Source organism: Ranitomeya imitator, chromosome 6 (assembly GCF_032444005.1).
Source record: "Ranitomeya imitator isolate aRanImi1 chromosome 6, aRanImi1.pri, whole genome shotgun sequence".
Taxonomy (NCBI): domain Eukaryota; kingdom Metazoa; phylum Chordata; class Amphibia; order Anura; family Dendrobatidae; genus Ranitomeya; species Ranitomeya imitator.
This window is the reverse complement of record NC_091287.1, coordinates 471,767,300-471,839,388: the sequence shown is the minus strand read 5'-3', so window position 1 is coordinate 471,839,388 and position 72,089 is coordinate 471,767,300. Positions and strand designations below refer to the sequence as shown.

General features: G+C 45.3%; 1 protein-coding gene across 3 annotated transcripts; it reads left to right on the top strand.

Annotated features, from left to right (window-relative positions):
- Positions 1–13,472: 13,472 nt before the first annotated feature.
- Positions 13,473–41,733, top strand: ZFAND1 (zinc finger AN1-type containing 1). Of its 3 annotated transcripts, XM_069731532.1 has the most exons (10): positions 13,473–13,617; positions 19,021–19,063; positions 26,313–26,352; positions 26,449–26,652; positions 33,524–33,651; positions 33,732–33,823; positions 34,480–34,601; positions 37,545–37,700; positions 40,633–40,820; positions 41,103–41,733. In XM_069731532.1, exons 1-9 carry the CDS (start codon positions 13,563–13,565, stop codon positions 40,801–40,803), a joined length of 1,011 nt encoding a protein of 336 aa, XP_069587633.1. In that variant the 5' UTR covers positions 13,473–13,562; the 3' UTR covers positions 40,804–40,820; positions 41,103–41,733. The 3 variants fall into 3 exon arrangements, with proteins under 3 accessions (XP_069587633.1, XP_069587636.1, XP_069587635.1); XM_069731535.1 differs by lacking the exon at positions 26,449–26,652; XM_069731534.1 differs by lacking the exon at positions 26,449–26,652 and having other exon boundaries at positions 33,521–33,651.
- Positions 41,734–72,089: the final 30,356 nt, after the last annotated feature.

Below are 72,089 nucleotides of genomic sequence, written 5' to 3'. Positions count from 1 at the left end.
GATCCCTGTTAAGTCACAGGGTCGCGGTACCGCACAGAGAGCGCAAGCAAGGAAACACAGAACTCTATCCCAGGACACAGGATTAGAGTTAGTGTAGACCTCTTGCGATCGACACCACAATTGGGGTATCAGAGGTAACTAATATGCACAGAAGTGCATGCTGTGCCACACTAGCGGACGCCACTAACCACCCAGACTTGGGTAAGGTAAGCGCTCTAATAGCGCACGGAGCTGCACTGGCGGTCACAGCAGATAGACGCTGTTTCGTGCGTTAAAGCTGTGAGTTCAGCCAGGCGCTAGATTGCAGCCATACACCTTACGCGAACAGTCATACACAAGGGATGGGTTTTTAAGGAACGACTTGCACTCACCAACACACACACGATAACAATTGTATACTAGCGCATGGCCGTGCGGTCATGCGAAGCTTATATAGCTGCAGCACGTTCAGGACCTTCCAATAAAGGACCAATGGGATCTGCTGCAGTATCTGAGCATGTGACCCCCGACCTCCAATGGGAGGTCATCCCGTGGGCATGCTCAGAAAGGGAAAATCTGGACTTAGTCCCAGAAAGACCTGCTCGCAGCTGAACATTACTGGCTACAAGAACAGAGCCTGGAAGGGCAGTAGTAACCGGTTGTCCAGTATTAGCCTGAGCTAGACGCTGGCACCGACGTCTCCGCTGAGCAGACTCCACTGCAGCTGCAGAAGAATGGGAGACCGCAGCAGAGATGGTTTGAGATTCCCCCTGTGCAGAAGCGGGAACTCGACACTTAACACCTACCGCCTCAACGCGTTAACCTAACTATCCCTGTGTGGCCCATTCAAAAAAAAAAAACATAATCAGGTTCCTCGCATCATGTTCTCATACACTTTATGCAGTTAATAGCCCTCTGTGTCTATACTGCTACATACTTAGGCAGTTAACTGGCACATGCAGCTTTACATGAACACCCGAGCCTTACACTATGGCTGGTCCGACTAAATAAAGCAATTGTTACCATCCACCTCTCGTGTCTCCCCTTTTCCTCATAGTTTGTAAGCTTATGAGCAGGGCCCTCATTCCTCTTGGTATCTGTTTTGAACTGTGTTTTTTGTTATGCTGTAATGTCTATTGTCTGTACAAGTCCCCTCTATAATTTGTAAAGCACTGCGGAATATGTTGGCGCTATATAAATAAAATTATTATTATTATTATTATTATCCGGTCCCTGGGAATTAAGTCCCAGGTCACCTTGAGGGGATAGTACGTAATATGGGATTAAGGGGTTAACCCCTTCATGACCCAGCCTATTTTGACCTTAATGACCTGGCCGTTTTTTGCAATTCTGACCAGTGTCCCTTTATGAGGTAATAACTCAGGAACGCTTCAACGGATCCTAGCGGTTCTGAGATTGTTTTTTCGTGACATATTGGGCTTCATGTTAGTGGTAAATTTAGGTCAATAAATTATGCGTTTATTTGTGATAAAAACGGAAATTTGGCGAAAATTTTGAAAATTTCGCAATTTTTCACAATTTGAATTTTTATTCTGTTAAACCAGAGAGTTATGTGACACAAAATAGTGAATAAATAACATTTCCCACATGTCTACTTTACATCAGCACAATTTTGGAAACAAAATTTTTTTTTGCTAGGAAGTTATAAGGGTTAAAATTTGACCAGCGATTTCTCATTTTTACAACGAAATTTACAAAACCATATTTTTTAGGGACCACCTCACATTTGAAGTCAGTTTACGGGGTCTATATGGCTGAAAATACCCAAAAGTGACACCATTCTAAAAACTGCACCCCTCAAGGTGCACAAAACCACATTCAAGAAGTTTATTAACCCTTCAGGTGCTTCACAGCAGCAGAAGCAACATGGAAGGAAAAAATGAACATTTAACTTTTTAGTCACAAAAATTATCTTTTAGCAACAATTTTTTTGATTTCACAATGGTAAAAGGAGAAACTGAACCACGAAAGTTGTTGTCCAATTTGTCCTGAGTACGCTGATACCTCATATGTAAGGGTAAACCACTGTTTGGGCGCACGGCAGGGCTTGGAAGGGAAGGAGCGCCATTTGACTTTTTGAATGAAAAATTGGCTCCACTCTTTAGCGGACACCATGTCGTGTTTGGAGAGCCCCTGTGTGCCTAAACATTGGAGCTCCCCCACAAGTGACCCCATTTTGGAAACTAGACCCCCCAAGGAACTTATCTAGATGCCTAGTGAGCACTTTAAACCCCCAGGTGATTCACAAATTGATCCATAAAAATGAAAAAGTACTTTTTTTTCACAAAAAAATTCTTTTAGCCTCATTTTTTTCATTTTCACATGGGCAACAGGATAAAATGGATCCTAAAATTTGTTGGGCAATATCTCCTGAGTACACCGATACCTCACATGTGGGGGTAAACCACTGTTTGGGCACACGGCAGGGCTCGGAAGGGAAGGCGCGCCATTTGACTTTTTGAATAGAAAATTAGCTCCAATTGTTAGCGGACACCATGTCGCGTTTGGAGAGCCCCTGTGTGCCTAAACATTGGAGCTCCCCCACAAGTGACCCCATTTTAAAAACTAGACCCTCCAAGGAACTTATCTAGATGCATATTGAGCACTTTAAACTCCCAGGTGCTACACAGAAGTTTATAACGCAGAGCCATGAAAATAAAAAATAACTTTTCTTTCCTCAAAAATGATTTTTTAGCCTGGAATTTCCTATTTTGCCAAGGGTAATAGGAGAAATTGGACTGCAAATGTTGTTGTCCAGTTTCTCCTGAGTACGCTGATACCCCATATGTGGGGGTAAACCACTGTTTGGGCACACGGCAGGGCTCGGAAGGGAAGGCACGCCATTTGGCTATTTAAATGGAAAATTAGCTCCAATCATTAGCGGACACCATGTCACGTTTGGAGAGCCCCTGTGTGCCTAAACATTGGAGATCCCCTGCAAATGACCCCATTTTGGAAACTAGACCCCCAAAGAAACTAATCTAGATGTGTGGTGAGGACTTTGAACCCCCAAGTGCTTCACAGAAGTTTATAACGCAGAGCCATGAAAATAAAAAAAAAATTATTTTCTCAAAAATGATCTTTTAGCCTGCAATTTTTTATTTTACCAAGGGTAACAGGAGAAATTTGACCCCAAAAGATGTTGTCCAGTTTCTCCTGAGTACGCTGATACCCCATGTGTGGGGGTAAACCACTGTTTGGGCACACGTCGGGGCTCAGAAGGGAAGTAGTGACTTTTGAAATGCAGACTTTGATGGAATGGTCTGCGGGTGTCACGTTGCGTTTGCAGAGCCCCTGATGTGCCTAAACAGTAGAAACCCCCCACAAGTGACCTCATTTTAGGAACTAGACCCCGAAAGGAACTTATCTAGATATGTGGTGAGCACTTTGAACCCCCAAGTGCTTCACAGACGTTTACAACGCAGAGCCGTGAAAATAAAAAAATCATTTTTCTTTCCTCAAAAATGATGTTTTAGCAAGCATTTTTTTTATTTTCACAAGGGTAACAGGAGAAATTGGACCCCAGTAATTGTTGCGCAGTTTGTCCTGAGTATGCTGGTACCCCATATATGGGGGTAAACCACTGTTTGGGCACACGTCGGGGCTCGGAAGTGAGGGAGCGCCATTTGACTTTTTGAATACAAGATTGGTTGGAATCAATGGTGGCACCATGTTGCGTTTGGAGACCCCTGATGTGCCTAAACAGTGGAAACCCCTCAATTCTACCTCCAACACTAACCCCAACACACCCCTAACCCTAATCTCAACTGTAGCCATAGCCCTAATCACAACCCTAACCCCAACCCTAATTCCAACCCTAACCCTAAGGCTATGTGCCCACGTTGCGGATTCGTGTGAGATTTTTCAGCATCATTTTTGAAAAATCCGCGGGTAAAAGGCACTGCGTTTTACCTGCGGATTTACCGTGGATTTCCAGTGTTTTTTGTGCGGATTTCACCTGCGGATTCCTATTGAGGAACAGGTATAAAACGCTGCGGAATCCACACAAAGAATTGACATGCTGCGGAAAATACAACAAAGCGTTTCCGCGTGGTATTTTCCGCACCATGGGCACAGCGGATTTGGTTTTCCATAGGTTTACATGGTACTGTAAACCTGATGGAACACTGCAGCGAATCCGCAGCGGCCAATCCGCTGCGGATCCGCAGCCAAATCCGCACCGTGTGCACATAGCCTAATTCTAAAGGTATGTGCACACACTGCGGAAAACACTGCGGATCCGCAGCAGTTTCCCATGAGTTTACAGTTCAATGTAGACCTATGGGAAACAAAAATCGCTGTACACATGCTGCAGAAAAACTGCACGGAAACGCAGAGGTTTACATTCCGCAGCATGTCACTTCTTTCTGCGGATTCCCCAGCGGTTTTACAACTGCTCCAATAGAAAATCGCAGTTGTAAAACCGCAGCGAAATGCGGAGAAAAACAGCGGTAAATCTGCCATAAATCCGCAGCGGTTTAGCACTGCGGATTTATCAAATCCGCAGCGGAAAAATCCGCAGAGGACCAGAATACGTGTGCACATACCCTAACCCTAACCCTAGTTTTTACCCCAACCTAAGTGGAAGAAAAAAAAAATCTTTATTTTTTTTTTATTGTCCCTACCTATGGGGGTGACAAAGGGGGGGCGGTCATTCAGTATTTTTTTTATTTTGATCACTGTGATAGGTTTTATCGCAGTGATCAAAATGCACTTGAAAGTAATCTGCCGGCCATTTTGGAAGATAGCGGCGCCCAGGAAAGAAGACGGACGGACCACGGGAGGCTCGGTAAGTATGATGGGGTGGGGGGGAGCACGGGGGGGGGTGGATCGGAGCATGTGGGGGTAAATCGGAGCACGGGGGTGGATCGGAGCACAGGTGGGTCGGATCGGAGCACGGGGGGGGGTGGATTGGAGCACCGGGGGGTGGATCGGACTGCAGGGGGGGTGGATCGGAGTGCAGGAGGGGTGGTTGGAGCACGGGGGTGGGATTGGAGCACGGGGGTGAGCGGACAAGAGCACGGGGGGGAGCGGACAAGAGCACGGGGGGAGCGGACAGGAGGACGGAGGGGAGCGGAGCAGTGTACCGGATAGATCGGGGGGCTGAGGGGGCGATCGGTGGGGTGGGGTGGGGGCACATCAGTGTTTCAAGCCATGGCCGATGATATTGCAGCATCGGCCATGGCTGGATTGTAATATTTCACCAGTTATAATAGGTGAAATATTACAAATCGCTCTGATTGGCAGTTTCACTTTCAACAGCCAATCAGAGCGATCGTAGCCACGGGGGGGTGAAGCCACCCCCCTGGGCTAAACTACCACTCCCCCTGTCCCTGCAGATCGGGTGAAATGGGAGTTAACCCTTTCACCCGATCTGCAGGGACGCGATCATTCTGTGACACAGCATATGCGTCACAGGTCGGATTGGCACCGACTTTCATGACGCATACGCTGTGTCACAGGTCGGGAAGGGGTTAAAGAAGAAGTTACAGGTGTGTGAGAGCCAGAAATCTTGCATGTTTTTAGGTGACCAAATACTTTTTTTCCACCATATTTTGCAAAATAAATGTTGCCAAATCAGACAAGGTGATTTTCTGGATTTGTTTTCTCATTTTGACTCTCATAGTTGAGGTCTACCTATGATGTCAATTACAGGCCTCTCTCATCTTTTTAAGTGGGAGAACTTGCACAATTGGTGGCTGAATAAATACTTTTTTTCTCCACTGTACATGCATAATCCACAAGAATTTAGTCCACATTTATAGGACCCAGTGGTGGATAACCAATTTCTCCCGTTTGCACCATTTTTTTTTTACCTTTATTCGTGTAATCTCTAGAGGAAACATAATTACCAATGGTTGTACCACGTTTAGAGACAAATTTACATGCTTTCTGCGAAATATTTTTGAGTGCTTCAGCCATATATAAAATGGGTAAATTGCTCTTTATAATGTTCACAATCTGATAATAATTACTGGTTTGTTATCCATGTAGGTTAGTGACATGACAACCCGAAGTCTGCACAAGGTCGCACAAGCGATCGGATGATCATAGCTTCTACTCTCCCATGGAGACTTTTGAAGAAAGTGTAAAGTAAAAAAAAAGGTTTTTAAAAATATTAAAAAAATAAAAAAAAATAAAAGTTCAAATCACCCCGCATTCACCCCATTCAAAATAAAACAATAATAAAAAAAAGTACACATATTTGGCCGTGCTCAGAATTGCCCAATCTACCAATATATATATGCCAGAATTAAGTTTTTTTGGTCGCCGCAACATTGTATTAAAATATAATAACGGGAGATTAAAAGATCGTATCTACACCAAATTGGTATCAATAAAAACGTCAGCTCGGTGTGCAAAAATGATGCCTTTTTTTTAACAAATTTTGGAAATTTTTTTCACCACTAAGGGCAGTCTCACACGTCCAGATAATTCCAGTACCGGAAAAATCGGTACCGGAATTATCCGTGTCCATGTGCCCGTGCGTTTCTCTGGCACATCAGTGTGGCACACGTGTGCCGCCCGTGTGCCCACTGGGTACCACACGCACCGTGCTGGGTACCACACGCACCAGCATCTGGTGCTGAAGCCGCCATTCATATCTTCCCTGCAGCAGCGTTTGTTGTAGAGAAGATATGAATATTCCTTTTTTTTAAGTTTCTCGTGTTTAAAATAAAGCTCCATGTCCCCACCCCCCATCTCACCCCCTGTGCGCCCGCCCGCTGTTCTTAAAATACTCACCTGGCTCGCTCCCTCGTTGGCTGTCGCTGCTTCCTGTCCTGGCCGCACCTTCTACTGTATGCGGTCACGTGGGGCCACTCATTTACAGTAATGAATATGCGGCTCCATCCCTATTGGAGGTGGTGCCACATATTCATGACTGTAATCAGCGGCCCCACGTGACCGCTCATACAGTAGGTGCGGCCAGGACAGGAAGCAGCGCCAGCAAGGGAGCGAGCCAGGTGAGTATTTTAAGAACAGCGGGCGGGCGCACAGAGGGTGGGAGGGGGGTGGGGACATGGAGCTTTATTTTAAACACGAGAAACTTAAAAAAAAAGGAATATTCATATCTTCTCTACAGCAAACGCTGCTGCAGAGAAGATATCAATGGCGGCTTCAGCACCAGTGGGGGGGACAGCGCTTACTGTAGCGCTGTCTCCTGCACGGCACACGGACTGCACACGGACAACGTCCGTGTGCGGTACGTGTTTTACACGGACCCATTGACTTTCATGGGTCTGTGTAATCCGTGCGCTCCCACGAACACTGACATGTCTCCGTGTTTGGCACACGGAGACACGGTTCGCAAAAAATCAATGACATCTACACAGATGCATTGATTTCAATGTGTCTACGTGTGTCAGTGGCTCCGGTACGTGAGGAAACTGTCACCTCACGTACCGGAGCCACTGACGTGTGAAACCAGGCTAAATAAAAAAGAACCTAGACATGTTCGGTGTCTATGAACTCGTAATGACCTGGAGAATCATAATGGCAGGTCAGTTTTAGCATTTGGTGAACGTGGAATTTTTTTCACATTTTCCAGTACACGATATAGTAAAGCCAATAGTGTCGTTCAAAAGTACAACTCTATCGGCAAAAAAGAAGCCCTCACATGGCCATATTGAAATAAAAATTTTTAAAAAATATAGCTCTGGGAAGCAGGGGAGCAAAAAATGGAAATGCAAAAAGAAAATGAGCTGCGGCGTGAAGAGGTTAACCCCTTACCGGCATCGGACGTACTATACCGTCCGATGCCGGCTCCCCTGCTTTGATGCAGGGCTCCGCGGTGAGCCCGCATCAAAGCCGGGACATGTCAGCTGTTTTGAACAGCTGACATGTGCCCGTAATAGGCGCGGGCAGAATCGCGATCTGCCCGCACCTATTAACTAGTTAAATGCCGCTGTCAAATGCAGACAGCGGCATTTAACTACCGCTTCCGGCCGGGCGGCCGGAAATGACGTCATCGCCGACCCCGTCACATGATCGGGGGTCGGCGATGCGTCTGGATGGTAACCATAGAGGTCCTAGAGACCTCTATGGTTACTGATGACCGGTGGCTGTGAGCGCCACCCTGTGGTCGGCGCTCACAGCACACCTCCATTTCTGCTACATAGCAGCGATCAGCAGATCGCTGCTATGTAGCAGAGCCGATCGAGTTGTGCATGCTTCTAGCCTCCCATGGAGGCTATTGAAGCATGGCAAAAGTAAAAAAAAAAAGTTTAATAAAATGTGAAAAAAATAAAAAAAACATAAAAGTTTAAATCACCCCCCTTTCGCCCCAATCAAAATAAATCAATAAAAAAAATCAAATCTACGCATATTTGGTATCGCCGCGCTCAGAATCGCCCGATCTATCAATTAAAAAAAAGTATTAACCTGATCGCTAAACAGCGTAGCGGGAAAAAAATTTGAAACGCCAGAATTACGTTTTTTTGGTCGCCGCGACATTGCATTAAAATGCAATAACGGGCGATCAAAAGAACGTATCTGCACCGAAATGCTATCATTAAAAACGTCATCTCGGCTCGCAAAAAATAAGCCCTCAACCGACCCCAGATCATGAAAAATGGAGACGCTACGAGTATCGGAAAATGGCGCAATTTTTTTTTTTTTTTTTTTTAGCAAAGTTTGGAATTTTTTTTCACCACTTAGATAAAAAATAACCTAGTCATGTTAGGTGTCTATGAACTCGTACTGACCTGGAGAATCATAATGGCAGGTCAGTTTTAGCATTTAGTGAACCTAGCAAAAAAGCCAAACAAAAAACCAATGTGCAATTGCACTTTTTTTGTAATTTCACCGCACTTGGAATTTTTTTCCCGTTTTCTAGTAAACGACATGCTAAAACCAATGATGTCATTCAAAAGTACAACTCGTCCCGCAAAAAATAAGCCCTCACATGGCCAAATTGACGGAAAAATAAAAAAGTTATGGCTCTGGGAAGGAGGGGAGCGAAAAACGAACACGGAAAAACGAAAAATCCCCCGGTCATGAAGGGGTTAAAGAGACTAATACATCAAATGGATAGCAATCATATGCAACTGCTTTGTGGATCGGTTTTATATTGCTGATATAAAGTCTCTGGTGTGAATGTTGCACTCAGCATGATAATAATAGTAGTGTTACACAATATCATGGTCATGTTAAACCCATCAACGCTCAAGAGGGCATAACAACATTGGTTGTCTTGATGGAAAATAAATAAAAACTATTTGAAACTGTAACAATAATTTAGAAATCAGGCATCAATTCAGCACCAGAAAACTGTTGTAAAAGTCTTTGAAAAGTTGCTCATTTTTTGCACACTGCAAAGTTCAGCAAAAATGTTGCGAATTTTGGCAATTTAGCCAGCTCTGCCAAAATGGATGTAGCTGGGGAGGAGCTCAGGTGGAATGAGCCGTGGCCACATGTCCTCCTTTCCCTCTCCCCATGTCAACTTTAGCTAAAGGGGGAAAAATTTCTTTCACCACAAATGTTACTCCAATCTCTGAAAGGAGTGAGGGTATGTGTCCACGTTCAGGAAACGCTGCGTGTTTGACGCTGCATAGAGACGCAGCGTCAAACACGCAGCGTCCAGATGTTACAGCATAGTGGAGGGGATTTCATGAAATCCCGTCTCCACTATGCGTGGTAACACGCATCCGGCGGCCCTGCGATTCCGGACATGCGGAGCGTCTTTTTAGATCGCAGCATGTCCGTTTACCTTGCGACGACGCTGTGCCGCCGCAAGGTATAACACAGGGCCCTATGTGTGGGGTGCGATGATTCTGGATGTGTGCAATGAACACATCCGGCATAATCGCGTCTCCAGAAGGGGCGGAGCGAGTTTGCCGCTCCGTCAAAACCGCCAGCCATCCTGAACGTGGACACGTACCCTAACAATTCTGGCAAAGAGTACAGAAGCACAGTCTACTGAGAAGGTGCGTCAAACGTATTAAGTGTCGTGCGCCTGGTAATGAATTTGGCTCGTCTTATTTCAGGAGCGGTGATGGATGCTGCAGGAAGTGAGTGCAGCACCAGCCTCCTGTGACGACCTATCCCAGGAGCAGCGATGGATGCTGTAGAGCAGGGGTCCCCAACTCCAGTCCTCAAGGCCCACCAACAGGTCATGTTTTCAGGATTTCCTTTGCATTGCACAGGTGATGCAATTATTACCTGGGCAAGACTAAGGAAATCCTGAAAACATGACATGTTGGTGGGCCTTGAGGACTGGAGTTGGGGACCCCTGCTGTAGAGCAGTGTTCCCCAATGTTCCCCAAGTCCGGTCCTCATGAGCCACCAACAGGTCATGTTTTCAGGATTTCCTTAGTAATGCACAGGTCATTGAACGCTTGCCTGTCCAGGTGATGCAATTATCCCCTGTGCAATACTAAGGAAATCCTGAAAACATGACCTGTTGGTGGCTCTTGAGCACCGGCCTTGGGGAACACTGCTGTAGAGAGTGAGTGCAGCACTAGCCTCCTGTGACATCCTATTCCAGGAGCGGCAATGGACGCTGTAGAGAGTGAGTGCAGCCCCAGCCTCCCATGACATTCCATTCCAGGAGCGGCGATGGATACTGCGGGGAGTGAGTGCAGCCCCAGCCTGCTGTGATGTCCTATTCCAGGAGCTGCGATGGATGCTGCAAAGAGTGAGTGCAGCCCCAGCCTCCTGTGACATCCTATTCCAGGAGCGGTGAAGGTTACTGCAGAGAGTGAGTGCAGTCCAAGCCTGCTGTGATGTCCTATTCCAGGAGCAGCAATGGATGCTGCAGAGAGTGAGTGCAGCCCCAGCCTCCTGTGATGTCCTATTCAAGGACCGGCGATGGATGCTGCAAAGAGTGAGTGCAGTCCCAGCCTCCTGTGATGTCCTATTCAAGGACCGGCGATGGATGCTGCAAAGAGTGAATGCAGTCCCAGCCTCCTGTGATGTCCTATTCCAGGTGCGGCAATGGATGCTGCAGAGAGTGAGTGCAGCCCCAGCATCCTGTGACGTCCTATTCCAGGAGTGGTGATGGATGCTGCAGGGAGTGAGTGCAGCACCAGCTTCCCGTGACGTCCTATTCCAATAGCGGCGATGGATGCTGCAGAGTGAGTGCTGCCCCAGCCTCCTGTGACGTCCTATTCCAGGAGCGGCGATGGATGCTGCAGAGAGTGAGTGCAGCACCAGCTTCCTGCAACGTCCTATTCCAGGAGCGGTGAAGGATGCTGCAGAGTGAGTGCAGTCCCAGTCTGCTGTGATGTCCTATTCCAGGTGCAGCGATGGATGCTGCAGAGAGTGAGTGCAACCCCAGCCTCCTGTGACGTCCTATTCCAGGAGTGGTGATGGATGCTGCAGAGAGTGAGTGCAGCACCAGCTTCTTGTAACGTCCTATTCCAGGAGCGGTGAAGGATGCTGCAGAGTGAGTGCAGTCCCAGCCTGCTGTGATGTCCTATTCCAGGTGCAGCGATGGATGCTGCAGAGAGTGAGTGCAACCCCAGCCTCCTGTGATATCCTATTCTAGGAGCGGTGATGGATGCTGCAGGGAGTGAGTGCAGCACCATCTTCCTGTGACGTCCTATTCCAATAGCGGCGATGGATGCTGCAGAGTGAGTGCTGCCCCAGCCTCCTGTGACGTCCTATTCCAGGAGCGGTGATGGATGTTGCAGAGAGTGAGTGCAGTCCCGGCCTCCTGTGACGTCACATTTCAAATGTCACAGGAAGTGAAGTAAAAATAAACACATTTAGGGATTAGACAGGGAAAAGTGTAGGGTATTGTGTAAAAAGCAAATTACCAATGTGGTTAGGGTGTAAAGATAGATAGTGATAAAATGCATTTTAGGTGCCAGATAACCCTTTAATGAATTGAGGCCTTAAGGTACCTTCACACTCAGCAACTTTAAAACGAGAACGACAGCGATCCGTGACGTTGCAGTGTCCTGGATAGCGATATCGTTGTGTTTGACACGCAGCAGCGATCTGTATCCCGCTGTGCCATCGCTGGTCGGAGCTAGAAGTCCAGAACTTTATTTGGTCGTCAGGTCGGCGTGTATCGTCATTTTTTACATCAAAAGCAACGACGCCTGCAAAGTTTTACATGGAGCTAACAACCAGCGAGAACGTGAAGTGAGTCGCCGTTACGTCACTGGATCGCTCCTGCATCGTTCTGGAGCTGCTGTGTTTGACGTCTCTACAGCGACCTAAACAGCGACGCTCCAGCGATCGGCTCGTTGTCTATATCGCTGCAGCGTCGCTGAGTGTGACGGGACCTTTAGTGTTCATTCTGTGGACAGTGACAAAATGGTAAGTACGGTATGTTTCTTATGAAGGTAGGACTACATAAGAGACATTTTTGTAGTCAGCTGCATTATCCGGTCAGACAGGCTTCATCATCATCTTTGCAGCAAAGCAGCCATTCACAATCAGAAAAAGGGTAAGTTTGCTCTTACTTTAAAAGCTATGCCCCCCGATATTAAAGATGCACATTGTCCCTCCATGCCTCTGGGTGTATGCCACAAACCTCTCTGTGGGCATTTGCTTTTACTTCTCTAATTTTGGCCAATCAGAAAACAATCGTGCCCGCAGAGCAGGACGGTGGAACGCACCTAGTTGGTTTGCATTAAGGCTATGTGCACACGTTGTGGATTCGTGTGCGGATTTTTCTGCACCGTTTTTGAAAAATCCGCAGGTAAAACGCACTGCGTTTTACCTGCGGATTACCACAGATTTTGTGCGGTTTTTGTGCGGATTTCACCTGCGGTTTTACACCTGTGGATTCCTATAGAGGAGCAGGTATAAAATGCTGCAGAATCCACACAAAGAATTGACATGCTGCGGAATAAACAACGCAGTGTTTCCGCGCAGTATTTTCCACACCATGTGCACTGCGGATTTGGTTTACATGGTACTGTACAACACATGGAAAACTGCTGCAAATCCGCAGGGCCAATCCGCTGCTGATCCGCAGGCAAATCCGCAACGTCTTTAATGAATGCTAGAAATAAAACTGTAAATACTACAAGCCCATCCTCTATTACACCTAAACTGTACCGCCATACTGTGCACATAAACAATGTCACCAGACTGCGCACATAAACAATATTTCCCAAATTCCAAAGCGCAAAAAGAAAAAACATGGAAAATAAAGAGATTAGAAAGTGAAATGGAGAAGAAAGTGCAAAGAGATTCTGTGAAGGATTTACCAAAACTAATGTGAAGACTACACGATGGTGCAGTGACTGCCAGAAAGCAGATTTCTCCACACTGTTACAACGGATTCTACTTTTATTTCTTTACCTTGTTTTAGTTGATTGGTGCAGATGGAGAGACACATTGAAGCCCACGGGCGGGATTCTACACGAGTGATTCCGATAATTTCATGACATAGTGTCCCTGCACAGCCGGCATCCAGCCACTAGAGGGAGCTCCAGACTGATCAGCACACTCTTGTCATTAGTAACTGCAGCTGTGGCGCGGATAGAGCAGTCCTAGGATCGCCTATTAATGACGTCATTAAAGAGCGTCTAAGCATGATGACAGAAAAGCGAGCAGATCCCGACTGATTTCTGCATGTGAAAGTGAGCAGCGGCGAGGTCGGCATGGCAGAGCTGGAGATCGGGCAGCACTGTGATGTGGAGAACTGCGGGCAGCTGGGTAACTGCTGGGGTCACCATGCTGTATATATATATATATATATATATATATATATATATAGGGGCAGTGTTTGTTTAGTCTCCTGCCTGTACAGGCACTGTAAAGCAATGGTGTTAACCACTGAGCCGCCGTACAGTGCTAACCACTGTGCTAATTTGACAATGGGGGGGGGGGGAATAGATTGATCACATTGTTACAATGATTCTAGATAGGTGTAAAGTGGTTTTCACTCCAGTGTCAGACCTGATGGCCTCAGTCTCGTAGCTCATCTACCTGTTAGCACATGGGATCGCTAGAGATCATGGCGCTCCGTGTATGTGGATCCTTGCAGGCATTGCGATCCACCATGTGGACAACAGTCCTGGGAAACGCCCCAGACTTGCACTCACTGCTCCCAGGCCCACTGCCCCCCGTGTGTAGCCTCCAGCCCCTCACCACGCTGTCTGCCTTTACTAACATTTGGGCCAGAATGGCTGGTGGTAACCGTCTCACCGTTAGCAGCGCGGTCACTGATGTAACCAGTCAGTTCATGAACTGTCTTAACTTCTAAATCTTCTCTTATCAAATGTGAGTGGTAGTAAAATGTGTGAGGAGCAGCAGCAGCGCAGCCACGAGGTGACAGAACACTATATCTTACAGCTCCGGGTCACTGAGTGCCGAGGCTCATAGTACGGACATGTCTCCAACAAACTGCTGCCCCAATTACTGCAGAGTCCAGACCTCCTCTGGCATTAACATCAACTGTGCTCTGGGACATGGGATTCCATGGCTGACCTTCTGCTTGGAAGCTTTACATCACCAAGCACAAAGCCAAGTGTTGGATGGAGTGGTGTAAAGCCACCAACACTGGACTCCGTAGCAGTAGGAGAGACCATTACCTGCCTGACTGCATTGTGCCAACTGTAAAGTTTGGTGTACGAGACAGTGTTTGGGGTTGTCTTTCATGGTTTGGACTGGGCCACTTAGTTTCAGTGAAGGGAAATCTTAAACCTTTAGTTATAAGAAGACATTTTGGACAATTCTATGTATATAGTTTGGGTACGGCCCTTTTCTGTTCCCTATGACTGTGCACAAAGCGAGGTCCATACAGGCACGGTTGGGTGAGTCTGGTGTGGAGAAATGGCCAGAGCTCTGACCTCAATCCCGACCAATGGAGACTGTGAGCCCGGCCCCCTTCTCCAACACCAGTGTCTGACCCCACAAATGCTCTTCTGGATGAATGGGGGGAAAAGCCCCACATACACCATCCAAAATCTAATGGCTTTATAATGGTATGTTATGACCGCCTGTGTAGGTGTCCTAATATATTGGTCTGTTGTGCACAAAATACTAAACACACAAACTGCACATAGCGAGGTCTTCAGTTAACTCTTCAGCTGAGTATCTGTATTACAAAATCATTCAGGATGGCGCCCAGCTGTGCTCAGACACCCAAACCCTGACTAGCGTCATGTGGTGAATGGACGGAACAAGCAATGGTCACGTATCAGTCGGCCTGCGCTTGTCTGATTTGTTCCCACAATTTTGACAATTGCTGCTGATGTCAAATAGGGAAAACTCGTGGCAAAAACTCATTCAGACGTCAGTGATTTTTTTTTTTTCACATATGTAGACAAAGTCCAATTTTTCACCATTGTCCGCACAGCTTCAGGTTTTTACCGTCGGTGATGTTCATATATGGATAAATAAATGACAAAGCTTCTCCTACACATTGTAATGTTAATCACGGACAGCACACGTATTGTACACTGACGCCGTCCGTGTGCTGTCTGTGATCTTCAGACCCATAGGGAATGTTTCCACACTTAGGATACGGCAGCGCTTTGGAAGCGGCACATGTCAGCTCTGTCCAAAGCGCTGCCGGCTTTTGTATGTGCGGTGTTTCCACCTGTGTTCATTGAACCATGCAGAATCACCGCATCCTATACATTGGACGGTGATATTTATCTTGCGGAGACTGAGCGTCTCTGCAACAGACATTCTGCAGTCTAGAAAGACGCGCCGCATGTGCGTATACGCAGGGAAGCCAGAGATGTCTGTGGACACATAGTAGAGATGGGATTTCATAAAATTCCCTCCATATGCTGTAACATCTGGCTGCTGCGGCTCTACACAGCATCCAATCCGCAGCGTTTACTGACTGTGGAAACATTAATTTATGAATCTAATTTAAAAAGTCGCTTTTTTTTTTTTATTTGACACTTGGTCCTCAAAAAAAAAATAAGAAACAAGACTGACAGGCACTGCCAAATCAGGAAACTAGTGCAAACTAAGGACAGCCATCTCTATACGTAACAAAGTTGCACTCTGTGGTTCTAAAGCATGTAAATATGTAATATGAATAGCATTACTTCTCTAGATAATAAGAGAAAATAGAGATATTTAGCACATAATTTGGCCAATTCCAGCAGCCAACGACAAGGCGATCTCCAGTCTTGCTGGGAAGCTATCTGGTGTGAGCACCTCTCTAATGCTAAAGCCTACATTTGTGGGTAATTAGGATCCTGATGCAATTAAAACTGCCACAGGCTGGAGGGCAGAGTGCTCGGTCAGAGCTGATATTTGTGGCAGTTTTAATTTCAGCCTTGGAGAGGTGTTCACACTAGGTAAGTTCCCAGCAAAAGCGGAGATCGCCTTGTTGTTGGCTGCTAGGTATGCAGGAATTGGCCAAATTATGTGCTAAATATCTCCATTTTCTCTTAGGCTGCCATCACACTAGCAGTATTTGGTCAGTATTTTACATCAGTATTTGCATGGCTCCCAACCGTCCCTCATTGTGCGGGATTGTCCCGGTTTTCAGCCTTTGCCCCGCACTCCCGCTCGGGACGCTCTGATCCCGTAGACAGCAGGACCGACACGCCCCCTTGTGTAGTTAAGCCATGCCCCAGGCCCTTACCCTTCCGTATGGCTGCCTCAGTCCTGCAATCCACGGAGGTCCCATCCGCCGATCATGTGACCCCTAACTCCTCCCCTCCTGTGACCTCATCACAGGTCCTGTGCACACTCGCAGAAGGCAGGCTCAGCTCTTTGTGCTGGTTGCTGCCACCTTTCCACATGGTCCTGCAGGAGGTAATGTGCTGCCGATCAACACAATCACTTTATTATTGCTGAATAATCTAGAAAGCACTGTCCGTACACAGCAACAAATAGGTGAAGTTCAGAGACATTTTCCATTGCTGTAATTCCAATGTGCTGGTAACACAGAGCAGCAGAGCAGGTGGTGGATGGATGGACAGGCTGTGTGCCCTGAACTCTCAGGAATGGACAGAGACCGAAATCAATGGTGATATTCACAACTAGAGAGAAACAATCGCTGCGACATTACTGCAGCCAGTGACATGTGCGGGGTCCCTATACAGTGCTGTAGAGCTGACAAGGCGTGTAATGCCTTGTGTGTGGGGTCAGGAGGTGTTTACAGTGTGCATGTAGCAGAGCCGTGTGTGTACGAGGTGTATGGAGCGGAGCCACGTGTGTGTGTGCGAGGTGTATGGAGCGGAGCCACGTGTGTGTGTGCGAGGTGTATGGAGCGGAGCCACGTGTGTGTATGGAGCGGAGCCACGTGTGTGTGTGCGAGGTGTATGGAGCGGAGCCACGTGTGTGTATGGAGCGGAGCCACGTGTGTGTGTGCGAGGTGTATGGAGCGGAGCCACGTGTGTGTGCGAGGTGTATGGAGCGGAGCCACGTGTCTGTGTGCGAGGTGTATGGAGCGGAGCCACGTGTGTGCGAGGTGTATGGAGCGGAGCCATGTGTCTGTGTGCGAGGTGTATGGAGCGGAGCCACGTGTGTGTGTGCGAGGTGTATGGAGCGGAGCCACATGTGTGTGTGTGTGTGTGTGCGAGGTGTATGGAGCGGAGCCACATGTGTGTGTGTGTGCGAGGTGTATGGAGCGGAGCCACGTGTGTGTGTGTGCGAGGTGTATGGAGCGGAGCCACGTGTGTGTGTGTGCGAGGTGTATGGAGCGGAGCCACGTGTGTGTGTGTGCGAGGTGTATGGAGCGGAGCCACGTGTGTGTGTGTGCGAGGTGTATGGAGCGGAGCCACGTGTGTGTGTGCGAGGTGTATGGAGCGGAGCCACGTGTGTGTGTGTGCGAGGTGTATGGAGCGGAGCCACGTGTGTGTGTGTGCGAGGTGTATGGAGCGGAGCCACGTGTGTGTGTGTGCGAGGTGTATGGAGCGGAGCCACGTGTGTGTGTGTGCGAGGTGTATGGAGCGGAGCCACGTGTGTGTGTGCGAGGTGTATGGAGCGGAGCCACGTGTGTGTGTGCGAGGTGTATGGAGCGGAGCCACGTGTGTGTGTGTGTGTGCGAGGTGTATGGAGCGGAGCCACGTGTGTGTGTGAGGTGTATGGAGCGGAGCCACGTGTGTGTGTGGTGTATGGAGCGGAGCCACGTGTGTGTGTGTGCGAGGTGTATGGAGCGGAGCCACGTGTGTGTGTACGGAGCGGAGCCACGTGTGTGTGCGGAGCACGTGTGTACGGAGCGGAGCCGCGTGTGTAGGAGTAGCTATGTGTGGCCATTATATGGTACGAAGTATCATGTGGCCAATATACAGTATGAAGTATCATGCGGCCAATATACAGTATGGAGCATCATGTGCGGCCGTTATACACTATGGAGCATCATGTGCGGCCGTTATACACTATGGAGCATCATGTGCGGCCGTTATACAGTATGGAGCATCATGTGCGGCCGTTATACAGTATGGAGCATCATGTGCGGCCGTTATACACTATGGAGCATCATGTGCGGCCGTTATACACTATGGAGCATCATGTGCGGCCGTTATACACTATGGAGCATCATGTGCGGCCGTTATACACTATGGAGCATCATGTGCGGCCGTTATACACTATGGAGCATCATGTGCGGCCGTTATACACTATGGAGCATCATGTGCGGCCGTTATACACTATGGAGCATCATGTGCAGCCGTTATACACTATGGAGCACTACAGAGTGCAACTTTATTTTTCTCCAAAAAACCACAGACCTGTGAACAGCCCCATAAAGGGGGGTGGGGAGGGGGGGGAATAACGCAAACAGCCTAGTTCCTTCACTTTTGTCTCTTCCCCACAGAAATCAGTAGGAAAAGGTTTGTATATACCGTAATTGGAGAGAGCGGTATAGGGCCATGTTCACACATCTGGTATTTGGTCAGTTTTTTACCTCAGTATTTGTAAGCCAAAACCAGGAGTGGGTGAGAAACAGAAGTGGGGCATATGTTTCTATTATACTTTTCCTCCGATTGTTCCACTCCTGGTTTTGCCTTACAAATCCTGAGGTAAAATACTGAACGTGACCTAAAAGTGAAAAAAAAAAAAAGTACAGTACATCTTTTTCTATAGACTACACTTGTAAAAATATTTAAATTGTGTTTTAACTCACTTCACTGTGTTCATTTACAGATTTTCTTCCCTTCGTGTGTGACGGCTGCTCCCGAGTCTTCTGGTCAGTGTGTCCCTTTTTATCCTACAGCCCTACAAAAGTGTCACATCTCCGAAAAGTATAATGTTATAACTTTTAGATCACATGTAAAAATTACATCATAATGTCATATAAAAAATCAGTTAATCAGGGAATACAGACCATAAATGTGTACATGCATGGGTTAGGATATCAAATTACAAACACACAGATCTGTCAGTTATATGCAGTATACAAGAAAACCTAGTAATGACATAATTACAAATATTAAAAATGGAACAAAATTACCCAAATACCAGTGCACCTCAATTCACGTTTTGCCTGCTGCTTTCTCGAGGGGCAATGTTGTGCATAGCAAAAAGGCCAGAACCGCTGACAATAGAATCAAAACATATGAATACGTACAAACCAACATCAATAGAAGAAAAATGGCGTGTAAAAATAAATGATCCAAATAGAGAGAATGTCACAACAAAAAGCTTAATATTTTATTAGAAGACAAAATACTGGACCATAACATATAAAAGTAACAAAATAATGGTACCAGAAATGTATGTGGTCAAGCAGCGTCTCTTCCCTGATGTGGTGGTTGTACCCTATAGAGTGCCTCTGAAACCCGAACCCAAGGTACACGGCTCCCTAGTGTGCAAGGCAGCGTAAACGGATAACATGTACAAAAGGTGAAATGAATATGGAAAACATGTAGTATCTAGTGATGAGCGAGTATACTCGTTCCTCGGGTTTTCCAGAGCACGCTCGGGTGATCTCCCAGTATTTTAGTGTTCGGAGATTTTGTTTTCATTGCCTCAGCTGCATGATTTACAGCTACTAGCCGGCCTGAGTACATGTGAGGAATGCCTGTCTGTTAGGGAGTTCCTACATGTACTCAGCCTGTCTAACAGTCGTAAATCGTGCAGCTGAGGCGATGAAAAACCCAAGCAACGAGTATACTTGCTCATCACTAGTAGTATCTGATCTAGAGAGAACTCTTATCTACACCTTTAGGGTATGTGCACACGTCCAGATTTTTAGCGTTTTCTCTTCGCCACGACAGCACCCACTGAGAGAGGGGATCCGCCCCTAGGAACAGGAAACCCTACGGAGAGATAAAAGGGGCGGTCCCCCTCGCTCCCACAGTTTGGTTTCCTGTTCCTACGGGAAGATCCACGGAGAAGAGGATTCCCAGCCTGGACGCCGCTTGCGCAGTTTACCTGTGAGGACGGCAAGGGCTCCAGGACTGGATGCAGCGTCGGGGGTGCTGATTCAGTTTTCCCCCCTCTGCTGGCAGATGTCGCGAGACCGGGTCGTGGGGTCGGTTCGCGGCAGATGTCCGGCGGTCTGCGGGGCAAGCACCAGGTGGTAGCGTCGCGCCGTCCTCGGCGGACGCTTGTGCGGTGTGGAGCCCAGTGTATGCCCCCGGAAGTGCTGGTAAGCTTCCGGGGTGCGGAGGAGTGAGACGACGCCGGCGCTGAAGCCGGGTAACAGCGCCGGAGTACACAATATGGCCGCGACCCGGAAGTGGTTAGCACTTCCGGGTTCAACAGGAAGAACATGGCGGCCCCCATGTGAAAAGGACGCCGGCGCTGCATCCCGGCGTCCAGAATGGATTCTACAAGGGAGCCTGCGGTACCTTCTCTAGAAGTTACCGCCAACACCCCTCGCAGCCATGCCAGCAGCAGCAGCCGCTCTAGACAGAGTGGATCGTCCAAAAGGAAGCCACCTGCATCTGTGTCTCCTCCTCAGCCGGTACCTGATCGGTCAGCTTCTGGGTGAGTGTGCATCTACCCCACTAGTCTGATTATTGTCCCTCTCCCTTTATAATAGGCAAAAAGGAAGGAAAAAGCGAAACACAAGCAGTGTGCGTTATGTATCCAGCCCCTTCCGGATAGTTACACTAAAAGACTGTGATTCATGTATAAAATCAACGTTGCGTGAGGAAGCCTCAGTCAAATCAGAGGATAAAGGGCCATGATCAGGGAAGAATTACGAGCCCTACAAAGCGTTGGCAGAGAGCCACGTATTAAGGAGAAAAAAGGATACGTTTCACCTGTATCCGATCAGGCCTCTGAGTTAGAGGAATCAAACTCAGATAGATCGCAGCAGGAGGTATCCTCAGATGAGAATCAGGATACGTGCTTCCCCACAGACAGCATTGACAATCTGGTGAGATCAGTTTGCAATACCATGGGCATAGAAGATCTTAAAGTCCCTAAAACACAGCAAGACATTATGTTTGCCGGCCTATCCGAAAAGAAGAGACCCTCTTTTCCGGTAATAACGGCAGTAAAGAGTTTGATCAAAAAAGAGTGGGAAAGCCAGGGGCAGAGGGGGTTACCACCATCCTCAAAAAGACGCTACCCCTTTAATGATGAAGAATTAGCAACATGGTCAAAAGCCCCAAAAGTAGACGCAGCTGTGGCGTCTACATCAAAGAGATCCTTACTGCCTGTAGAGGATTCAGGCTCGTTGCAAGATCCTCTAGATCGCAAAGCCGATTCACTTCTTAAAAGAGCATGGGAGACTTCTGCAGGGGCTTTTAAACCGGCAATCTCAGCCACATGCACCGCAAGATCCATGCTTGTTTGGCTGAGTGACTTGGAAGAAGGGCTGAAAGGAGGTCTCTCTCGAGAAAAATTATTGTCCTCTATACCCCTAATTAGAGGTGCCACAGCCTTTCTAGCGGACTCATCTGCCGACTCTATCCGCCTGGCAGCCAAGTCGGCAGGATTAACCAATGCAGCACGCAGGGCCCTATGGCTTAAGGGCTGGAAGGGTGACCCTCAGACCAAGTCTAAGTTATGCAGCCTCCCATGTCAGGGTGAGTACCTGTTTGGTACCAAACTGGATGAGATTTTAACTAAAGCAGGGGAAAGGAAGAAAGGCTTTCCAAATAGTAATAATTACCTTCCATTTTATAGGAGAGCGTTCCGAAAGCCCGCATTTAATAAAAGGAAGGAGTTTAAGAACCAGGATCGCTGGGCCACAAGAGATACAAAACAAAGGGGTGCGTTCTTTGGGAAGCGCCCTTTCAAGTTTGAAGAAAAACCCCGTTAGGACAGATCTACCTGTGGGAGGCAGATTGTCCTCCTTCGCTAATCAATGGCGGGCCATAACAGCAAATATTTGGGCAAATAACCTTATCACATCTGGGTTACAATTAAAATTTTCCCGAGTCCCTCCGGACTCATTTCTATTGACTTCATTAAAGTCTCAATTACAACAAGAGGCATTGGAGCAGGAGGTAATGAATCTCCTAGCTAAGGGAGTCTTGGTGGAGGTTCCATTCCTACAGGAGGGGAAAGGATTCTATTCCCTGTTATTTCTGATTCCTAAACCAGATGGAACATTCAGAACTATTATTAATCTTAAAAAATTAAACCTCTACCTAGAAAATCAAACCTTTAAGATGGAGTCTATCTGGTCCACCATTAAACTCCTGTTTCCCTATTGCTTTATGACAGTTCTCGACCTTAAAGATGCGTATTACCATCTACCTATTTATGCAGAGCATCAACAATATCTACGGGTAGCGATTGTATTGAATGGGTGTGTCCGACACTTTCAGTATACTGCAATGCCTTTTGGGCTATCTATAGCCCCAAGAGTATTCACTAAACTAATGGCGGAGGTAATGTCATATCTAAGACTAAAAGACACTCTCGTAATTCCCTACTTAGATGACATCTTAGTAGTAGGAAATTCTCCTTCGCAATGTCAACAACGGTTGTGTGATATGATAGCATCTCTGCAAAGATTGGGTTGGATAATAAACTGGGAAAAATCTAGACTTATCCCAACAACTTGGCAAATTTTTCTGGGAATTATATTAGATTCTACAAGCCAGAAATGTTTCCTTCCGGAAACTAAACAAATAACGGTTAGGAATAAGGTTCAGTCGGTAATAGATAAACCCCTTCTTGGCTCCTTCACGTCATGTATCCCAGCGGTTCCATGGGCCCAATTTCATTCGAGGCATTTGCAGTATGCAATTTTACATGAAGAAGAAAAATCTCATGGTCATTTAAATATTAAAATTTCCCTTTCTAATAAAGTAATCCAATCTCTGATATGGTGGCTAGAACCAAGAAACCTGGTCAGTGGAGTCCCCTGGGTAGTTAAACCCTCAAATATAATGTATACTGATGCCAGTCCTACTGGCTGGGGCGCACATTTAAAAGACCATTTAGTCCAAGGATTATGGTCAGTCACGGAGTCAGATGACTCTTCTAATATAAGAGAGCTAAAAGCTATCTATCATGCTCTATGTGAATTCCTTCCGCAGCTACACGGGACACATACCAGAATTCTGTCCGACAACATGACATCAGTCGCCTATATCAATCATCAAGGAGGAACAAAATCAGGAACACTTATGTCTATAACCGAAGACATTATAACCATAGCCGAAGAACATCTTCTGTCCCTGTCAGCGCTGCATGTCAGAGGAGTGGACAACTCAAGAGCAGACTTCCTCAGTCGTCATACCCTCCACCAAGGAGAATGGGTCCTAAATCATCACATTTTCAAAATGATAACTATGAAATGGGGTATACCCGAGATAGATCTCTTCGCCACAAGACAAAACCGACAACTAAAAAGATTCGCTTCAGTGTTCCGGGCCGACAATCCCGATATTCTCGATGCCCTTCAGACTCCTTGGACATTTCAGAAAGCATATGCTTTTCCTCCTCTGATTCTTCTACCAACGGTAATCAGGAAGATAAGAGAGGACCGGGCAAATATAATCCTGATTGCCCCGTTTTGGCCAAAAAGACCATGGTTTTCCCTGCTCAGAGCCATGTCCATCTCGGATCCGTGGATCCTCCCGGAGGATCAGGATCTTCTTTCCCAGGGGCCCTTCAACCACCCTCATGTGAAGGGACTAAGGTTGACAGCCTGGAATTTGAGAGGCAGCTGTTAAAATTAAGAGGCTTCTCCGATAGTGTAATTAATACCTTGTTGACAAATAGGAAAAGATCCACTACTGACATATATGTGAGAGTGTGGAGGAAATTTCTAGATCTCTATCCATCAGCATTGTCTAGTGAAATTCCCGTCTCCACTATTCTAGAATTTCTTCAAAAAGGACGTGACCTAGGCCTTTCAGTTAATACTCTGAAGGTACAAGTTTCTGCTCTAGGGGCCTTGTATAGTCACAATGTTGCAGGTAATAGATGGATAGCTAGATTTATTTCAGCTTGCCAGAGATCAGAGCCAGTTCAGATTCCCCAGATGCCTCCTTGGGATATTAATTTGGTCCTGGAAGCTTTAACAGGTCATCAATTTGAGCCTCTAGACTCAGCTCACATTAAATATATTTCACTTAAGACCGTTCTTCTTGTCGCGTTAGTATCGGCAAGAAGAGTAGGTGACATACAGGCGCTATCAGTAGATCCTCCCTTTATGTCAATATTTCCTGATAGAATTGTCCTGAAAACAGACCCTTCCTACCTACCTAAAATGTGTACAAAATTCCATAGATCTCAAGAGATCCTTCTTCCTTCTTTCTATAATAATCCTACAGACCAGGAAGAAGAGAAGTACCATACTTTAGATGTGAGAAGGGCTATAATAACTTATCTGGATAGGACTAGCGCCTGGAGGAAGAGCAGGGCTCTCTTTGTTTCCTTCCAGGGTCAAAGGAAAGGATCTGGTGTTACAAAAGGCACACTATCCCGATGGATTCGGGAGGCGATACACCTGGCCTATTCATCTAAAGGGGAGAATCCACCTGAGACTGTGAAGGCACATTCCACCCGGGCGATAGCATCATCCTGGGCTGAGCGAGCAGAGGTTCCTATAGAACTCATATGTAAGGCCGCAACCTGGTCTTCTCCTTCTACCTTCTATAGTCACTATAGATTAGATCTATCTGCCTCCACTGACTTGTGTTTCGGTAGATCAGTCCTTAATACGATAATCCCCCCCCAAATAACTATCTCTGAAAGTCTCTCAGTGGGTGCTGTCGTGGCGAAGAGAAAACACCGGATTACGTACCGGTAATGCTCTTTTATAGAGCCACGACAGCACCCCTTCACTTCCCTCCCATTTACATATATTAGTGTACATATGAGCACTGTTAAGGGTGGTGGATTCTTGTACTTATACATAGTTAAATTATAATGAATGATGATAAAGAATTGTCTACTAAAACTGGTGGGCGGTTCCTCGCAATCTCTGTAACCCAAACTGTGGGAGCGAGGGACCGCCCCTTTTATCTCTCCGTAGGGTTTCCTGTTCCTAGGGGCGGATCCCCTCTCTCAGTGGGTGCTGTCGTGGCTCTATAAAAGAGCATTACCGGTACGTAATCCGGTGTTTTTTTTTTTGCGGAATTTCGCTATAAAAACGCTATAATTCCGCATCAAAAACGCTAAAAATATGCATCCTATCATTTAGAATGCATTCCGGATTTCTTGTTCAGATGGATGCGTTTTTTACCGCAAAAAAAAAAGCATTCCGCAAAAAAAATGGACATGCTCATTCTTTTTGCGGATTTCTAAGCCAAAATGACTTTCAGGAAAAAAAAAAAATAAAAACGCAAAAACCGCGAAAAATCCGTGCGGAAAAAAAATGCGATTTTTCTGCCAGAATTCTCCGGATTTTGTCAGGAAAAAAACCTGACGTGTGCACATACCCTCACAGTGCAGCTCATTCTCTTATGAGAATGCGGCCATGGCTAACCACTGAAACACATCTGTAATGAAAGTACATAGCTGAAGGTGTCAGACCTGGGACAAGTTGGGTGACAGAAGGGGGTCAGTGTGACCTGCATGTTTCGCAGCTTCCTCAGAGAACTTATGAAAAGATCACATGATTACTTTTGTTGAGAGGTGGGACCTGGTCTGCTACTTGTGGAAGCTGTTCTATTTTTTTTGTTTTATTGTATTTTTCAAGTTGTAGTCAAAACGTTACTCACAGATTACAGGCTGCAGTAAAACTGTCCCATGTAAGGCTACCCCAGTAATACATTCTCCATCCTTGCCTGAATCCTCCACTAGTAAAGATTATATTTCAGTGACCATTATATTGGGGAATTGCCTATACTGAAGTTCACTCATAACTGGCACCAAAATAGGCTTCCATGGGTCATGGCCCCGTCATCTAACCGATCACACAAGGGATCGATCATACAGCTGTCTGGAGGTCTGTGTAGTTTTGTATTTCTTCTTGGACTACGTTAATTTCATGTTTTCTGCAGACTTTCCTGCTGCATTGATTGATATGAGACCATGTTGTAATATCATTTTTTTTTTTTTTTTTTTTTTTTCTAAAGCCTCACACACAGGAGCCGGGATTCCCATGGCTGCCCCGAGGTAAGGGACATTGTTTTCCTAGAACAACAAACTGTTTTTCTTTCTAGCCTTAAAGGAGGTGTATGGGGATTGACATATTGATCTTTTATCCCCAAGATTGGTCATCAATATGAGATCAGTGGGGGTCCGACCTCTGGAATACCCACAGATCATTGGAAAACCGGACCTGCAGCTGCTGGAAATGAACTTGCAAATACTAGGATTTCATCAGCTCACATACCCGGACGTACTATAATGCAGTACTCCATAGGCAAGGGCAGAATACAGATCACCACCAAGTTCCTGCCGGACGACTCCCAGGTGAAAATGCAAATCACTCACTTGTCCAGCTCATGCAAATATTGAATGGAGGAGATGAAAACAGAATAAGATCTTGTCCTTTATTAATGCATCATAAAAACAAGCCGACGCGTTTCAGGCAGTACTGCCCTTAGTCATAGCATAATACAAACACATTACAACACAATATATAGGCACATAAAAAATGGGTACTCAAGTGTTTGTGGTTAATTGACATGTATTATGATTGGTTGTAGCCTCTTATATATTGTGTTTTTATTATGCTATGATTAACCCCTTAGCGACCGCCGATACGCCTTTTAACGGCGGCCGCTAAGGGTACTTAAACCACAGCGCCGTTAATTAACTGCGCTGTGGAAAAAGTGAATAGCGCCCCCCAGAGTCGGATTTTCTCCGGGGTCTCAGCTGCCGGGGGTAGCCGAGACCCCAGAGAACATGATTCGGGGGGGGGGGGGGGGGTTTACCGACCCCGCATTTGCGATCGCCGGTAATTAACTGTTTACCGGAGATCGCAAAAAAAAAAAAAAAAAAGCGATCTCTTTTTAATTTCTGTCCTCCAATGTGATCGCACATCAGAGGACAGAGAGAGGGGGTCCCAGATAGCCCCCCCGATACTCGCCTATCCCCCCCGGTGCTCCTCGTGGCTCCCAATGGGCGCCGCCATCTTCAAAATGGCGGGCGCATGCGCAGTGCGCCGGCCGGCCCCGGGAGAATCTTTGGGGTCTCGGCTGCCGGGGGTAGCCGAGACCCCAAAGAGCATGATCGGGGTCGGTTTTACCGACCCCTGTCTTGCGAACGCCGGTAATTAACTGTTTACCGGCGACCGCAAAAAAAAGCAAAGTGTAATTCTCTGTCCTCTGATGTGATCACACATCAGAGGACAGAGAAATAGGGGGATTCGGGGACCCTACAATACTCACCTGTGTCCCTGGGTCCTCCTGCTGCTCCTCCTGGCCGCCGGCAAAAGAAAATGGCGGGCGCATGCGCAGTGCGCCCGCCATCTGTCTCCATCTGCTGGCTGGCAGGAGAACAGCAGTTGGAGCTAAAGTTAGGGTTGGGGCTAAATTCAGGGTTAGGGTTCTTTCACACTTACGTCAGTACGGGGCTGTCGCAATGCGTTGGCCCGACATGCCGACGCACGTTGTGAAAATTGTGGGCAGCGGATGTAGTTTTTTTTTTCAACGCATCCGCTGCCCAATCTATGTCCTGGGGAGGAGGGGGCGGAGTTACGGCCACGCATGCGCGGTCAGAAATGGCGGACGCGACATACAAAAAAAATGTTTCATTGAACGTTTTTTATTGTGCCGACGCTCCGCCAAAACACAACTGATCCAGTGCACGACGGACGTGACGTGTGGCCATCCGTCACGATCCGTCGGCAATACAAGTCTATGGGCAAAAAACGCATCCTGCGGGCACATTTGGAGGATCCGTTTTTTGTCCAAAACGACGGATTGCGACGGATGCCAAACGACGCAAGTGTGAAAGTAGCTTTAGGGCTAGGGTTGGGGCTAAAGTTAGGGTTAGATTTGGTATTAGGGTTAGGTTTGGGATTAGGGTTAAGGTTAGGGTTGTGATTAGGGGTGTATTGGGATTAGGGTTAGGTTTGAGGTTAGGGTTGAGATTAGGATTAGGGTTGTGTTGGATTTAGGGTTATGGTTAGGGTTGATATTAGGGTTGTTTTGGGGTAAGGGTTGTGATTATCGTTAGGGTTAGTGATTAGGATTATGGATCCGGTTGGGATTAGGGTTAGGGGTGTGTTGGGGTTAGGGTTGGAGCTAGAATTAGGGGGTTTCCACTGTTTAGTTACATCAGGGGGTCTCCAAACACGACAGCCAATTTTGCGCTCAAAAAGTCAAATGGTGCTCCCTCCCTTCTGAGCTCTTCCGAGCGCCCAAACAGTGGGTTACCCCCACATATGGGGCATCAGCGTACTCGGGATAAACTGGACAACAACTTCTGGGGTCCAATTTCTCTTGTTACCCTTGCGAAAATAAAAACTTGGAGGCTAAAAAATCTTTTTTGTGGGAAAAAAAAATATTTTTTATTTTCACGACTCTGCATTCTAAACTTTTGTGAAGCACTTGGGCATTCAAAGTTCTCACCACACATCTAGATAAGTTCCATGGGGGGTCTAGTTTCCAAAATGGGGTCACTTGTGGGGGGTTTCCACTGTTTAGGCACATCAGGGGCTCTCTATAGAGAACAAAAAGAAAGATGATCAAAAGGCCAAAATATGAAAAAATACCAAACTTTATTCAATAACAACCGTATAAAAGCATATGATCATAGTGTAAAATACAGGGAAAGCACACCCACCCATAAGATACCATCATACATAAAACGCACACCCACAGGATATATATGACAACACACGATCGTATATTGGGACAATGCAGGCACACAAACATGTGGAATGTACATCTGTACAACAGACCTCATATCCAGTATATCCTACTACCCAAAGTATCCCCATGCCCCCATAGTCTGTAGCACACACGGCTCCAAAGCCCTATAGTACCTAAAGAATATCTGCATAAACACCTGCTCCAGACGGTGGGGGGAGTGTTGTCAGTCCTGCGGTAGCCCCGACGCGCGTTTCGGTCACCTTTATCAAGTGGCCCTTGATAAAGGTGACCGAAACGCGCGTCGGGGCGGACGCGCTACCGCAGGACTGACAACACTCCCCCCACCGTCTGGAGCAGGTGTTTATGCAGATATTCTTTAGGTACTATAGGGCTTTGGAGCCGTGTGTGCTACAGACTATGGGGGCATGGGGATACTTTGGGTAGTAGGATATACTGGATATGAGGTCTGTTGTACAGATGTACATTCCACATGACTAAGCGAGGTTTCCCTGTGGGCAGTGATCGGGCTAGGGGTCATTATAGATCTGTATCAGTTTCATTTGGTTAGTTTGTGTGCCTGCATTGTCCCAATATACGATCGTGTGTTGCCTTTTGATCATCTTTCTTTTTGTAGTAATTGATGATAGGCTCTATTGTCCTATTGTTTCTAGCATGGTATATGATTTGGCATTTAGTGATTGATTTTCAATTTTTATATTACCATGTTTTTGTGTCATATTCACCTTTATACATCAGGGGCTCTCCAAACGCTACATGGCGTCCAATCTCAATTCCAGCCAATTCTACATTGAAAAAGTAAAACGGCACTCCTTCTCTTCCAAGCTCTGCGGTGCGCCCAAACAGTGGTTTACCCTCACATATGGGGTATCGACGTACTCAGGAGAAATTAGACCACAAAAGTTGTAGTGCAATTTCTCCTGTTACCCTTGTGAAAATAAGAATTTGTGGGCGAAAAGATCATTTTTGTGTAAACAAATGCTTTTTTTTTTTTTTTTTATTTTCACGGCTCTACGTTATAAACTTCTGTGAAGCACTTGGGGGTTCAAAGTGCTCACCACACATCTAGATAAGTTCCTTAAGGGGTCTAGTTTACAAAATGGGGTCACTTGTGGGGGGTTTCCACTGTTTAGGCACAACAGGGGCTCTCTAAACGTGACATGGCGTCCGATCTCAATTCCAGCCAATTCTGCATTGAAAAAGTCAAACGGCACTCCTTCACTTCTAAGTTCTGTGGTGCGCCCAAACAGTGGTTTACCCCCACAAGGGGTATTGGCGTATTCAGGAGAAATTGCATAACAAAATTTATGGTTACATTTCTGTTTTTACACTTGTGAAAATAAAAAAATGGTTCTGAATTAAGATGTTTGCAAAAAAAAGTTAAATGTTCATTTTTTTCCTTCCACATTGTTTCAGTTCCTGTGAAGCACGTAAAGGGTTAATAAACTTCTTGAATGTGGTTTTGAGAACCTTGAGGGGTGTAGTTTTTAGAATGGTGTCACACTTTGTTATTTTTTATCAAATAGACCCCTCAAAATGACTTCAAATGAGATGTGGTCCCTAAAATAAAATGGTGTTGTAAAAATGAGAAATTGCTGGTCAACTTTTAACCCTTCTAACTCCCTAACAAAAAAAAATTTTGTTTCCAAAATTGTGCTGATGTAAAGTAGACATGTGGGAAATGTTATTTATTAACTATTTTTCATGACATATCTCTCTGATTTAAGGGCATAAAAATACAAAGTTTGAAAATTGCAAAATTTTCGCCATATTTCCGTTTTTTTTTCATAAATAATCGCAAGTAATATCAAAGAAATGTTACCACTAACATGAAGTACAATATGTCACGAAAAACAATCTCAGAATCGGCGCTATCCGTTGAAGCGTTCCAGAGTTATAACCTCATAAAGTGACAGTGGTCAGAATTGCAAAAATTGGCCTGGTCATTAAGTACCAAATTGGCTCTGTCACTAAGGGGTTAAGGACAGTATTGCCTGAAACGCGTCAGCTTGTTTTTATAATGCACAAATAAAGGACAAGATTTTCTTTTTTTTTTTCTTTTTTTTTTTTTTTTTCTATTGTCATCTCCTCCATTCAGTATTTGCATGAGCTGGACAAGTGAGTGATTTGCTGGAATTAAGCATTGTGTGGGCAGAACACGGCACAATGCCGAGAACTGCGCTTTCTCCTATTTGTTACGTAATTCTGTCCTGAGCAGTCTTCAGCTGATTAGTGGGTGTAAGATCCCGTATTGCTGATCTATTGTACGGATAGCCCACACAGTACATGTAACTGCCATTTCATAGAAATGTAGCCATGTATTAAAGACATGTCAGAAATGTCTACCTGCAAGGGTCGGGGTGCTGAGATCCTAACTGATCACTAAGACACCCTGCTCTCCCTGAGGCTGAAGACGGAGGAATGTTCTGTGAGCCCGTCGTCTGTCAGCTGGGCTTTTCTGCCCCTTTTGTTTTGGTGATCGGTTATAGTCTCAACTCATAAAGTCGCTGATGAGAACTTCTGACATATCTCTATGCTGTGTTTAAAGTTTTCTATAATGGAAGCTAAATATTAAAGGGAACCAGTCACCCCCAAAATGGAAGATGAGCTAAGCCCACTGGTATCAGGGCTTATCTACAGCATTCTGTAATGGTGTAGATAAGCCCCCGATGTATCCAGAAAGAGGTTAGATTACTCACCCAGGGGCGGTCTTGATGGGCGTCGCAGTCCGGTCAGGGGCCTCCCATCTTCTTACGATGGCGTCCTCTTCTTGTCTTCACGCTGTGGCGCTGGTGTACTTTGTCTGTCCTGTTGAGGGCAGAGCAAAGTACTGCAGTGTGCAGGCGCCGGGCCTCTCTGACCTTTCCCAGTGCCTGCACACTGCAGTACTCTGCTCTGCCCTCAACAGGACAAAGTACGCCGAAGCCGCAGCAAGAAGACAAGAGTACGTCTTCGTAAGAAGATGGTAGGCACCCCAAACCACGACACCCATCGGACCAGAACAGGACTGGGACCTCCCCTGGGTGAGTATAATCTAACCTTGTTCTCCTCTTTCAGGATACATCGGGACCTTACAGCATTCTGTAGTGCTGTAGATAAAGCCCCTGCTGCTGGTGGGCTTAGCTCACCATCGATTTTTGGGGGTGATGGGTTTCCTTTAATCAGAAAGATGTTACCACACCACGTCCCTACTGATGAGTTCTGCTATTAAATGGTCTACTTGTTCCATACTGGAGAAGTAGTGCAGTGCTCACCCACCAGGGGGCACTATCTCCAATCCTGTATATTATACATGCACGTTATTCATAGAAGTGGATTTTATCCTAAAATGAACACTTGTGTACAGCAGTGAGAGCAAGGCCTCATCTGTTCAGCTGCTTCTGTCCTTCTGTGGTCTCTTTTGTGACTAGTCATTAGTGCAGTTCCCAGAGATGTTGTCGGCCAGCTTTCCCCTGCCCCAGGATGACAAGTCTACATGTGTAATGACATGGCTGAGCTGCTTTGCAGATGAGATGGAGCCGGATACCATTGTAGCTTGTCTGATTCCGGTTACTGGATCACGGGGAACTAGAACGGTCTTCCGATGTGCTGGTCCATGGCGGGATATTGGTCCTGGACACTGTAGCATGTTAATGTTCTCAGTGTTGCAGTAATTTAGTTTGGTCACCATGGAGTAACAGAAAGAAAGCTCTGGAAACAAAGTTGTGAGGTAAATTGGGAGAATCCAGAGCCTGAAGTGATCCATACTGGACAGTGTGATCCAGAGGGAGCGGCTCCTGTGAGTCAACTGTGATGTGACCGCTCACCGACTGTTTAGGTGGGGACAGTTACATAGAAGTCGCGGCATATTCAGTAACATTCCTGCTCCTGTATAGCGAGGCTCTGATAACCTGAATGCCATAGAGCTATGTGACATACTACTGGGACTGATCTGAATCTTCACCTGTATCCGACAATGTGGAGACCTAGAAAGCTAATAAAGTCCGTGGCCAGACGTCGGAATAACAAGTCCAGTTGTTTACTGCGGAGTATATTGTCAGGGTGTCCGCTCTGAGCGCTCGCCAAGAGGACAGTGCACTGTGTACATGTGGTGTTGGTTTAAGTGATTTGTCATGTAAATATATACTTCAAGGGGTACCCGGAATCTATTGTAATGGAGTCAGATGTAAGACTATATACCTGAGAGGACCATGTGTCGCAGCAGAACCCGTATAGGCCCTATACTGGCTATGGGAGGGAGTGACATAGTTTTGGGGTAGTCTTTCTCCGTCTATGAAGCTGGCACTTGGGGTCTCTCAGGCTGCATAATTTGTATTCTGTGGATTGTGGCCCATATTGTGTTGAGAAGATAAATCCTGTTACCTGTTTCACAAGTTATAAAGAGAAACTGGCGCCATATCCCATTCTCAAACAACGACCGGCGGTAGCGGTCGTTACAACTGTGTTGTGATGGAGGCTGGCACCGTACCATTCACTCCATGTACCGCATATTAATGTCTCAGCAGACTACAGGCAGCAGTGGCGGCGGACAGCCAGAAGGCAGCACCCAGCACCCTTGTACCTACACCGGCTGTGGAGGGAAGGAGCTGGTGGAGGTTTTATGTCCTTTCTGCAAGAAGCATTTTTGCTTGAGGTTAGTTTGGCCATAGACATGTCACAGCGCCTGTCCCTCATTCTACATTATTCTCCATGTCACCCTTTTGTCTTTTCCAGGCATCGTCACCAACCTGACCACAAATGTGACCAGCTGGAGGCTCCAAAGCCGCGGATGGCTGCAACCCAACAGCTGGTGAAGGAGATTGTGGGTACGTAAGGCTGTGTCCACACCACCAGCATTTGCAGCATTTTTTTTTTTCTGCAGCAAACACTAGAGGCAGGAAAAACACTGCGTACAAAAATGTACACATTTGATGGGTTGTTTTTCCCATTTGAGTGGGTGGAAAACGCTGAAAACTGACATGCCACAGATCTGAAAAATCTCTGATGGTTCAAATCTGCAAGGAAAAAATTAGCAGCGTGTGCATGAGATTTCTGAAATCTTTCACTTTGCTGGTACTGTAAAATTCAGGTTTTGTTTTTTATTCTGTTGCTAAAAGGGTGCAAAAAAAAAAAAAAAAATGTAGCCCAAGTCCCATGTTAATCATCGGTATTGATGGGGAATGAACCTGAAGTTAAAGGCACGGCACAATCCTTTCATTTGTTAAAAGGATTTCTGCCACTGAATAATTCTCTCCTGAAGAATGGAAAAGATTGCAGAAAGTCAAGTTTTGGAACTTGGATCAGTAATTAGTTTTTGGAGTTAATTAACCAGAACTTCGCCCAAATTCGGGGATGTCCCCATCGCCATTCTGATTTTATTTTTTTTAATTTTTTTCCGGTTAGCAGAGTTGCAGGTAGATGACCGATCCATCAGCCACTTCCTAATATATAACATTAATGTGTGGGTTTTTTTTTTTTCCAGATTCCAAAAAGTGTGAACCGCCAAGTAAAGTGCGCAGAGGGGCAAAAAATGCAGCGACTGCAGCCAAAGTGGCGCTAATGAAGCTGAAGTTACAGGCGCAGGGGGATAACTTCTTACCTCAGGTAGGTCATCGGCCATATTTGTGTACTTTCTGCATTCTAGCCTCTGTTCACACCAGTGCCATGGTTTCTGTGTAGAATTAGGTAGTCGGCAGCACCCCAAAGGAGTGAGGACGCAGTCAACTCTTGTGTGTGGTTAGCGAAGCTCCCAGAAAAGCGGCTGCATTTGTCTGGGTTGTAAAATATTTAACAAAGTTGCTAAACACAATGAGCCTTGTGCACACCCGCGATCTTCAAACACAGATCCGTGGAGAGGTTACACCTAGATGAGATGGGTTTTCAAGGATATAAAGTTTTGTTTTTGTTTGTTTTTTTTTTTGTTTTTTTTAATCCAAATTTGAACTATCCTTCTATTATTCTCGTTCACTGTTGCTATTTATTTACTGCAGGGTATTTGCTTGTTTTGTGTTCATCTTAGATTTTCCCTATATAATAAGGGATCACTGTTACAGATCCACCCCTAAGTCTAGAAGCGAGCACCTGCAGGGTGGATACAAGTTTTCTCCTTGGAGCTGATGGTTCAGTAACTCAGCCAGACATGATTTAAGTGCCATTTGCCTGCAAATTGCCAATATATCTGCAGGTAAATGGCATTTCTGCAGGTGACTGGTTCTCTTTAAAGAGTGCACAATTACCCAGAATCCCTTAGCTGGTATTGTCTGGTTTATTAAAATAGAAGAATTATTTAAAATGTATATTGAACATTTCTCAATTTTCTCATACTCTGAGAAATTTATTATGACGTGGCAGCGGGCCTGCTACAGTCTGATCATAATGCTAAACTAAAAACCTAATGTTCAATTTTGTACAAAAGTGTGCTGAGCCGCAATAGGTCAGTGGAGTTTGTCTTTCTACAGCTGTGATACATTGACTCTGCCGACAGGGGGGAAAAAAAAATGGAAATGGTACAGAAGATTTGCAGTTTTCACTTGCTGCACATTGCCCCAAAAATGCAATAAAAAGCAATCAGTGTGGTTAATGTACCACCTGAAAACATAAGCTGCAGGTCCAAAAATTAAACTCTACCTAGATCCATTGACCGGGGGGGGATAAAAAGCTGTGCATGTCCAGAAATTGGTGGTACAACCCCTTTTTTACCATTTTTGTGGAAATATATTACCACTAAAATTTGCAATAAAAGCGCTGAAAAAAGGTTGGTATCACCATAATGCTGCCTGGTCACTTTTAGGCTTCTTTCACACTGGCGTTGGAATCTCCCCGTCGCAATGCGTCGGAGAGATTCCGACGCTAGCGTTTGCTGCATTGCACAATGGAGGCAGCGGATGCATTTCTCCAGCGCATCCACTGCCCCATTGTAAGGTGCGGGGAGGTGGGGGCGGAGTTCCAGCCGCGCATGCGCAGTCGGAAAAAGCGGTCCGTCGGGAGAAAAAAAACGTTACATGTAGAGTTTTTTTTTTTCTCCCGACGGTCCGCCAAAGCACGACGCATCCGTCGCAAGACGGATGCGAAGTGTGCCAATCCGTCGCAAATGCGGCATCAATAGAAGTCTATGGGGGAAAAAACGCATCCTGCAAGCACTTTTGCAGGATGCGTTTTTTCTGCAAAACGACGCATTGTGACAGATTTTAAAAAACGCTAATGTGAAAGTACCCTTATTGTACAGTTGACTATGTAAAAATAAAACTTAAAATACAATGGTGGAATTGAATATTTGTTTTCATTTACATGTGTGCAGTAGGAAAGCTGTGACAGGCTGTATCATGAAAAAGCAGCAGTAACCTGGCTTTCCTACTGCACAAAATTGGGGAGGTGGCGAGTATAAAGCAGCAATTTGGATGAATGGAAGAAGACATTGGAAACAAGCCTAGTGGGGGAGGAGGATGGGATTGCACTGCTAATCCGCTATGAAGATAAAAATGGCAATTGAACCTAAGGGTATCGTCACATTAAGCGACGCTGCAGCAATATAGACAACGATGCCGATCGCTGCAGCGTCACTGTTTAGGTCGCTAGGAGAAGTCAAACATCGGCAACAGCAGAACGATGCAGGAGCGATCCAGTGACGTACTTATCGTTCTCGCTGGTTGTTCGCTCCATGAAAAAACATTGCAGGCATCGTTGCTTTTGCTGTCAAACATGACGAATCACGCCGACCTGACGACCAAATAAAGTTCTGGACTTCTAGCAACGACCAGCGATGTCACAGCAGGATCCAGATCGCTGCTGCGTGTCAAACACGAGATCGCTATCCAGGACGCTGCAACGTCACGGATCGCTGTCGTTCTCGTTGGAAAGTTGCTCAGTGTGAAGGTACCTTAACAAGTGAAAGACAGTGATCTAGACAGATAATAGTCCACCTGTTTTCCTACTGCCGTCCAAAGCTTCCATGCAGCAGGAGATGCTGTCTCACTCAGTCTGTGAGAAGCGGTATCAACCTCTGCTGTCCTGTAGCCTTACACAGATCAGTCTTGGCAACAGGCAGCTGTCAGAAGGGAGACACCTAGTGGCCTTAACGTTAAAGAAATTTTCACACAAAATACATTTTGGGCAATCTCCTTTTGAAAGTGGCTATATTGACAATGTAATAAGCACAAGTTTTTTGAAACGACAGTGATCATCAGTCTGCTAAATGAGCGCCCAGAAGGAGCCTCCCTCTAATTACCGTACTTTGGCCTTACATTTTGAGCTTTTTCCTAATGGTGGGAGATGACATTAATTCTGACTTGCCCTAACATTTCTACCTAGGTATATTATAGGCTCTGTAAGGGGCGAGGCTCTTCTCCTGAGCTGTCCTGTAGCTGTATGTTTCGAGCATCATACTCGTAACATTTCTGACAGTCCATATCATCAGTGTTTTATAAATGTCGAGCCTGTGTCCAAGTGTAATGAATGCCGGTAAACTTGATGAGCTCTTGAACATTGTGTTCACACTGAGCAGTTTTTCTGGCTATGCAGACTCACGTCTTACATTTTTGTACATTTTAGCCAGAAAGGGTCTACTTTCAAGTGTACTTACCTAAGGGTGGAAAGGACAAAAGCAAAGCCATGTTCTTCTGCAAGAAGTGGAGTATTGGAAAAGTTGTGGACTCTGCAGCTTCTATAGCAAACCTGAAAAATGACAATAACAAAGCCACTGCAAAGGTATGTGAACTCTTCAGGGTTTGTATACTTCTTGTTAATAGTTTAGAAAAACAATATATACAAATTTGCAGGACCAAAAGTAGCTAAAAACTAAAGTTCAACTCTTATTCAATATGGGATAAAACATGTTAATATCCAACACGGTAGGCACATCCGGGTGGCGAGTTCATGCTGCAACCCCCGCTGATTGTGAGAACAAGGGTCCCATATACCCCCTTTTCATTGAGATCTAAGTCATGCATGTGCACTGCCACTCCATTCAGTCTGAGATTGGTGGAGATAGCTTTATCCCTGTTCTCACAAATCAAATGTTGGGATCCCAAGTAATCATACATTTACACTTTACTTTCTAGACAAGTGACAAATGTTTTTAGCATTTCCTCTACATACCCAGATAAAAAAAGGGGGAGGGCAGCAGCATTTACCTGCCCAGGACTCAGAACTAGTGCACTCAGGATGCAGAAAACCCATGTAGTTTGAAAACCTATGAAGACAAGATGGCCTAAATCAATGGCACTTCCAAACTTAAATATTAACCAACTACAGCAAGAAGTCTTAAGCCATAAAGTAAAATGCATAAATTTTATTAATACAAATACATAAAAACATACATGTGAAAAATGTGTGGTTGCCCCATTTGAAGGGATACGTTATTTGTGCACAGGATTGTGTATGATTAATACATCTTGGAGCTGTGATGGCCCTATAAAACATTATTGTATATGTGCACTAAACCACTTTTTTATAGCTGCCATATGTGTGGTTGCCCCGCTTGAGGGAGTACGTTATTTGTATATAGGATTTTTTTTTTTTTTTTTATGATTAATGCATTTTGGAGCTGTTATGGCCTTGTAATACATTAGTGCATATATGCACTAAACTACCGTGTATATACTCGAGTATAAGCTGAGATTTTCAGCCCACTTTTTTGGGCTGAAAGTCCCCCTCTCGGCCTATACTCGAGTCATACCCGGGGTTGACAGGGGAGTGGGGGCTGTGTAATTATACTTGCCTACTCCTGGCACGGTCCCTGCCGCAGTTTCTTCCTGTACTGAGCGGTCACATGGTACCGCTCATTACAGTAATGAGGTGGAGCCGCATATTCATTACTGTAATGAGCGGTAACTGTGACCGCTCAGTACAGGATGAAGCTGCGGCGCTGGGGAACAGACCTGCAGCGACGTTGCCAGGAGCAGGTAAGTATGATGGGGGGAGGGGGGCAGTGCACAATACTCACCTGCTCCTCATGCCATTGGCTGCGGCGCCGTGGTGTCTTCCGTGTCCTCTGCAGTGACGCTCAGGTCAGAGAACGCGGTGACGCGATTAGTGCACGCCACCCTCTTCCTGAACGTCGGTGCAGAGGATGGGAAGACACAGCGGCGATCAGCGGTGGAACGGGAAAGGTGAGTATGTAATTTTTTTCTTATTTTTTTTTTAATCGCAGCAACAGCTTTTGGGCCAAATATCTGTATGGAGCATGTTATGTGGCCATGTGCAGCATTATATGGGGCAAATGTCTGTATGGGGCATCTTATCCGGCCATGTGCAGCATTATATGGGGCAGTTATCTGTATGGAGCATCTTATGGGGTCATAATCAACATTTGTGCAGCATTATATGGGGCATATGTTAATATGGAGCATCTTATGGAGCCCATCACAAACTGTATGGAGCATTATATGGGGCTCCTGATTCAATATGGATATTCAAAAACACTTAACCTACTGATGTCTCAATTTTACTTTTATTGGTATCTATTTTTATTTTTGAAATTTACCGGTAACTGCTGCATTTCCCACCCTAGGCTTATACTCTAGTCTAGGCTTATACTAGGCTTACACTCTAGTATTGCACACAAGAGGTTTGTATAGGGCGCATGTCACACACGGGTAGTGCAGGGTCTTTCTTGCAGCCCATTCCTGACGCCCATACTATTAGATTCGGCTGGCTAGCTCTATATATGTGCACCTGCACCTTGAGTGTAAGTGGCATGCAAAAAAATATGTATTATACTGTGAGGTAAGAGGTCACTGTACAGGGAGAAGGTGAGCTGTGACCATTGTCACTTGTATTTGCCGCCATCATATTGAGTAATTAAACCTTAAAGCATTTTTATTTTTTTTATTTTCACTGTGCTTATTTTAAACTGGTGGGGTCCGGGTCCTGAGATCCCACTGACTGCTCAAAATCTCCCCTCCTGAGATGCACAGCACACGCTCAGACCAGAATATGGATTCAATAGAAAGAATGGGCTGAAAAGTCTCTGCCTCTTATTGTATCCATACCCCGAGCTGTGTGCACCTCAGCGCTCAGTCAGGAGCTGTGCTTCTCATAGGGTAAGACCAGCGGGGGGAGTTGAAGGATCAGTTGGGTCTCAAGATCTGGACTCGCAATTGTCTGCTTGTAAAGGTACTAAAAAATGGGAAAAAATAAAACTGTAAAGGTTTAGTAACTTTACTGATAGGTTTGTTACCTGTCATAACTCTCTTGTGATATGATGATCACTACAGATCACGAAGTGTCAGATTTATGTTTAATCTGGTTTTATTGAGGAGAATTTCAGAACATTCAAGTAACAAAGGATTCAGCAACATGACTATTACTGAGTACAAAAGAAACCTCATTTACCAGTGTATACTTTAAAGGGGGTTTATTTCCCATCTCCAATATTTAGTTGGTATAATATTAGCAAATGCCTCCAATTAGAAATGTAGTGTAGCTGCTTCTGATTTGCTAGGTCTCTTTCCTCCTGTCCCTACATTGCAGGACCTGGGGTATCCAGGATTAAGGATTGTAGCCCTACACCACGATTGTTCACACATAGATTGAACACTGAATATTTTCATCCCTTCCTGGCATACAATTGCCCAGCAATCCATCTGGAATGGATACCGTACATTCCTGTTAACAGTGTGTCCTATTTGTCTTGCAGAAGCTTCGGCTGTGCCATGCCGAGACTGGAGTGGCGCTACCAACGGATGGCTCTGTAGATATGTGGCTTTCCACTGCAGAAAATCCTCTACACAATGGAGGAAATATTATCATGGAGTATTTAGATAACGGGTGCAATAAAATTGAAGATCCCAGTGTGTATTTCACATAGTGCCAGGTCAATCACAGGTATAGATTATAATTGGGTTTATTTTCAGTGCAATAAATTATTTTTTTTCTAATTATGTAATTTAGCCTTGACTGGCACATCATTGTTGTTGCTCGTATCGTTCCCCGCAGAACTGTTTGTTTTGTTGTGTGTTTTTTTTTTTTTACTCTAAGCTGAATATGTAATTATCAAAGATGTCATATTTAGTATTTGTCACTTGGCCCCTTGGAAAGTTCACTTACATGGTAAAGAGTAAATCCAACCAAAATAACGCTCCTTCTTCATGTCCCATTTTTGTATAGGGCTCGTCGGTATTGGAGCCCGCTGTACACATTGGACACTTGTTGGCTAAACAGCCGTCTGTACTCACCCTCGGGTCAGCCGAGCGTCCATGTGTGATGAGTGAAGAGCCGGCAGCTTATCTCCCCTAGAAGGATCACGTGTGTTCAAATCCAAATGCCAGATTTTTCTTTCCTCTGACTTTCAGGAGACTCACTAAACTTCATATACATCAATAAAATGAGAGATTGCAGTAAACTGAATTTTAATGTGTACGGTCAGTTAAACAGATCCACAACTTGGCATACTACGAAAAATTAAAGGAACAGAATTGGCACAGAATGAATTAAAAATATATACCAACTATTCATTTTTTTTTTTTTTTTTTTTTTTTTTTTTGCCAACACTGCAGAGTTGTAGTTTTGAAAGATCCCATTCAATTTTACATAGTGTGCTGGAAGGTCGGGAAACCATTCCAACCGCAGATAAATGGTAAAACAAAATGCAATTCTGCCATCTGTGTTTTCTTGTTCATTGTGCAACCTGGCAAAATGGTTTTCCAGATCCGTACAATTTTATACAATACCCAACTTTGTATGGTTTTGTTTTCTTTTGTATTTAAGTGGTAAAAAAATAAATGTATTTTTCCATTAATGCAGCCGTATAAAGACTCGTCTATGGTGTCGCAAGATGACATTACTGGTACAATTTTTTTTTTTTTTGGGGGGGGGGGGGTAGAAATTACATTGTGTGTGTTTTTTGTGATATGGAAATGTGTGCTCCAAGCAAAGATTGAGTGTTCTTCAGACTATTTATTATATATGTTTCTTTTTTTCTTAAAAATAAAACTAAAAAAATATATATCTAAAATAAGTTACAATTTAAGGGGTAGAGATAAAAATAAGATTAAACAGATGTCTCCATGCCCTTATTTTGACATAAACACTTATCAATCACACATCAATCATTATTTGCTGCTTTTACAAGATTAAAGCAAACTGTTAGCAGTTACGCAATTGAAATATGGAAAAATAAAGATAAAGGCAAGAATTTCAACAACAAACTTGAGGAATCGGCCAAAGAACTCGCTTAACCAAGCTCCGATGCAACACATTCATGAGAACAGGTGCCTTTCACCCATCCTTGGTGTTAACCTTTTGGTTCAAAAAAAAAAAAATATATATTTTTTTTTTTTTTTCCGGAAGCTCTGAACGATTATTAAATAAGTATAGCATTCCTCTCCCACCAAGACTCTGGCCACAGAAGAAATGCAAACTTACAGGCAGAATTTGAGATTGATTTCTATAACTGGGTAGGAGAACTTTCTCGTCCTATAGCCACAGGATTTATTTGTGCCGAAAACAAGTAATGTTTTTTTGCCTGGTTCCTTTTTGGTCAGCAGTGTGCACATAGGATGGGCAAAATGTTGGTACACTTTTGGTAAATGGTTACAGATCTTGAAACTGACAAATATATCAGCAAGTGTATCAAATGATGAAAATCAGACCTTGCTTTTGAATTGTGATTCCACGTAAATTAAAAAAAACTACTGAAAAATGGCCTATACTACTATCCATAGTAAAGACCTAAAATAACTTCAACAATAGGAGCTTGTTAAACTAAGGTGTGTCCCATAAGTAGCATCTCTAAATCAAGGAGTATGCCTATTCAAAGGTCGAAAAGTAGTCACTGTGCTGTTTAATATATTGTGTACCACGCTGAACATGGACTGAAGAAAGCAAAGGAGGGAGCGGTCTCCGGAGCTTAGAAAGAAAATTGTAGACAGACATGTTAAAGATAAAGGCTACAAGACCATCTCCAAACAGCTTGATGTTCCTGTTACTAGTCGCACATATTGTTCAGAAGTTTAAAGGCTATGGGACTGTAGCCAACTTCCTTAGACTTGGCCGCAAGAAGAAAATTGATGGCAAATTGGAGACAGGTAATATGAATATAACCCAGAACAATTTCAAAAAGAGAGTAGAGGTGGACTCCAAGGTCAAGGTACATCAGTGTCAAATTGCACCATCCGTCACTGTCTTGGCCAAAATGTACTTCATAGAAGACGACCCATGAGAAAACTACTGTTAAACTAATCATCCCAAAGAGAGACTGGAATTTGACTATCCATATTGTCTATCCACAAAGCTTCTAGGAGAATGCCCTTTTGGACAGATGCTTAGAGCTGATGTCACTTGCTTAAAAGTTTATGTTCATGGATAGAAAGGTGAAGCATTCAAAGAAAATGCCTACTGTGAAACATGAAGGAGGCTCGGTTATGTTTTTGGGCTTCCTTGCTTCATCTGACAAACGTCCCTTGAATCTGTACAGAGTACAATGAAATCTCAAAACTATCAAGGCATTGTGGAGTGAAATATGCTGCCCACTGTCAGTTTCACAGGTCATAGGTCAAATCAGACAAGGTGATTTTCTGGATTTGTTTTCTCATTTTGACTCTCAGGCCGGCGTCACACACAGCGTAAAACAATACGGTCCGTATATTACGGCCGTAATACGCTGAAAAGTCCCGAAAAAAGTGGTCCGTAGCTCCTCCGTAGGCAGGGTGTGTCAGCGTTTTTTGCGCATGGCATCCTCCGTATGTAATCCGTATGGCATCCGTACTGCGTGGTTTTCTCGCAGGCTAGCAAAACCAACATACCGCTATAGAAGTGATCCATGTGTCCCAAAAAGAAAAGAAAATATATATATATACTGTATGTATATATGTGTGTATATATATATATAGTGTATATGTCAGTAGACACATATATTAGAGAGAAAAGCCGGTAATTCAGTGCGGTGTACAGTAAAATCACACTGACAGCTTACAGTAGAATAAATGTGTACACATAGAATAGGTATATGTGTGTGTATATATATATATATATATATATATATATATATATATATGTCAGTGAGACACATATGAGACATATGTCATATGTCAGTGAGACATATGAAAGTCTATGGAAGCGTGAAAAATACGGATTACACACGGACAAGCAGTGTGACTTGCGAGAAATACGCAGCGCTGTTAGAGAGAAAAGCCGGCAATTCAGTGCGGTGTACAGTAAAATCACACTGACAGCTTACAGTCCAATAGGTAGAATAAATGTGTACACATAGAATAGGTATATGTATATATATATGTCAGTGAGACACATATATGTATATATATATTAATATTTATTCCAGCGCTATACAGCTTGAAAGCCGGTAATTCAATTACCGGCTTTTTCTTTCTCCTTCCTAAAGCCCGACATGATTTGAGACATGGTTTACATACAGTAAACCATGTCTTCTCTCCATTTTTTTTTTTGCAGATTCCACACTACTAATGTCAGTAGTGTGTATCTGCAAAATTTGGCCGTTCTAGCTCTTAAAATAAAGGGTTAAATGGCGGAAAAAATTGGCGTGGGCTCCCGCGCAATTTTCTCCGCCAGAGTAGTAAAGCCAGTGACTGAGGGCAGATATTAATAGCCTGGAGAGGGTCCACGGTTATTGGCCCCCCCCTGGCTAAAAATATCTGCCCCCAGCCACCCCAGAAAAGGCACATCTGGAAGATGCGCCTATTCTGGCACTTGGCCACTCTCTTCCCATTCCCGTGTAGCGGTGGGATATGGGGTAATGAAGGGTTAATGCCACCTTGCTATTGTAAGGTGACATTAAGCCTAATTAATAAGCTCCCTGGCTTTCTAGGTAATTTCCCACGATCTATGAACAGCCAGCAGAGGGCGCCTCACCGCAAATGAAGCTAAATATAGATCATTGATCTATTTTTAGCCTCATTCCCTGGGGTTTTGCAGCGAGGAGCAGCCTGCATTAGCACAGCTCCTTGCTGCAAAATGTTTTAACCCCTTCAGAAGGATTTACATCGTTGGACGTTACAGATCTGCGGAGGGTAAGTATATTGTTGGTTTATTATGTTTTTTTACTCACAGAACGAGGGTCTTCAGTGACTGGATTGGGCGTTGAATAAAATACTGCAACAACCATTGTTTTTATTTCATTAAAATAATTTTAAATAATGTGTTTGTGTTTTATTTAACCCTTCACTACAATTGGATTAATAATGGATAGGTGTCATAATTGACGCCTCTCCATTATTAATTGGGCTTAATGTCACCTTACAATAGCAAGGTGGCATTAACCCTTCATTACCCCATATCCCACCGCTACACGGGAATGGGAAGAGAGTGGCCAAGTGCCAGAATAGGCGCATCTTCCAGATGTGCCTTTTCTGGGGTGGCTGGGGGCAGATATTTTTAGCCAGGGGGGGCCAATAACCGTGGACCCTCTCCAGGCTATTAATATCTGCCCTCAGTCACTGGCTTTACTACTCTGGCGGAGAAAATTGCGCGGGAGCCCACGCCAATTTTTTCCGCCATTTAACCCTTTATTTTAAGAGCTAGAACGGCCAAATTTTGCAGATACACTCTACTGACATTAGTAGTGTGGAATCTGCAAAAAAAATGGAGAGAAGACATGGTTTACTGTATGTAAACCATGTCTCAAATCATGTCGGCTTTTAGGAAGGAGAAAGAAAAAGCCGGTAATTGAATTACCGGCTTTCAAGCTGTATAGCGCTGGAATAAATATTAATATATATACACATATATGTGTCTCACTGACATATATACCTATTCTATGTGTACACATTTATTCTACCTATTGGACTGTAAGCTGTCAGTGTGATTTTACTGTACACCGCACTGAATTGCCGGCTTTTCTCTCTAACAGCGCTGCGTATTTCTCGCAAGTCACACTGCTTGTCCGTGTGTAATCCGTATTTTTCACGCTTCCATAGACTTTCATTGGCGTATTTCTTGCGCCGTAGAAAGCCGTATAATACTGATCAGTAAAATACGGCAAATAGGAGCAGGGGCATAGAGAATAATTGTGCCGTATTTTTTGCGAGTTTTACGGACGTAGATTCTGCGCTCTTACGTCCGTAAAACTCGCAAGTGTGACGCCGGCCTCATAGTTGTGGTCTACCTATGATGTCAATTACAGGCCTCTCTCATCTTAAGTCGGAGAACTTGCACAATTGGTGGCTGACTAAATGCTCTTTTCCACACTGTATATCTATATATCCTGTCACTCTGTGATTTTGCTGTATGCGGCACATGAATTGCTGGCTTTTCAAAGGACACCGGTGCATAAAATTCGTACAGTACTCGCATGGTCCGAGTGCTGTGCAATTTTTTTTTTTTTTTCAAACACATAGGCTTGCATTGGCAAGTCTTGGTGACAGTCACAGCATGCTGCAATTTTTACATGCACGCCGAATACGGCTGAGAAAGTAAACTCTTATGTGAGCTGCCCCATTGATTAACACTGAGTAGAGTGCTATGTGATGTTTTCCCGCATAGTACTCGTCCCTATTCTACAGTAGTGTGACTCCAGCCTAAGAAGCCCTCTTCCTCTACACTCATTACCTGTATTAAATGCACCTGTTTGAGCTTGTTAGGCTACTTTCACACTAGCGTCGGTACGGGCCCGTCGCAGTGCGTCAGGCCGACGTACCGGCACATGCTGTGAAGTAAAAGCACAACTGGGGCAGCGGATGCAGTTTTCCACACATCTGCTGCCCCATTGTAAGGTATGGGGAGGAGGGGGCGGAGTTCCGGCCGCGCATGCGTGGTCGCAAATGGCGGACACGACGCACAAAAAATGTTACATGTAGCATTTTTTTTGTGCCGACTGTCCGCCAAAACACGATGCATCCGTCGCACGACGGATGCAACGTGTGGCAATGCGTCGCTAATGAAAGTCTATGGAGAAAAAACGCATCCTGCGGGCAACTTTGCAGGATGCGTTTTCTCCAAAAACGATGCATTGCGACGGAGGCCAAACGGCGCTAGTGTGAAAGTAGCCTTACCTGTATAAAAGACGCCTGTCCACACAATCACACTCCAACCTCTCCACCATGGCTAAGACCAAAGAGCTGTCTGTGAGCACCAGGGACAAAATTGTAGACCAGCACAATAAACTGTTTGGACAATTATTGGAAAATGGAAGAAACACAAGGATGATTGTCAATTTTCCTTGGTCTAGGGCTCCATGCAAGATCTCACCTCATGGGGTAAGGATAATTCTGACTAAAGTCAGGGGGCAGCCGAGAACTACATGGGAGGACCTGGTCAATGACCTGAAGAGAGCTGGGACTACAGTCTCAAACATTAGTTAGTAGCACACTATGGCGTTATGGATTAAAATTTGTGATGAGCAAATTTACTCGTTACTCGAGGTTTCCCGAGCACGCTCGGGTGTCCTCGGAGTTTTTTTTAGTGTTCGGAGATTGTGTTCTTCACCGAAGCTGGATGATTTACAGCCTGGATGTCTTCCTGGAGCAGAACAATATTGTATCATACAATTATTAGGTTCTGTAGAAGGACGTAGATCTGGGGATTTATTATGATGGAATATAGGCTGAACTGGATGGACAAATGTCTTTTTTCGGCCTTACTAACTATGTTACTATGTTACTATGTTACTAGTCTGCTTGATTACATGTGGGGATTCTCTAGCAACCAGGCAACCCCCACATGTACTTAGCCTGGCTAATAGCTGTGAATCATTCAGCTGAGGCGATGAAAACTAAATCTCCGAGCACTAAAAAATACTTGGAGGACACCCGAGCGTGCTTGGGAAATCTGAAGTAAAGACTATATTCGCTCAACACTAATTAAAATCCTGCAGGGCACTCAAAGTCCACCTGCCCACTCCAGCACCTGTACAGGCCCCTTTGAAGTTCACTATTGACCATCTGGATGACTCAGAAGAGGCATGGGAGAAGGTTATGTGGTCAGATCCAGTCATCACAACTCGCCTAACTACAATCCATAATCTCTCACTGTCCTCTGGCATTTTCCCCTCCTCCTTCAAACACCCTATCATTACTAAAGAAACCCACCCTCGACCCATCCTGCACAAATAACTACAGACCGGTCTCCAATCTCCCCTTAATCTCTAAACTCTTGGAGCGTCTGATATACTCCCGCCTTACCCGTTACCTCTCCGCTCACTCACTCCTAGACCCTTCACAGTCCGGTTTCCGCCCCCTACATTCGACAGAAACTGCACTCATCAAAGTGACCAACGACCTTCTGACAGCAAAATGTAAGGCTAGGTTCAGATTGCTTCAGTGCAATCCGTTTAGCGCCTAGCGCTAGCAGATTGCGCTAACGCAATGTGTTTTAAAGGGGTCGCGTTAAACGTCGGAGATCTGCGAGAGCGGGGAACGGACCGCGGACGGCGCGCCACAAAACACCGGCACATCGCTAGCGCGTGCCGAAAATGGCACGCGCTAGTGATGCGCGTCCCCATTGCTGTTAATGGGCGCGCTAACGGATGCGTTGCACGGCGTTAATTTCGCCTTGCAACGCTGTCTGTTAGCACGGTCCCATTAACGCAATGGGAAACTAGCCTAACGGTGACCACTCTCTGCTCATTCTTCTCGACCTTTCTGTAGCTTTCAACACTGTTGACCACCCTCTCCTACTCTCTAGGCTCCAATCACTAGGTATTAAGGACCCTGCTCTCTCCTGGTTCCCCTATCTTTCTGGCCCCTCCTACAGTGTTCTGTTCTGGCTCCACTTCATCTCCTCTTCCTCTCACTGTCGGGCACCTCAGGGCTCAGTCCTTGGCCCCCTTCTCTTCTCTCTCTACACGGCACCAATTGGACAGACCATCAGCAGATTTGGCTTTCAGTACCATTTTTATGCTGATGACACACAACTATACACGCCATCCCCTGACCTTACCCCCGCTGTACTACAGAGCGCCACTGATTGTCTGCAGTCTCCAACATTATGTCCACTCTCTATCTGAAACTCATCCTCTCCAAAACTGAACAACTTCTGCTCCTGCCATCTACTAACCTCCCTAAATCTGACATTTCCCTCTCCGTCGGTGGCACCATAATAACACTGCGGCAGCAGGCACGCTGTCTGGGTGTTCTGTTTGACTCCGAGCTCTCCTTCACCTCCCATATACAATCTCTTGCCTGCTCATGCCACTTACTCCTAAAGAAGATCTCTAGAATCCGCCCTTTTCTAGCCATGCAAACAACAAAAACCCTCACTGTCGCCTTGATCCACTCCCTCCTGGACTACTGCAATGCTCCATTAATTGGCCCTCCCCTTAGGCCGGCTTCACACTCAGCGTATGAAAATACGGTCCGTATATTACGGCCGTAATACGCTGAAATGTCCCGAAAATAGTGGTCCGTAGCTCCTCCGTAGGCAGGGTGTGTCAGCGTTTTTTGCGCATGGCATCCTCCGTATGTAATCCGTATGGCATCCGTACTGCGTGGTTTTCTCGCAGGCTTGCAAAACCAACATACCGCTATAGAAATGATCCATGTGTCCCAAAAAGAAAAAAAAATATATATATATATACTGTCTATCTATATATATATATATATATATATATATATATATATATATATATATATATGTCATTAGACACATATATGTATATATATTAATATTTATTCCAGCGCTATACAGCTTGAAAGCCGGTAATTCAATTACCGGCTTTTTCTTTCTCCTTCCTAAAAGCCGACATGATTTGAGACATGGTTTACATACAGTAAACCATGTCTTCTCTCCATTTTTTTTGCAGATTCCACACTACTAATGTCAGTAGAGTGTATCTGCAAAATTTGGCCGTTCTAGCTCTTAAAATAAAGGGTTAAATGGCGGAAAAAATTGGCGTGGGCTCCCGCGCAATTTTCTCCGCCAGAGTAGTAAAGCCAGTGACTACTGAGGGCAGATATTAATAGCCTGGAGAGGGTCCATGGTTATTGGCCCCCCCTGGCTAAAAATATCTGCCCCCAGCCACCCCAGAAAAGGCACATCTGGAAGATGCGCCTATTCTGGCACTTGGCCACTCTCTTCCCATTCCCGTGTAGCCGTGGGATATGGGGTAATGAAGGGTTAATGCCACCTTGCTATTGTAAGGTGACATTAAGCCTAATTAATTATGAAGAGGCGTCAATTATGACACCTATCCATTATTAATCCAATTGAATGAAAGGGTTAAATAAAACACAAACACATTATTTAAAATTATTTTAATGAAATAAAAACAATGGTTGTTGGAGTATTTTATTCTACGCCCAATCCAATCACTGAAGACCCTCGTTCTGTGAAAGAAAAAACATAATAAACCAACAATATACTTACCCTCCGCAGATCTGTAACGTCCAACGATGTAAATCCTTCTGAAGGGGTTAAAACATTTTGCAGCAAGGAGCTTTGCTAATGCAGGCTGCTCCTCGCTGCAAAACCCCGGGGAATGAGTCTAAATATAGATCAATGAGCTATATTTAGCTTCATTTGCGGTGAGGCGCCCTCTGCTGGATGTTCATAGATCGTGGGAAATTTCCTAGAAAGCTCCCAGGCTTTCTAGGCAAGTTCCCACGATCTATAAACAGCCAGCAGAGGGCGCCTCACCGCAAATGAAGCTAAATATAGATCATTGATCTATATTTAGACTCATTCCCCGGGGTTTTGCAGCGAGGAGCAGCCTGCATTAGCAAAGCTCCTTGCTGCAAAATGTTTTAACCCCTTCAGAAGGATTTACATCGTTGGACGTTACAGATCTGCGGAGGGTAAGTATATTGTTGGTTTATTATGTTTTTTCTTTCACAGAACGAGGGTCTTCAGTGATTGGATTGGGCGTAGAATAAAATACTCCAACAACCATTGTTTTTATTTCATTAAAATAATTTTAAATAATGTGTTTGTGTTTTATTTAACCCTTTCATTCAATTGGATTAATAATGGATAGGTATGTCATAATTGACGCCTCTCCATTATTAATTAGGCTTAATGTCACCTTACAATAGCAAGGTGGCATTAACCCTTCATTACCCCATATCCCACCGCTACACGGGAATGGGAAGAGAGTGGCCAAGTGCCAGAATAGGCGCATCTTCCAGATGTGCCTTTTCTGGGGTGGCTGGGGGCAGATATTTTTAGCCAGGGGGGGGCCAATAACCATGGACCCTCTCCAGGCTATTAATATCTGCCCTCAGTCACTGGCTTTACTACTCTGGCGGAGAAAATTGCGCGGGAGCCCACGCCAATTTTTTCCGCCATTTAACCCTTTATTTTAAGAGCTAGAATGGCCAAATTTTGCAGATACACTCTACTGACATTAGTAGTGTGGAATCTGCAAAAAAAATGGAGAGAAGACATGGTTTACTGTATGTAAACCATGTCTCAAATCATGTCGGCTTTTAGGAAGGAGAAAGAAAAAGCCGGTAATTGAATTACCGGCTTTCAAGCTGTATAGCGCTGGAATAAATATTAATATATATACATACAGTGGGGCAAAAAAGTATTTAGTCAGTCAGCAATAGTGCAAGTTCCACCACTTAAAAAGATGAGAGGCGTCTGTAATTTACATCATAGGTAGACCTCAACTATGGGAGACAAACTGAGAAAAAAAAATCCAGAAAATCACATTGTCTGTTTTTTTAACAATTTTTTTGCATATTATGGTGGAAAATAAGTATTTGGTCAGAAACAAAATTTCATCTCAATACTTTGTAATATATCCTTTGTTGGCAATGACAGAGGTCAAACGTTTTCTGTAAGTCTTCACAAGGTTGCCACACACTGTTGTTGGTATGTTGGCCCATTCCTCCATGCAGATCTCCTCTAGAGCAGTGATGTTTTTGGCTTTTCGCTTGGCAACACGGACTTTCAACTCCCTCCAAAGGTTTTCTATAGGGTTGAGATCTGGAGACTGGCTAGGCCACTCCAGGACCTTGAAATGCTTCTTACGAAGCCACTCCTTCATTGCCCTGGTGGTGTGCTTTGGATCATTGTCATGTTGAAAGACCCAGCCACGTTTCATCTTCAATGCCCTTGCTGATGGAAGGAGGTTTGCACTCAAAATCTCACGATACATGGCCCCATTCATTCTTTCATGTACCCGAATCAGTCGTCCTGGCCCCTTTGCAGAGAAACAGCCCCAAAGCATGATGTTTCCACCACCATGCTTTACAGTAGGTATGGTGTTTGATGGATGCAACTCAGTATTCTTTTTCCTCCAAACACGACAAGTTGTGTTTCTACCAAACAGTTCCAGTTTGGTTTCATCAGACCATAGGACATTCTCCCAAAACTCCTCTGGATCATCCAAATGCTCTCTAGCAAACTTCAGACGGGCCCGGACATGTACTGGCTTAAGCAGTGGGACACATCTGGCACTGCAGGATCTGAGTCCATGGTGGCGTAGTGTGTTACTTATGGTAGGCCTTGTTACATTGGTCCCAGCTCTCTGCAGTTCATTCATTAGGTCCCCCCGCGTGGTTCTGGGATTTTTGCTCACCGTTCTTGTGATCATTCTGACCCCACGGGGTGGGATTTTGCGTGGAGCCCCAGATCGAGGGAGATTATCAGTGGTCTTGTATGTCTTCCATTTTCTAATTATTGCTCCCACTGTTGATTTCTTCACTCCAAGCTGGTTGGCTATTGCAGATTCAGTCTTCCCAGCCTGGTGCAGGGCTACAATTTTGTTTCTGGTGTCCTTTGACAGCTCTTTGGTCTTCACCATAGTGGAGTTTGGAGTCAGACTGTTTGAGGGTGTGCACAGGTGTCTTTTTATACTGATAACAAGTTTAAACAGGTGCCATTACTACAGGTAATGAGTGGAGGAAAGAGGAGACTCTTAAAGAAGAAGTTACAGGTCTGTGAGAGCCAGAAATCTTGATTGTTTGTTTCTGACCAAATACTTATTTTCCACCATAATATGCAAATAAATTGTTAAAAAAACAGACAATGTGATTTTCTGTATTTTTTTTTCTCAGTTTGTCTCCCATAGTTGAGGTCTACCTATGATGTAAATTACAGACGCCTCTCATCTTTTTAAGTGGTGGAACTTGCACTATTGCTGACTGACTAAATACTTTTTTGCCCCACTGTATATGTGTCTCACTGACATATATATATATATATATACCTATTCTATGTGTACACATTTATTCTACCTATTGGACTGTAAGCTGTCAGTGTGATTTTACTGTACACCGCACTGAATTACCGGCTTTTCTCTCTAACAGCGCTGCGTATTTCTCGCAAGTCACACTGCTTGTCCGTGTGAAATCCGTATTTTTCACGCTTCCATAGACTTTCATTGGCATATTTCTTGCGCAGTACGGTGACAAACGCAGCATGCTGCAATTTTGTACGGCCGTAGAAAGCCGTATAATACTGATCAGTAAAATACGGCAGATAGGAGCAGGGGCATAGAGAATAATTGTGCCGTATTTTTTGCGAGTTTTACGGACGTAGTTTCTGCGCTCTTACGTCCGTAAAACTCGCAAGTGTGAAGCCGGCCTTACTTGACTTTCCCCTCTCCAGTCCATCCTTATTGCAGCAGCCAGGGTTGTCCATCTGGCTAGTCATTACTCTGACGCGTCTGCTCTTCGCCAGTCATTACTCTGGCTGCCCATTCATTATAGGGTACAATTCAAAGTACTTGTTCTCGCCCACAAAGCTCTCCACAGTGCAGCACCCCCATACATCTCCTCCCTCATTTTGGTCTATCGGCCTAACCGACCGCTGCGCTCTGCAAATGACTTTCGACTAACCGATGCACTAATCCGTACCTCCCACTCCTGACTCCAAGACTTCTCCCGTGCTGCGCCAATTCTCTGGAATGCTCTACCCCAAGATATTAGGACCATCCACAGTTTGCATAGATTTAGGCGCTTGCTCAAAACACATTTGTTCAGAGCGGCCTACCACGTTTACTAATCAAAGTCATTTTATGTTTGTGTGTGTAGCCCATTCACTACTTCCATCTATCCCTCACCCCCTGAAGATGGCTGGAGCATCATTGTAAATACATCATTGTAAATACACACCTGTACTTTGTATCTCCCCCACCTCATTGTAGATTGTAAGCTCTCACGAGCAGGGTCGTCTTATTTTGCTTTAATTATTGTATTGTTAACGTTACTTATGACTGTTGTGTTTGAAACTGTTCAACTGTAAAGCGCTGCGGAATATGTTGGCGCTATATAAATAAAGATTATTATTATTAGATGAGACTAAAATAGAACTTTTTGGCATCAAATCCATTTGCCGTGTTTGGAGGAAGAATGAGGAGTACAACCTCAAGAATACCGTCCCAACCGTGAAGCATGATGGAGGTAACATCATACTTTGGGGGTGCTTTTCTGCAAAGGGATAGGATGACTGCATCGTATTGATGGGAGTATGGATGGGGTCATGTATCGCAAAATTTTAGCCAGCAACCTCCTTCCCTCAATTATAGTATTGAACATGAGTCGTGGCCACGTCTTCCATCATGAAAATGACCCGAATCACACAGCCATGGAAACTAAGGAGTGGCTCCGCAAGAAGTATTCCAAGATCCTGGGGTGCCCTAACTTGTCTCCAGACCAGAACCCAACAGAACATCTTTAGAGGGAAATGAAAACTCAATGTTGCCCAGTGGCAGTCGCGAAACCTGAAAAATCTGGAGAAAATCTGAAGGAGGGCCAAAATCCCTGCTGCAGTGTATGCAAACTTGGTCAAGAACTACAAGATACGTCTGATCTCTGTAATTTCAAACAAAGGTTTCTATATCAAATATTAATTTCTGTTTTCCTATCATATAAAATACTTATTTCATGCAATAAAATGCAATTTTCTTGATTTTTTTTTTTTAGATTCTGTTTCTCACGGTTAAAGTGTATCTACGATAAAAATTACAGACCTCGCCATTCTTTGAAGGTGGGAAAACTTGCAAAATTGGCAGTGTATCAAATACTTAATTTTCCCACTGTATCAGTGAGAAGAAATACCAACTGTATTCTTACCGGACCGTTTTATACAATGTCATAGGGTCACTGGCACCGTATGTAAGGGGAGATATGTATTGCAAAGGTTGTTATCCTGCAAGATGCCTTGCACAGGCATGTACTACGGAGGACAGAGAATGAACTTCAATCCAATATTGCAGCCAGCATGCAGCCAGCGGGTAAGGAAAGGGTGAATCAAACACCTGAAAACTCCGCCCATATGACCGAAAACCGGTCCCGCCAAATTCAAGTGACAGGTTCCCTTTAGGCCGGTTTCACACGTCAGTGGCTCCGGTACGTGAGGTGACAGTTTCCTCACGTACCGGAGCCACTGACACACGTAGACACATAAAAATCAATGCATCTGTGCAGATGTCATTGATTTTTTGCAGACCGTGTCTCTGTGTGCCAAACGCGGAGACATATCAGTGTTCGTGGGAGCGCATGTATTACACGGACCCATTAAAGTCCACACTGTTATTAAAATACTCACCCGGCTCGCTCCCTCGCTGTCGCTGCTTCCTCTCCTGGCTGCACCTTCTACTGTATGCGGTCGCGTGGGGCCACCGATTACAGTCATGAATATGCGGCTCCACCTCCCATAGGGGTGGAGCCGCATATTCATTACTGTAAATGAGCGGCCCCACATGACTGCATACAGTAGAAGGTGCGGCCAGGAGAGGAAGCAGCGACAGCCAACGAGGGAGCCAGGTGAGTGTTTTCAAAACAGCGGGGGGGGGGGGGGGGGGAAGCGCACAGGGGGTGGGGACATGGACCTTTATTTTATACACGAAAAGCCACAAAAAAAATGGATTATTCATATCTTCTCTGCAGCAAACGCTGCTGCACATAAGATATGAATCGCGGTTTCAGCACAATGCAGGGGACAGCGCTAAACTTTAGCGCTGTCTCCTGCACGCTCCGTGTGGTACCCAGTGGGCACATGGGCGGCACACGTGTGCCGCACGTGTGCCACACTGATGTGCTACATAAACGCAGGGGCACACGGACACGGATAATTCCGGTACCGATTTTTTCCGGTACCGGAATTATCTGGACGTGTGGGACTGCCCTTAAGTAGCTTTCCTCATGATTGCATACACCTGGCTATGAAGTTCAAAGCTCCATGAGGTTAGAAAACCAAAAAAAGTGCTTTAGTAAGTCAGTAAAAAGTAGGTAGGAGTATTTAAAACAAGAAAATGATAAGGCTGCCCATACTTATGCACCTGTCAAATTTTGTTTGAATGCAGATCGCACATTTTCTGTTAGTACAATAAACCTCATTTCAAGGCAGAAACATTATTGTGTCCAACAGTTATTAGATATATGAAGCTGAAATAGCTGTTGCAAAAAAAACTATTTTTTATAAAACATTAAGCTTAAGATTAATAGGGGTGCCAAAACTTTTTCATATAACTGTACATGTTTCACCACAAGATGCGGCTTCTTCAGGGGGTTTAAAATTGAATTTATATTCTGAACCACTAGTTATAGGTCCTTTCATTTTTATTTGTTGATTTGCTAAGTTGGAAAAGCCCAAGGAGCTCCCTAGCCCGGGCATTGTGGCATCTTGGCAACTGCTGCAGCCCTGGCAACCAGTACCCCACTACACATGCATGTGGTCAATGATTTTGCTTGCTTGACTTGTCTTTATTAGTTTTATTGTCCCACATTCTTTTTCCTATCAAGTTGTTTGTGAAGGTGAAAAAAATTTTCCTTCTGTATAAATCAAGTCCAGGCCTTTATGTGTTATGTAAAGAATGTATGCCTGTAGCCTTCTGATCACATTGAAATCCATTAAAAAAATAAGGGAAATAACATTGGATTTAGATACAGAACAATAAAATGTTACCATTACCAGTGTTTTCAGAAATCATCAGGGAGTAAAATTATTACAATAGATTCTAATACATTTAATGAGTTGTCACCAGGTCAAAGGTGACCAGTTTTTGCACTTATTTTATTTCCGCCATTTTTTTGTATATTTTTTTAAAATCCGCCATCTGTCTGTAGAGAGCTCGGCCTTTATTACTCCTGCTAATTTGTATGCTCTGTGCCCACGAGAAGTTACCGTATATACAAGAAGATATGGTTTGACCTCATAGTGGAGGAAGTGAGCACCCTCATTTGACAAATACAAGAGCAACAAATGGATCAAGAATTACTGGAGCATTACAAATGCAGGCATGCGTGTCTGCCTTGCAAACATTAATCGATCACTGCAAAAAATGGAAGCGTGTAAACTTGAGCGTGTCCCAAAGAATTGGCCATACAGAAGTATATGTGTGGGTGCATCTACAGTGGGGCAAAAAAGTATTTAGTCAGTCAGCAATAGTGCAAGTTCCACCACTTAAAAAGATGAGAGGCGTCTGTAATTTTCATCATAGGTAGACCTCAACTATGGGAGACAAACTGAGAAAGAAAAATCCAGAAAATCACATTGTCTGTTTTTTTAACATTTTATTTGCATATTATGGTGGAAAATAAGTATTTGGTCAGAAACAAAATTTCATCTCAATACTTTGTAATATATCCTTTGTTAGCAATGACAGAGGTCAAACGTTTTCTGTAAGTCTTCACAAGGTTGCCACACACTGTTGTTGGTATGTTGGCCCATTCCTCCATGCAGATCTCCTCTAGAGCAGTGATGTTTTTGGCTTTTCGCTTGGCAACACGGACTTTCAACTCCCTCCAAAGGTTTTCTATAGGTTTGAGATCTGGAGACTGGCTAGGCCACTCCAGGACCTTGAAATGCTTCTTACGAAGCCACTCCTTCGTTGCCCTGGCGGTGTGCTTTGGATCATTGTCATGTTGAAAGACCCAGCCACGTTTCATCTTCAATGCCCTTGGTGATGGAAGGAGGTTTGCACTCAAAATCTCACGATACATGGCCCCATTCATTCTTTCATGTACCCGGATCAGTCGTCCTGGCCCCTTTGCAGAGAAACAGCCCCAAAGCATGATGTTTCCACCACCATGCTTTACAGTAGGTATGGTGTTTGATGGATGCAACTCAGTATTCTTTTTCCTCCAAACACGACAAGTTGTGTTTCTACCAAACAGTTCCAGTTTGGTTTCATCAGACCATAGGACATTCTCCCAAAACTCCTCTGGATCATCCAAATGCTCTCTAGCAAACTTCAGACGGGCCCGGACATGTACTGGCTTAAGCAGTGGGACACGTCTGGCACTGCAGGATCTGAGTCCATGGTGGCGTAGTGTGTTATTTATGGTAGGCCTTGTTACATTGGTCCCAGCTCTCTGCAGTTCATTCACTAGGTCCCCCCGCGTGGTTCTGGGATTTTTGCTCACCGTTCTTGTGATCATTCTGACCCCACGGGGTGGGATTTTGCGTGGAGCCCCAGATCGAGGGAGATTAACAGTGGTCTTGTATGCCTTCCATTTTCTAATTATTGCTCCCACTGTTGATTTCTTCACTCCAAGCTGGTTGGCTATTGCAGATTCAGTCTTCCCAGCCTGGTGCAGGGCTACAATTTTGTTTCTGGTGTCCTTTGACAGCTCTTTGGTCTTCACCATAGTGGAGTTTGGAGTCAGACTGTTTGAGGGTGTGCACAGGTGTCTTTTTATACTGATAACAAGTTTAAACAGGTGCCATTACTACAGGTAATGAGTGGAGGAAAGAGGAGACTCTTAAAGAAGAAGTTACAGGTCTGTGAGAGCCAGAAATCTTGATTGTTTGTTTCTGACCAAATACTTATTTTCCACCATAATATGCAAATAAAATGTTAAAAAAACAGACAATGTGATTTTCTGGATTTTTTTTTCTCAGTTTGTCTCCCATAGTTGAGGTCTACCTATTATGTAAATTACAGACGCCTCTCATCTTTTTAAGTGGTGGAACTTGCACTATTGCTGACTGACTAAATACTTTTTTGCCCCACTGTATAATATAAACGTGGGAGCGTCACTCTGTCCGAAGCCTTTATAGACTGCGCAAGCGCGATGCACCTGCGCAGCCAGGACCCCACAGACAGAGTGACGCAGCCGGGGACCCGCACAACAACTTCCTTATCCTCCCCCAATATACCGGCCATGGGGGCTCCGTGCTCCCCTGCATACCCGCAACATACCGGTCATGGGGGGCTCCTCACACCCCTGTTTCCCTCCCAATATACCAGCCATGGGGGCTCCGTGCTCTGCAGCTCCAGGACCTTCGATGATGTCCCCACCATGTGAAGAGTGTGGGCGGAGTCAGCCCTCCAATGTGCTGGCTTCAAAGGTGCTGTATCTTATATAGCCACACTCAGGCTGTAAGTATAGCTGCCCTCAGGCAGCACAGGCAGGCACGCTCTGCACAGCCGCCCTCAGGCAGCACAGGCAGGCACGCTCTGCAAGCCACCCTCAGGCAGCACAGGCAGGCACGCTCCGCACAGCCGCACTCAGGCAGCACAAGTGCAGCGCCCCAGAGACCTGGTCGTTGCAGTATGACGCTCTGCCACTAAAGGGAGTGATGGTACGTCTGATGGCACTTAAGGAGTTCTCCTGACCAGCTATCACCAGAATACATTACACTTCACACTCCGGCCACTAGGGGGAGAAAAAGGCTTTATTTATTGGGCTACTCCTCACACTGGTAAAACTAGGGGTTGGGTAGGAAGTTAGTCAGAAACTGACTGGGTTGGATTCAGGCAACATCCCATGGCAGGGGGTGTTGCAGGGAGAAGACACAGGGAGGGTCCCTGTCAGGCATTGGAACCTGGCAGGTGCCTAGCGAACAGAGCAGAACGTAACTGAACCGCGCCTGCATACCCCGCGGCGGTATCCAAGAGAGAGACACGAAGGGAAGGATATTCTGGAACAGTGTAAACGAGATCAAGCACAAAGGAGTACCAGTAGGAGTCGTGCCGTGAGACCGAGGCAACATCCTACTGAGGCGCGTAGCCGGTGGCCGGAACACCGCGGAAGTAACTGACTCTAGGCCTTACTTCGAACTTCGCAGGACAGTTAATCGTAGGTTGGCTGTCTATCTTACTACACCTACGAAGACATAGGGGGCAACGCGTGGAGAGGGGCGTCTCTAGGGTCCCCGAAGAGCTCCGAGCCTTCCCGTCATACGGGTGCGTCCTAGCCATAACATACCTGGGGGACGTTGAACTAGAAAGATCTGGAACCAAAGAAAGAGAGAGCTGTAGAGAACGAATGAACGAGAACAGCAGTTGTGAGGACTATTCCGAATGCTTAGCAGGGTAGGACTACAACACACAGGCGCTAGTGGTAGGCAACGATTTCCATCTGCGAAGGAAACTCTGGATGTGCCCATCGGACCGGCCGGTCTCAGATAGCCCTGTTAAGCGTGCTCTGGATTGAGGATCCTGAAGTCTTCAGTAAAGAGGTAAAGAGACTGCAACCCTGTGTCCTCGTTATTGACTGCACCCTACACCATTACCATCTGCCTTACTGGGAAGCCCTGGGGACATACTTCACCTATGGGAAGGTATACCATCCAGCTGCCATTCCATCACCCCAGCGGACCCCACAGCAGCGTCGGTCACCCTGACCGAACACCACAGGTGGCGTCACGAACCCCTGACAAACTGCACCACCTTTATTGGACGCCCCTTAGCAGGGCCGCGGACCGGGTCTAGCCACCGTGACAGCCTCAGAACCGAACCAGAGAGGCCCGGTAGTGAGAACTCTTGGCCCTGTGTCTGGGGGCGCTCCACAGGCAGGCACGTTCCGCACAGCCGCACTCAGGCAGCACAGGCAGGCACGCTCCGCACAGCCGTCCTCAGGCAGCACAGGCAGGCACGCTCCACACAGCCGCCCTCAGGCAGCACAGGCAGGCACGCTCCGCACAGCCGCCCTCAGGCAGCACAGGCAGGCACGCTCCGCACAGCTGCCCTCAGGCAGCACAGGCAGGCACGCTCCGCACAGCCGCCCTCAGGCAGCACAGGCAGGCACGCTCCGCACAACCGCCCTCAGGCAGCACAGGCAGGCACGCTCCACACAGCCGCCCTCAGGCAGCACAGGCAGGCACGCTCCGCACGGCCGCCCTCAGGCAGCACAGGCAGGCACGCTCCGCACAGCCGCCCTCAGGCAGCACAGGCACGCTCCGCACAGCCGCCCTCAGGCAGCACAGGCAGGCACGCTCCGCACAGCCGCCCTCAGGCAGCACAGGCAGGCACGCTCCGCAAAGCCGCCCTCAGGCAGCACAGGCAGGCACGCTCCGCACAGCCGCCCTCAGGCAGCACAGGCAGGCACGCTCCGCACAGCCGCCCTCAGGCAGCACAGGCAGGCACGCTCCGCACAGCCGCCCTCAGGCAGCACAGGCAGGCACGCTCCGCACAGCCGCCCTCAGGCAGCACAGGCGCACTCAGGCAGCACAGGCGCACTCAGGCGGCACAGGCGCACTCAGGCAATACAGGAACGCTCAGTATAGCTGCACTCAGGCAGTACAGCCATGCTCAGTACAGCCACACTCAGTATAGCCGCACTCAGGCAGTGCAGGCACGCTCATTATAGCCGCACTCAGGCAGTAGAGCAGGAGAGAGAGAGATGGGAGCAGAACATGACAGAATGGGGGCGCAGGATGGGAGCAGCACATGACAGAATGGGGGTGCAGGATGGGTGCAGCACATGACAGAAAGGGGGTGCAGGATGGGAGCAGCACATGACAGACTGGGGGCGCAGGATGGGTGCAGCACATGACAGGATGAGGCGCAGGATGAGAGCAGCACATTACAGAATGGGGGTGCAGGATGGGAGCAGCACATGACAGAATGGAGGCACCGGGTGGGAGCAGCATATGACAGGATGGGGTCCAGGATGGGAGCACTACATGACAAGATGGGGGTGCTGGATGGGAGCACATGACAGGATGAGGGCACCAGAAGAGTAGCACATGACAAGATGGAGGTGCAAAAAAACAGGATGAGGGTGCAGGATGGGGGCTGCACATGACAGGAAGGGGGCGCATGATGGGAGCAGCACATACCAGGATGGAGGCCATATACCAATATAAATGCTTGCCACCCGGGCGTAGAACGGGTTTAATAGCTAGTATATATATATTTATATTATACTGTGGTAGATTGGCTCATTCGGCTGCACACGGTGGTATACAAAGGAACGCTGTCTCTTTTAAACTCTCACTGGTTTATTAGGAGTGGTGCATACACCAATGCAGAGTTAGCAAAAAATAAGCAAGGCCTTTCTGACCTAAGAAAACATAAAGCACAGTCTGTGCTGTTGCAGGCATCCATCCGTTCAGGCAAAAATCAACATCCACTGGTTCAGTTTCCTTGTCGGGACACAAGGGAATCTGTCACCATGTTAGGCCGATAGGAGGTAATGACACCACCTTTCAGTCCTGATATCCAGCATTCTATAATGCTGTAAATAAGCCAAGAAAAAGACCTTTTATTATACTCTCCTGCGGGCCATATGGTCCGATGGGTGTTGATGTTCTTGGTCAGGCGCCTCCCATCTTCTTACGATCGCCGCCTTCCTTCTTGCTTTGTGTAGGTGACACGTCTGTGCGTTTTCCACACAGTCGCCCCGGCATTCGTACTTCTCTGCCCTGTTGATGGCAGAGTAAAGTTCTGCAGTAGTACGCAGGCGCCAGGAAAAGTCAAAGAACCCCGGAGCCTGCACATTGCAGTACTTTACTCTGCCCTATTTAAGGCAGAGAAATACACCTGCGCTGGAGCGCGATGCTGGGGAGACTTCATGGATGATGTAGGGATGCATCATCCACACAAAGCAGGAAGGAGTGCAGCATCGCAAGAAGAAAGGAGGCACCGAGCCAAGACCAGCAAGACCCCTTGGACTGGACCGCCCTGCAGGTGAGTATAATAAAAGCTCTTTTTCTTCTCTTTCAGGGGGCAGATATACAGGATTATAGATTGCTGTATATAAAGGCACAGATGATTGACCTCGTGGAGACCAAAACATCCAACACCGCGGAGACACCATCACGTGTTTCTCAACGCAGTGATCCAGAACACTGCCCCCAAATATGCAAATGCATGTAGAGGAGCTGCGGAGACACCATCACGTGTTTCTCAACGCAGGCAGTGAATAGCCAGGCCTTTCCCAGGGAAGGAACAACCAAGGGAAGGGCAGCATCCAATAAAGGAAAACATCCAATAAAGGAAAACTACCTATGCCAAGCATGGTATCCATCCACAGACAGCTGTTTCAGGGTTTTTGCCCCTCATCAGTGTGGAGTAGGAAACTGGTTATCAGGAGCTAGATTGCTGCATAACAGTGGCCTTACCTCATATCGGCCAAACCTGGACCATTTTAAGGATATTCTCAGTTTTTAAAATAGATGATAGTTGGAGGCCGGTAATACATTTGACATTCCTCAACAAATTTATAAAGAAGGTTTACTTCAAGAAGGAATCGATACGGTCTGTTGTGTCTATTCTTCAGAATAACAAATGGATGGCAACAGTGGATCTCAAAGACACATATTTGCCTGTTCTATTACTCCGGTCACACAGGAAGTTTCTGAGGGTGGCACTTCAATGGAGATTGTTATTTCGCCACCAACAATTTACATGTCACCCTTTCAACAATTCATAATCTTTGAAAATTGTGGTGGTTATGGTAGCCTGTCTGAGGATGAAAAAGAGTGATTCTGATTTCATACCTATGATAAAGAAAAAAATATGGCTTTTATAATGTATAAATTGCCAATAGGTACCAGCCTAATTAGTAAGTGATTTTGTTTTTATTAGTATATATTATACTGCATTACAGATTTCTCTTTTCAACTGAACAAATATTTTTGAAGATAATGAACTAGACAAAGACCTTTTTTTTTTTTATAAATGAAGAACAAATGTTCACATGGTTATCATTCTAAGAACTGTTTTGTTATCCTTGCAGCCAAAAATGATCCTTTAAAACTGAAAATTGTTTATGCAAACCTGACTCTTCATACTGTGCAAATTATTTGGGTTTTGAAATGCACAGAAGTCTCATGGCTCTATGCCAAAATTTTACTTATATACTGCACGTTTGGGGGTCAAGGCATACTTCTATCACTATGATATTGGGTTTCCATGCATGTATTTCTTTTATCTCTTATCGTTAGCTATCCCTTTTAATTGTAAATAAATAATTTATTGTTGATTCAAATCACCTGTTAAGACAGGATCTTTGCTAGAAGCACAAATTTCCTTATGAAGTGGTGGAAAATGCGGGCATATCCTGTCCCATATTGCAGAGGAGTACTTGGACCATTTGACCACCTAATACTTACATTTCACAACTGTGGTCTACTTTGTTCCCTCACGTTTTATTAGTTTGGTATTGACAAGCTTATTTGAGCTCTATAATATGGTAGAAAAATTGACTGACCTGTTGTGAATTCTGCTCTTGGGCTCCCTCCGGTGGTTATGAGTGGTAGTGCTGCTGTCTTTTGATCGCAGCATTTATCAGGTGTGTTCACTTTTTGCAATTTGGACTCCGCTATTTAGTCCTGCTTGATCCTTTACTCAGTGCCAGTTGTCCATTGTTTTTGGAGGATTCTCATCCCTTACTGGTCTCTCCTGTTTGCTGTGCTTTTCAACAAAGATAAGTGCTGGTTTTGTTTTTGCTGTCCACATGCTGTGGGCCTTATAGTTCAGTGCATTTTCATGTTTTGTCTTGTCCAGCTTGTCTGTGTAAGGATTTTTTGCAGCCAAGAGGTATCTCTGGAGATGCAGATATACCCTCCATGTCTTTAGTCAGATGTGGAGTTTTGTATTTTCTGTGGTGGATATTTTCTAGTATTTTAATACTGTCCTCTCACAGTCAATATTTGTGGGGGGCTGTCTATCCTTTGGGGATTTTCTCTGAGGCAAGATAGTTTTTCCGTTTCTATCTTTAGGGGAAGTTAGTCCTTAGGCTGTGTCGAGGTGTCTAGGGAGTGTTAGGTACATCCCACGGCTATTTCTAGTTGCGCTGCTAAGTTCAGGGTTTGCGGTCAGTACAGGTACCACCTTCTCCAGAGTACGTCTCATGCTGCTCCTAGGCCACCAGATCATAACAGTACAACTGGCCAAAAATGAGTTAAACGCATCTCAGAAGAAGGGAAGGAAAGTGCTGAGCCATTTTTTTTTTCTGTAGTCTGTTGTGTCTTTCCTTCCCTCTTTTCCTCTGGGTGGCTCAGGAGTTAGGCGCTGACATGGAGGTTCAGGAATTGGTTTCTCGTGTGGACCAACTTGCTGCTAGAGTACAGGGTATTTCCGATTATATCGTTCAGACTCCAGTTTTAGAGCCTAGAATTCCTACTCCTGATTTGTTTTTTTGGGGACAGGTCCAAATTTTTTAGCTTTAAAAATAACTATAAACTGTTTTTTGCTCTGAAACCCCGTTCTTCTGGTGATCCTCAGGATTGGGCATTTTCCCTGGAATCTGGGAATCCTGCTTTGCTTAATGTAGACACCTTTTTTCAGGCGCTAGGGTTATTGTATGATGAACCTAATTCAGTCGATCATGCAGAGAAGACCTTGTTGGCCCTGTGTCAGGGTCAAGAAGCGGCAGAATCGTATTGCCAGAAATTTAGAAAATGGTCTGTATTGACTAAATGGAATGAGGATGCCTTGGTGGCAATCTTCAGAAAGGGTCTTTCTGAATCCGTTAAAGATGTTATGGTGGGGTTCCCCACGCCTGCTGGTCTGAGTGATTCTATGTCTCTGGCCATTCAGATTGATCGGCGCTTGCGCGAGCGCAGAGTTGTGCCCACTGTGGCGTTGTCCTCCGAGCGGAGCCCTGAGCCTATGCAGTGTGATAGGATTTTGTCTAGAGCTGAACGACAAAGATTCAGGCGTCAGAATAGGTTGTGTTTTTACTGCGGCGATTCTGCTCATGTTATTTCTGATTGCCCTAAGCGTACAAAGAGAATCGCTAGTTCTGTTACCATCAGTACTTTACAACCTAAATTTCTGTTATCTGTGACCTTGATCTGCTCATTATCATCATTTTCTGTCATGGCATTTGTGGATTCAGGCGCCGCTCTGAACTTAATGGACTTAGAATTTGCCAGACGTTGTGGTTTCTCCTTGCAGCCTTTGCAGAACCCTATTCCTTTAAGGGGCATTGATGCTACACCGTTGGCTATAAATAAACCTCAGTTTTGGACACAGCTGACCATGCGCATGGCGCCAGCCCATCAGGAAGATTGTCGTTTTCTGGTGTTGCATAATTTGCATGATGATATTGTGCTGGGTTTTCCATGGTTACAGGTACATAATCCGGTGTTAGATTGGAGATCTATGTCTGTGACTAGTTGGGGTTGTCAGGGGGTTCATGGTCACGTTCCTTTGATGTCAATTTCCTCTTCCCCCTCTTCTGAAATTCCTGAGTTTTTGTCAGATTTCCAGGATGTATTCGATGAGCCCAAATCCAATTCCCTTCCTCCGCATAGGGACTGTGATTGTGCTATTGACTTGATTCCAGGTTGTAAGTTCCCTAAGGGATGACTTTTCAACCTGTCTGTGCCAGAACATGCCGCCATGCGGAGCTATATTAAGGAGTCTTTGGAGAAGGGGCATATTCGGCCATCTTCTTCACCATTGGGAGCAGGTTTTTTTTTTGTTGCCAAGAAGGATGGCTCCTTGAGACCCTGTATTGATTATCGCCTCTTGAATAAGATCACGGACAAATTTCAATACCATTTGCCTTTGCTTACTGATTTGTTTTCTAGGATTAAGGGGGCTAGTTGGTTTACTAAGATTGACCTTCGAGGGGCATATAATCTTATTCGTATTAAGCAGGGTGACGAATGGAAAACTGCATTTAATACGCCCGAAGGCCATTTTGAATACCTTGTGATGCCATTCGGACTCTCTAATGCCCCATCTGTGTTCCAATCCTTCATGCATGATATCTTTCGGAGTTATCATGAAAAATTCATGGTTGTATATTTGGATGATATTTTGATTTTTTCCGATGATTGGGAGTCTCATGTGAAACAGGTCAGGATGGTATTTCAGATCCTCCATAATAATGCTTTATTTGTGAACGGGTCGAAGTGCCTCTTTGGAGTGCAGAAGGTTTCTTTTTTGGGCTTCATTTTTTCTCCCTCATCTATAGAAATGGATCTGGTTAAGGTTCAGGCCATTCATGATTGGATTCAGCCCACATCTGTGAAGAGCCTTCAGAAATTCTTGGGCTTTGCTAATTTTTATCGTTGTTTCATTGCCAACTTCTCCAGTGTGGTTAAACCTCTGACCGATTTGACGAAGAAAGGCACTGATGTGACGAATTGGTCCTCCGCGGCTGTTTCTGCCTTTCAGGAGCTTAAACGCCGATTTACTTCTGCCCCTGTGTTGCGTCAGCCGGATGTTTCTCTTCCATTTCAGGTTGAGGTTGACGCGTCTGAGATTGGGGCAGGGGCCATTTTGTCTCAGAGGAATTCTGATGGTTCCTTGATGAAACCGTGTGCCTTCTTTTCTCGGAAGTTTTCACCTGCGGAACGCAATTATGATGTTGGCAATTGGGAGTTGTTGGCTATGAAGTGGGCATTTGAGGAGTGGCGACATTGGCTTGAGGGGGCCAAGCACCGTATTGTGGTCCTGACCGATCATAAGAATCTGATTTACCTCGAGTCTGCCAAACGGCTGAATCCTAGACAGGCTCGATGGTCCCTGTTTTTCTCCCGTTTTGATTTTCTGGTCTCGTACATTCATGGCACTAAGAATGTTAAGGCTGATGCCCTCTCTAGGAGTTTTTTTCCTGATTCCCCTTGGGTTCTTTAGCCGGTCGGCATTCTGAAGGAAGGGGTGATTCTTTCTGCCATCTCCCCTGATTTACGACGGGTTCTTCAGGAATTTCAGGCTAATAAACCTGATTGCTGTCCAGTGGGGAAACTGTTCCTGATAGATGGACTAGTAAAGTGATTTCTGAGGTTCATTGTTCTGTGTTGGCTGGCCATCCTGGGATTTTTGGTACCAGAGATTTGGTTGGTAGGTCCTTTTGGTGGCCTTCTTTGTCGCGGGATGTGCGTTCTTTTGTGCAGTCCTGTGGGATTTGTGCGCGGGCTAAGCCTTGCTGTTCCCGCGCTAGTGGGTTGCTTCTGCCTTTGCCGGTCCCTGAGAGACCTTGTACGCATATTTCTATGGATTTTATTTCAGAGCTTCCGGTTTCCCAGAGGATGTCTGTTATCTGGGTGGTTTGTGACCGGTTTTCTAAGATGGTTCATTTGGTACCTTTGCCTAAATTGCCTTCCTCTTCTGATTTGGTTCCGTTGTTTTTTCAGCCTGTGGTTTGTTTGCATGGCATTCCGGAGAATATTGTGTCCGATAGAGGTTCCTAGTTTGTTTCTAGGTTTTGGCGGGCCTTTTGTGCTAGGCTGGGCATTGATTTGTCTTTTTCTTCCGCATTTCATCCTCAGACAAATGGCCAAACCGAGCGACCTAATCAGACTTTGGAAACTTATTTGAGATGCTTTGTGTCTGCTGATCAGGATGATTGGGTGGCTTTCTTGCCATTGGCCGAGTTTGACCTTAATAATCGGGCTAGTTCTGCTACCTTGGTTTCGCCTTTTTTTGTAATTTTGGTTTTCATCCTCGTTTTTCTTCAGGGCAGGTTGAGCCTTCTGATTGTCCTGGTGTGGATTCTGTGGTTGACAGGCTGCAGCAGATTTGGGCTCATGTGGTGGACAATTTGGTGTTGTCTCAGGAGGAGGCTCAGCGTTTTGCTAACCGTCGTCGGTGTGTTGGTTCCCGGCTTCGGGTTGGGGATTTGGTCTGGTTGTCTTCCCGTCATGTTCCTATGAAGGTTTCTTCCCCTAAGTTCAAGCCTCGGTTTATTGGTCCTTATAGGATTTCTGAGATTATCAATCCAGTGTCTTTTCGTTTGGCCCTTCCAGCCTCTTTTTCCATCCATAATGTTTTCCATAGATCTTTGTTGCGGAAGTATATGGTGCCCGTTGTTCCCTCTGTTGATCCTCTGGCCCCGGTGTTGATTGATGGGGAGTTGGAGTATGTGGTTGAGAAGCTTTTGGATTCTCGTTTTTCGAGGCGGAAGCTTCAGTATCTGGTCAAATGGAAGGGTTATGGCCAGGAGGATAATTCTTGGGTTGTTGCCTCCGATGTTCATGCTGACGATTTGGTTCGTGCCTTTCATTTGGCTCATCCTGATCGGCCTGGGGGCTCTGGTGAGGGTTCGGTGACCACTCCTCAAGGGGGGGGGGTACTGTTGTGAATTCTGCTCTTGGGCTCCCTCCGGTGGTTATGAGTGGTATCTGCTGCTGTCTTTGGATCGCAGCATTTATCAGGTGTGTTCACTTTTTGCAATTTGGACTCAGCTATTTAGTCCTGCTTGATCCTTTAGTCAGTGCCAGTTGTCCATTGTTTTTGGAGGATTCTCATCCCTTACTGGTCTCTCCTGTTTGCTGTGCTTTTCAACAAAGATAAGTCCTGGCTTTGTTTTTGCTGTCCACATGCTGTGGGCCTTATAGTTCAGTGCATTTTCATGTTTTGTCTTGTCCAGCTTGTCTGTGTAAGGATTTTTTGCAGCCAAGCGGTATCTCTGGAGATGCAGATATGCCCTCCATGTCTTTAGTCAGATGTGGAGTTTTGTATTTTCTGTGGTGGATATTTTCTAGTGTTTTAATACTGACCGCATAGTTCTCTGTCCTATTCTTTATTTTTAGCTAGTAAGGCCTCCTTTGCTAATCCTGATTTCAGTCTGCGTTTGTCATTTCCCTCTCCTCTCACAGTCAATATTTGTGGGGGGCTGTCTATCCTTTGGGGATTTTCTCTGAGGCAAGATAGCTTTTCCATTTCTATCTATAGGGGAAGTAGTCCTTAGGCTGTGTCGAGGTGTCTAGGGAGTGTTAGGTACATCCCACGGCTATTTCTAGTTGCGCTGCTAAGTTCAGGGTTTGCGTTCAGTACAGGTACCACCTTCTCCAGAGTACGTCTCATGCTGCTCCTAGGCCACCAGATCATAACACTGACCTGCGAGGGTTATCATAGTCTGCAAATGCCTAACCGGTGATAAAACATAACCTTTATTATGCAATTGTTAGAATATATGCTTGCATTAATTAGGGGATGTCATCTATGATAGAGCAGCAAATTCTAATTCTAACATCTTAAATATATAGTTGATGTCATCTGAAAATGTTTGACTGAATACTCTGTATCTTCAGGGGGTGGGACAATGGCATGTCATTGTCCCATCCTCTGATGATGCCGATTATTGCATAAAATATGTTGGGGGAATTTGTGCTATATGTTTATGGTTTTACAATTAGTATTTTCTGCTCTATCATAGATCATAGCCCAGAGTGTCATCTTTAACATTAGGAATAGGTGGGGTTACTTGCCTAGTTCCTTGTTGTGTACATCAAAAGAGTGTATGGGAAGTAGCATATCTAAACACGTTGGCAGAAGTCCCAGACCAAGTCTATGGTAATTAAGTAAAGATGCCTTTGCACCTCCACCTCCATATCTTATCTCAAGAAACGTGCAGCAGCTGTTTTACACTGGCTGGACCATCATTGTAAATACATCATTGTAAATACAATTGTAAGCTCTCACGAGCAGGGTCGTCTTATTTTGCTTTAATTATCGTATTGTTAACGTTGCTACTTATGACTATTGTGTTTGAAACTGTTAAACTGTAAAATGCTGCTGAATATGTTGGCGCTATATAAATAAAGATTACTATTATTACACTCCAGAGGACGAGGGAGGTGTCCTTAGACTGTACACTTTACTACGGAATGGAAAATCAGACAGTGATACTGAAGATGAAAAGGGCTGAGATAGATAATGGTGCATTGCTGTATCAGCCCCAAAGAGCTTGCAAGCAAGGATTTAAGCAGGAGAGAGATGGGGCCTTTCACTAGTAGCCACCAAAAACATGACTCGACAAACCCATGACTACAGGACAATTGTTTGGGGGAAAAAGAGAGGAGGATACTGAATCAGATGTACTTCAGTAAACTGGGCATCCCTTTAGAGCACCTGTCATAGTGGCTCCTATAAGAGTTGCAACCATAGAAGAGTTGGTGCCAAAGTTATCCAAAACCAGTGGGTCTCTTTTTCGCAGTCTAGGGGCCACAATCTAAGAATCTCCTCTTCGACAAAACCCAAGTGGTTTTGGCTAGTATGTTACATTTTTACTCCTCTACCACATCCTCAACTAGACGGACCTTACTGTAATACTTAAAGGGAACCTGTCACCCCCAAAATCGAAGGTGACCTAAGCCCACCGGCATCAGGGGCTTATCTACACCATTTTGTAATGCTGTAGATAAGCCTCCGATGTATCCTGAAAGATGAGAAAAAGAAGTTAGATTATACTCACCTGGGCGGTCCGATCCGATGGGCATCGTGGTCTGGTCCGGGGGCCTCCCATCTTCATAGGATGACGTGCTCTTCTTGTCTTCACGCTGCGGCTCCGGCACAAGCGTACTTTGTCTGCCCTGTTGAGGGCAGAGCAAAGTACTGCAGTGCGCAGGTGCCGGGCCTCTCTGACCTTTCCCAGCGCCTGCGCACTGCAGAACTTTGCTCTGCACGCCTGCGCCGGAGCCGCAGCCTGAAGACAAGAAGAGGATGTCATTGTAAGAAGATGGGAGGCCCCAGACCGGATCGCGACACCCATCGGATCGGACCGCCCCTGGGGGAGTATAATCTAACCTCTTTTTCTCATCTTTCAGGATACATCGGGGGCTTATCTACAGCATTACAGAATGCTGTAGATAAGCCCCTGATGCAGGTGGGCTTAGCTGCAACGGCCGTTGTCCATGAAGTGTCCAAGCCATTCTCTCACTGCAATGTTTTAAGGATGTAAAATAAATAATTGTTTATATGGACAATGAGTGCCACCTTTCTTTTTTATTGTGGACATATGTTTACCTTTTTTCTGGTGTGCAACCAAGTTCCCCTTTTGACTGGTGTTTTTGTACTGTCCCATGAGGTGTAACTAAGTGGCAGCGTCAAGGAATTTGGTGATGATTTCCTCCTCTACAATTTTCAGAATTTATAATTTATTGGGTTGAGATCTGCTCTGCAAATGAAACTGTTTCATTGTATGCACACTGAAGTATGTGTAGAAGAATTTGAGATTTTCACCCAGTCGGCGGGCTCCTGTGATGTCTCAGTATTGGAAGCAATACCAATATGCATTAGAAACTTGCCAGTCATACTTAGCACTACTGACAATACTTTTGCTGATGACATAGCAAACAGAATTGTGCACACACCATTGGAAC

What these genes read in the sequence shown, in the direction of transcription:
- ZFAND1 (XM_069731532.1), top strand. Translation starts at nt 13,563, where the DNA reads ATGGCAGAGCTGGAGATCGGGCAGCACTGTGATGTGGAGAACTGCGGG. An exon ending in GGAGAACTGCGGGCAGCTGG is followed by an intron (nt 13,618 to 19,020) that starts GTAACTGCTGGG and finishes GTTCATTTACAG; the next exon opens with ATTTTCTTCCCTTCGTGTGT. An exon ending in GGCTGCTCCCGAGTCTTCTG is followed by an intron (nt 19,064 to 26,312) that starts GTCAGTGTGTCC and finishes TTTTTTCTAAAG; the next exon opens with CCTCACACACAGGAGCCGGG.